The sequence below is a fragment of the Macaca fascicularis genome, chromosome 3 (genome assembly GCF_037993035.2).
Source record: "Macaca fascicularis isolate 582-1 chromosome 3, T2T-MFA8v1.1".
NCBI lineage: Eukaryota > Metazoa > Chordata > Mammalia > Primates > Cercopithecidae > Macaca > Macaca fascicularis.
In genome coordinates, this window is record NC_088377.1 from 185681369 (window position 1) to 185753457 (window position 72089).

Here is a 72089-nt window from a genome sequence, read left to right on the forward strand (position 1 = left end):
GCATCTGCAAGGCCTTTTTATCATGTACAATAGCGTATTCACAGGATATTCCATATTCATACAGGAACCTTAGTGTGCTACTATTTGCTACCCCTCATTTTTACACTTTTATTTTCAAAGATTTTACATTAACATAAACTATGAATACAAATAATTGCTATGCTGTTTCAGCTTTGGCTGTGCAGAAGCTCTTTAGTTTAATTAGGTCAATTATCCTGTAGTCTGTTAAATATTTAAAAGTGAATTTTATGTTAACCTTAAATCTTACCATTTCCAGGATGACCTACCTTCCTTTTCTTTTCTTTTCCTTTCTTTACTTTTTTTTTCTTTTTTCCTTTCTTTTTCTTTTCTTTTCTATTCTATTCTATTCTTTTCTTTTCTTTCTTTTTTCTTTTCTTGTATAGATCCAATTTTCTGTCTGGTATTCTATTCCTGAAGAATTTCTATTAACACTTCTTCTGGGGCCAGGTGCGGTGGCTCACACCTGTAATCCCAGCACTTTGGGAGGCTGAGGCGGGCGGATCACGAGGTCAGGAGATCGACACCATCCTGGCTAACATGGTGAAACACCGTCTCTACTAAAAATACAAAAAATTAGCTGGGTGTGGTGGCGGGTTCCTGTAGTCCCAGCTACTTGGGAAGCTAAGGCAGGAGAACGGTGTGAACCCAGGAGGTGGAGCTGGCAGTGAGCCGAGAACACACCACTGCACTCTAGCCTGGGCGACAGAGCAAGACTCTGTCTCAAACAAACAAACAAAAAACACTTCTTCTGGTCTAAGTCTGCTGGAAATATATTTATTTGCTTTTTTTCTGAAAAAGAATTTATTTTTCTTTAATTTTCAAAAACATATTTTCTCTGCATGTAAAATTCTTAGCTGATAGTTTTCCCCATCTCACAGTTTTAAAGATGTAACTCCATTTTCTTCTGGCTAGCATAGTTTCCGACAAGATATCTGCATTGATTTGTGTTTTTGTTTTTCTGTGTATGATGTATCTTTTTTTTCCCTTGGTCTGTTTTCAAGGTTTTCACTTTTATTTTAGCTTTTTGACAGTTTGAATACCATGAATGTAGACTTTCCTTTGCTTATTTTCAGTTATGCTATTTGGCTGAGCTTCTTGGATTTGAGCTCCAATTTCTTTTATTTTTTTTTCTCAGTCATTATCTCTTCAAATACTTCTCCGTTTACTTTGCTTTGATTTCTCTTCTGGAATTTTCAAATTTTATGTATGTTAGATTGTTTGATATTGTACCACAGTCCTTGGCTGCTCTCTTCTATTTTATCATTATTATTATTTTCTCTTTGTGCTTCAGTCTTGCTAATCCCTATTGATTTACCTTTATCTTCACTGATTGTTTCTTGGCTCTCTTGAACCCACTCATCAGCATTCTTCATCTGTTATTATGTTCTTCATGTCCAGCATTTCCATTTGATTCTTTCATACAGTTTTCAATTTACAGTACAAATTCCTTATACATTTACAGAGGCTGACCATCTTTTCCACAGGATCTGTTCACTTATCAAAGAGAGTTATTTTAAGTCCCTGTGTGATAGTTCCTATATTCAGGCCATATTTGATTCTGGTTGTGTTAATTCTTTTGCTCAGTGACATTTTTGTCCAGCTTTTTCCTCTGATCTTTAATTTTGGTTAGATCCAAACATTGTGTGTGTAGGATAGTAGACTCTGAGAAAAAATAAGAGTATGACTTGAAATGGGCATGCCTCTTTTGCTTGTCCTGCAGTATTTTTTCTTTTTCAACTTTATTTTAGGATCAGGAGGTACATGTGAAGGTTTGTTGCAAAGGTACATTGCACGATGCTGAGGTTTACGGTATGACTGAACCCATCACTCAGGTAGTGAGCATAGTACCCAACAGCTAGTATTTTTAGTTTTTTCCCTCCTCTCTTTCTCCCCTTTATACTAGTCCCCATTGTCTGTTGTTCCCTTTTCTATGTCCATGTGTACACAATGTTTAGCTGCCACTTATAAATGAGAACATGGGTATTCTGTTTCTATGCTAGTTTGCTTAAGGTAATGGCCTTTAGCTCCATCCATGTTGCCACATAGGATGTGATTTTATTTTTCTTTATGGCTGCATAGTATTCCATAGTATATATGTACCACATTTTCTTTATCTAATTCATCATTGATGGACACCTAGGTTGATTACATGACTTTGCTATTGTGAATAGCACTGCAATGAACATATAGGTGCATGTGTCCTTTTAATAGAATGATTTATTTTCCTTTGGGTATATACTCAGTAATAGGATTGTTAGGTTGGATGGTAGTTCTACTCTCAGTTGTTTGAGAAATCTCCAAACTTCTCTCCACGGTGACTGGACTAGTTTACCCTTCCACAGACAGTGTATACATGTCCGTTTTTCTCCATTGCCTTGCCAACATCTGTTTTTTTCTATTTTTTTTTATTTTTTAGCCATCCTGGCTGGTGTTAGATGTACCACTGTTGTTTTGATTTGCATTTCTCTGATGATTAGTAATAATGAGCATTTTTTCATATGTTTGTTGGCCGCTTGTATGTCTTCTTTTGAGAAGTATCTCTTCATGTCCTTTGTTCACTTTTTAAAGAGGTTATTTGCTTTTGACTTATTGATTTAAGTTTCTCATAGATTCTGGATATTAGACTTTTGTTGGATGCATGCTTTGCAAATATTTTTTCCCATTCTGTGTGTTTTCTGTTTACTCTGTTGATAGTTTCTTTTGCTGTGGAGAAGCTCTTTAATTTAATTAGGTCCCACATGTCCATTTTTGTTGTTGCTGCAATTGCTTTTGAAAACTTAGCCATACATTCTTTGCTAAGGCCAATTTCAAGAAGGGTATTTTCCAGGTTTTATTCTGGAATTCTTATAGTTTGAGATCTTACTTTTAAGTATCTAATCCACCTTCAGTTAATTTTTGTATATGGAGATAAGTGATCATCCAGTTTCATTGTTTTGCATATGGATAGCCAGTTATCTCAGCACAATTTATTGAATTGGGAGTCTTTTTCCAATTGCTAATTTTTGTCAGGTTTATTGATTACCAGATGATTGTAGATGTGCAGCTTTATTTTTGGTTCTCTATTCCGTTCCTTGCTTTGTGTGTCTGTTTTTATGCCAGTATTATACATTTTCTGGTTACTGTAGCAGCATATTATGAAATAAGGTAATGTGATGCCTCCAGCTTTGGTTTTTTGTTATTATTGTTTGTTTGTTTTTTCTTAGGATTGCTTTGGCTATTTGGGCTCTTTTTGTTTTCCCTGTGAATTTTAGAATAGCTTTCTCTAATTTGAAAAATGATATTGGCAGTTTGAACAGGAATAGCATTGAATCTGTACATTGCTTTGAGCAGTATGACCATTTAAATGATATTGATTTTTCCAATCCATAAGCATGGAACGTTTTTCCATTTATTTGTGTTGTCTCCAATTTCTTTGAGCTGTGAATGAAGTTGAGACACAAAAATCCATACAAGAGATCAATGATTCCAAAAGTTGATTTTTAAAAAAATAAATAAGATCAATAGACCACTAGCTAGATTAACAAAAAAAAATAGAAGAGATCTAAATAAGCACAGTTAGGAACGACGGCTATGACGTTACACAAAAAAAAATAGAAGAGATCTAAATAAGCACAGTTAGGAATGACGGCTATGACGTTACAACTGATCCCACGTAAATACAAAAGAACCACAGAGACTGTTATGAACACTTCTATGCACACAAATTAGAAAACCTGGAGAACCTGGATAAATTCCTGGAAACACACAACTTCCCAAGATTTAACCAGGAAGAAACTAAAAGCCTGAAAAGACCAATAATGAGTTCTGAAATTGAATCAGTAATTTAAAAAACCTGTCAATAAATAAATAAATACAAACAAACTATGGAACAGATGGATTAATAGCCAAATTCTACCCTATGTAAAAAAGAACTGATGCTGAAGAAGGGGCTTCTCTCTAACTTGTTCTACAAAACCAGCATCATCATCTTGGTACCAAAGTCTGTTAGAAACACAACAAAAAAAGATAATTTTGGTCCAATATCACTGGTGGATGATGCAGAAATCCTCAAAAAACATGAGCAAACCAAATCCAGCAGCCTATCAAAGAGTTAATTCATCATGATCAAGTAAGCTTTATTCCTGGGATACAAGGTTGGTTCAACATACACAAATCAATAAATATGATTCGCCACATAAACAGACTTAAAGACAAAAACCATATGGTCATCTCAATAGATGCAGAAAAATCTTTTTATAAAATCCAACATTTTTTTCATGAAAAAAAAAACACTCTTGACAAAGTAGGCAAAAGGGATGTACCTCAAAATCATAAGAGCTTTTTATGACAAACCCACAGCTAACATCATACTGAATAGGCAAAAATTGGAACCAGTCCCACTGAGAACTGAAACTAGACAAGGATGCCCAATCTCACCACTCCTGTTCGGTATGGTACTGGAAGTCCTAGCCAGAGCAATCAGGCAAGAGAAAGAACCATAAGGCATCTGAATAGGAAAATAAGAAGTTAAATTATCTCTCTTCAGTGACAATATGATTCCAAACCTAGAAAACCCAAAGGACTTTGCCAAAAGACTCCTGGAACTTATACACAACTTCAGTAAAGTTTCAGAATACAAAAATCAGTATAGTTTCTATATACCCATAGCATTCTAACTCAGAGCCAAATCAGATGCACAAGCCCATTTGCAGTAGCCACATGCTCAAAATAAGATACCAAGGAATACAGCTAACAAGGGGGTAAACAATCTCTACAAGAAAAACCACAAAACACTGTTGTCCTACAGTTTTGTGTGTTGTGTGTGTGTGTAGGTAGGTCCAGGGGATGTGGGAATCAGTGGCATCCGGGGTTGACCTGGATTTGAGTTTTGTTGTTGATTATCCTCCGTGCACCAATGAATCTAAATTTCTCTAGCATTGAGCATTGCTTGTGCTTGGGGTGAAGAGTTAATTGTTGGAGGGTTTTCTCAAACATTGCTGGTCCACCCTCAGTTTTAAGCTCTTACTGTGAGACTCCACACCATACTGTGTCTTTCCACATGCTGCCTTTTGTCCATGGTAAACTTAAGCCACAATACCTGCTCTTCAATTCTTGCTGTCCTGGTGACAGAGAATGGGGATTATGCTTTGCTATTCCAGATCTATCTCAGTCTTAGGCACATCGTTTGTCCTTGTCCCTGGGTCACAGTGATCCAGTCTCTTTCCCAGCCTTAGGACAGGGCTCATGGTCTGGACTCAGGGCTAGAAAGTGTTTATTTTTGTTTGTTTGCTTTTTCCTTCCCTCGGCAGTAGTCTTCCTCTGTCTGTGGGGGAAAAAACGTTCCTGCCCTTCCTCCAGTGAGTGATTCCGGGTTTCGTCCCATGCGGGAGACAGACTTGGTAAGAGTGAGTGGGCTTCCTGTCTTCCTGCAGCCACTATTGCTGCCCTTACCTCAACCTGCATCGTAAAGGAGGCTTTCTGTGGCGTTTCACCCTCCCTCAAGCATTCTCATCAGGACATTCCAAGTCTCCAAGTCTGAGAATAAAATATTGAGAAAAGATGTAAACTTCTCATTTATCTGCGGTTCCTGATTCTCACAGTACCTCACGCTTAACCTTCAGCAATTTGGCAAAGCAATTCTTACTAGCACCTAGGGTGGCCTCATTTTCCTCTCATGCTCTGGCCCAGGTAACACAGAGCTCATGCCCCATGTCTTTCTGGGGTTACCTGTATTTCCTCAGATTTCATGCTAGTTAGTTTCCCTACAACCTCAGCTCTCTTATCAATTCAAGAATAGTTACAGTTGTGTAGGTTATCAAACCTTTTCTGGTTTTAGGATGGAAGCAATGCTCTTTCCAGCTTTTTACAACCTAAGTGAAAGCTAGAACAAGCTCAATTACCATTTTTCCTTTTTAAATAGACTTTATTTTTTGAGCAGTTTTACATTCATAGACACGTTTAACAGAGAGTTCACATATCTCCACTCCCCACCATGCCATACTACCATGCACTCTTCTCTGTTACCAACATCCATCTCCAGAATGACACATTTTCAATTACTTCTTTTTTTTTTTTGAGACAGAGTCTCACTCTGTCATCCAGGCTAGAGTGCAGTGGCACGATCTTGGCTCACTACAACCTCCGCTTCCTGGGCTCAAGTGATTCTCCTGCCTCAGCCTCCCTAGTAACTGGGACTATAGTGGCGTGCCACCACGCCCAACTAATTTTTTGTATTTTTAGTAGAGATGGGGTTTCACCGTGTTAGCCAGATTGGTCTCCATCTCCTGACCTCATGATCTGCCCGCCTCGGCCTCCCAAAGCGCTGGGATTACAGGTGTGAGCCACCGCGCCCGGCCTCAATTACTTTTTAATGTCAGTTTTAACAGTGTGAGAAAATGTGTGCTAAAGTTAAGCTAAGTAAACTGTAACGATGGCAAATGATGCTTTTTAGGCCAAGGAATTGCGAGCCCAACAAACTGCTTCTCTGGAAGTAGCCAACTCTAATTATATGCATAATTCCTAGCAGGAAGTAGTTTGTTATATTCATGTTTATTTTTCTGCAATACCAAGGGTATGAATTTATAGTAAATATTAGTGTGCCTTTATGAATGCTTGTTGAAGGAACTCATTCAATTTCGAGATAGACAACTATGAAGCAGTCTTAAAAATGGAAGTAGATAGGTAGATGGTGGTACTGAGGAATTACCGGTATTTGACTTGGTAGACGAATAAATAAATAGAGAAATGATTCATTTAAGGGCACATACTGGATAAAGAACACATCAGACAATGACACTATGCTTGCATTATCTCAAAATTGTGTGAAATCTCTTCCTATATATTAAAAATTTGAAGAGGTACGCAAAGTTAATCTGTTGTATTATTTTGGATAACTTTCTTCCTTTCTCTTTTTTTCCCAGTAGAACATAAGATTCACTTTTTCTACATCTAAGATTCACTTTTCTACATAAGTCAAATGAGCTTAGGGACTGCAGTATGGAAACTTGCTAGAGTGAGGAAACTACACTGGAAAAGAATATTCTGAGATATGAGGGACAAGAGCTCTAGAGAAGGTGTAACATAAACATAAAAATAAAAATTACATTTTTATTGAATAAAAAGCATTGAATTTTTTATTCAATGCTATTATTTTGCAACTTAAATAGTACCATGAGACATGCACTGGATATCCATGGACTCTTGTAAAGTTCACAGTGGCCCATTATATTCTTTGCATATATCTCAGCAGAACAAAGCACAACTCTCTTGTCTCCGGAAGGAGAAATAAGAGAATACTAGAGCCAAGGGAGAGGGTTTATTTTTTCCCTTTAACCCGTTGTGAATATAGGCCTATTCACTGCTCACTGGAATCGGTGCATTGAAGGATAAAAGCTAGATTTGGGTTATAGGGGAATAGCCTAAAACTCTACCAAGCAAGCTTTTATGAATTTTTTTTAGAGTGACCTAAGGCTTCAGTGGGGTTCTGCGGGAAACAGGGATAGAGAAGAACAGTCTTCCACAAGAAAAATAAGAGTGGCATGGAGGCCCTGCCCTTGAGAATTGGGAGTGGTGACAGCAATTAACACTCTAATGCATGAAGCTCCTGAGGGGAATCTATCAGCTCTGTGTTGCCAATGCAGCCACTCCCACACTCCATTACTTCTGTGTGTATGAGCCAATTTGGGAGTACCTGTAACCTTCTTCCGTAGTTTCCCTCAAACGTATGCTAGTTCCGGGTAATTTCCCAAGAGGTTGGGGCACTAAATCTTTATGGTCCACCACTTTGTTGGAGGGGGGCCTTGCTTAGAAAACAACTTAATCCTAGACGGAGGTAGACATGACCATTGCAGGCACTGATTAACATTTGAGAGCTCATCACAGAGCTATCATCAGAGGGTGGGTACAAACAGAGGCTTAAAGAGGGGCAAAAATAGTACAATATGATTTATTAGGAAGTTTCAATCAGAAATACAAACTATGAATGCGAAACCTCTTATTTATTTATTTATTTTATTATTATTATTATTATTTTTGACAGAGTGTCACTCTTTCACCTAGGCTGGAGTGCAGTGGTGCAATCTCGGCTCACTGCAACCTCCACCTCCCGGGTTCAAGCAATTCTCCCTGCCTCAGCCTCCCGAGTAGCTGGGATTACAGGCACCCACCATAACATCTGGCTAATTTTTGTATTTTTTAGTAGAGACGGGGTTTCACCATGTTGGCCAGGCTCAGATCACCTGACCTCAGGTGATCTGCCAGCCTCGGTCTCCCAAAGTGCTGAGATTACAGGTGTGAGCCACCATGCTCAGCCTGAAACCTGCTCATCTTAAGTATTGTAACAAATGTAGGAAAGTAATTTTGCTTTCTGAAGGCCAGAGGCTTAAGTACATTTTTGTTGTATGTTTATTCAATTCCAGACTTTAGTATTAGCAGAGAAAAAAAGAAGGGGTAAAAACTGAGGCTGGAGAAGAGAATGATTATTAACTAAAAAATAGAGATACCATGGATAAATTCTATATCATTTTTGGGGAAGATGCTTAGGTGAGAAGGCTAGATTAATAAAACATTTCATGAACATGTAGTAGGGGTATATTACCTTTCCAGAAAATAAAAATTGTCAATTATTTTAAAGTCTGTCATCTCAATTATTCTCCTAAGAGTGTGTATACTAAATATTTTGACTTTCTTTTCTTTCTTTCTTTTTCTGTGTTGCCCAGGCTGGAGAGCAGTAGCACAATCATAGCTAACTTAACTTTGAGCTCCTGGACTCAAGCAATCTTCCACCTTCAGCCTCCTGAGTGGCTAGGACTATAGGTATGTGCCACTACGGCCAGTTAACTAAAAAACTTTTTTTTTTTTTGTAGGGTTGGGGTCTTACTCTGTTGCCCAGACTGATTTTGAACACTTGACCTCAAGCAATCCTCCAGCCTCAGTCTCTCACAGTGCTGGGATTACAAGCATGAACCACCATGGCCAGCCTGATTTTCTTTTCAATAGAAACAAAAATGAAATGTAAGATAATTAAATTAATTGTTCAAAGTTAAAAGGCTCTTAGAATGCAAACTGGGCCCGCAGTTGAGGTCTCCTGACTGTCATTCAGCATCTCTCAAATGAGCTTAGGGATTGCACTATGGAAACTTGCTAGAGTGAGGAAACTACACTGGAAAAGAATATTCTGAGATATGAGGGACAAGAGCTCTAGAGAAGGTGTAGCATAAACAGAATGAGACCATGATAAATTATGTCTCTAGGGTGAACTTCAGAATTGCACGTTTCAGAAACTAGGTCTCAGTAATTGGATTCAGATTATGTGAAAAGTCAGACAACCAAATCAAGACAGGAAGTAGATAACAAGACCCCAAAGAAGTAAAGCAATTTTTCTTCTCAGGATATAAAACCATCTTGGGGACACTGTCTGCCCAGTGGCACTGGGTTCTCCATTCCCCAGCGCTAGGATGATGAAAATACTCCTCTCCAAGATGGATGTATTTCGTGTATATCAAAACCAAGTGTTCAACAACAGGTCAGATGAATCTTTCGCTAAACAAAAATGCCATTTCCACTGAGAGCTGCACTGTATAAAGGTAAGCTTCTTGTTTGTTTAGACCAGCATGAAAGAGAAATAGCTGTTAAGTTGTGCATCTTATCTTCATGTGCTCTGTTTCTGTGTTCAGAACTCTGCGTCAGCTGAGGTTGTAGAGAGCTCCAAAAGGAGGCCACATATGATGAAGACTCAAAAAAGTTTTACAAAAGATGATGTACAAACAAATTTTCCCAGGAGAAAACCTTTTGGTCTTTTACTCCCTAGCAGTGGGGCATCATATATGTAGTGATGTACAGCATCATCTCTATGACATGGGGAAGACTCACTATGCCTGACTATGTTTGCGATTGGATTCAAGCCTTATCCAAGATTGTATCCGACTCATCCTCTGTTTGAATTGACAAAGAGAGTGGAAAGGATTATAAAATGGGAATGATGAGGACAAAGGGAAATGTAGATGAAGATTAAGAGGAAGATGAATGATAAGCAATAGAAGATATAAAGGAAGAGGATTTACTCATGGGGAGGAGGAGGGAAAAATAAAAGATGGTTCATTGGAAGAGTGGGACAAATCTAATTCTGTTGATAGAAATAAAGAGGACAGGGTGGAATTTCATTGGTGGATAGGGGAGTACAGGCATTTGTGAGACATTTAGGAAACATTCATTCAGCTTTTGCAGAATGCATTTGGAGTTTTGGAGGGAAATCTAGAAGGTAAATGTGAAATCGAGAGTGAGCCATATAGAGCTGATATTAATTATTATAGCTAGAAATAACAAGGCTTCCAATAAAAACTTTAGAAGTAGAGTCCGACTTCTGAGCACAGAACCTTAGCAAATGCTCATAGAACGGAGCAGGAGAACTAAGAAGGTTAAGAATGCTCACAAGGCAAATGGATTGGAGGAAGATCAGGACAGAAGTGCATGACAGAGTTGTGACTTTGAAGGAACAAATAGGTAACATTGTTAAAAGCTGAGTGAAGAATGCAAATAGAATAAAATTCTCTGGAATTGCTGATGACAGGTTATCAGTAACCTTTAAGTTTTCAAATTCGGCCGGGCACGGTGGCTCACGCCTGTAATCCCAGCACTTTGGGAGGCTGAGGCAGGCAGATCACCTGAGGTCGGGGAGACCAGCCTGGCCAACATGGTAAAACCCCGTCTTTACGAAAAATACCAAAAATTAGCCAGGCGTAGTGGTGGGCTCCTGTAATCCCAGCTACTCAGGAGGCTGAGACAGGAGAATCGCTTGAATCTGGGAGGCAGAGGTTGTGGTGAGCCGAGATTGCGCCACTGCACTCCAGCCTGGGCGACAGAGCGAAACTCCATCTAAAAAAAAAAAAAAAATTCAAATTCTATAGATTAGTGAGGGTAGAAATTTCCACTGGCTAAGGAATGAATATCAGGAAATAAATCCAGAAAATGGATTCTAGTCATTAGGGATGTGAAATGAAGGGGGATTTAGAATGCCATCTATACGCTAAAGCTTCCTAAATATTTTCTGTATATTTTCTTTTATAATGAGGGAGAAGGAGTTGCTTAGGAGCAAGAGGAACGTGAGGATGGTAGAGAGGAGGAGTAAGTGGTTAAAGAAGATTCTGAAAGAGAGAGAGTGAAATCAAGACTAAGGATCATCAGTAAATAACAGACACCTGCCTGTTCCAGCACTCCTGTAGGAACATTAGTCGTCCAACTCCTTTAATTTCACCCAGGACCTTTCAGCTGGCCAATATTAGGCACATTTCACACATGAAGAATATGAGGCTCAGAGATGCTAAGTATCTTGCTCCAAGTCTCGGGAAGCAGAACAAACAGATGTGGTTCCACAACAGAAGCTGTTAGACTCTGAAGTTCACATTTTCTCTGAGATGAGACACTGTCACTCATTTGTAATGTGACAAGGACTATAGTGGAGAGACGTGTAGGGTGGCTGAGAGGAGCACAGTCAGTCACGGGCTCGCAGGGTCTCCTGTTGGGCAGAGGAGAAAATGATCTGGTGACAATCACTGTGTCTGTCTTTTTCCCCACTGATGAGCAAACGCTTCGAGAACAGGGAAGGGTGATCTTCACCCTGAAATCAGCATCTTGCAAAGATGGCACTGCAAGATATTTGCCTAATTAGTGGAAAAAATGTCTACTTCTGGTGCACATCTTCTATTTATTCAACAAGGGTTGGCAGTTATTTTTCAGTAAAATATATACTTGAGGTTGTAGAATTTAATTAGAATGTCTTCTCTGAGGCAATCAGATGTATTCTCAGGCCGGTCAGGATTGAAGAAAAGCACCCTGAGGGGTGCTGGTGGGAGCATCAGGACAGAGCAGTAAAGGCGGAAGTGTTGGAGGCGGAAGAAACTTTTGAGGAGAACATTATGGGAGAGTTTAGAAAAAATAAATGTGACTCTGAACCATGAAGGAGACGAGCATTTCTGGAACTACATATTTTGTTTAATACTTTATCGACTTGCAGCATTGACAGTCTTTCTCGTGTAGCTAAGACATTCTAGTTTGCCCTGCTTCTGCCCTCAATGCCCCCTGCCTCCTTTCTCTCCCTTACTGTGTACACTGCAATAAAAGAAAAGTTAGTGAATAGGTGGACATGAAATAAGAAGGAGTCAGTTCTAAAACTTTTTCAAATGTAACCTGTTTCTGTTTAAGGTTCACAATTGATGATGTAGCACATTAGTTTTACTGAAAAAGCATTTGCAAAAGAAAACATCAGGGAATCTCCATTCCAAAACACATCTTCCCTGAAGACAGGGAAGAAGGGTCTTTAAACACCTGCTTTGGCTACATCCCTTGTGTCTAAAATGTCTAAGCATTCATCTTTTTGTTCGCTTTCTTTTAAACCCGCATTTAAAGGATAGATTCTTAACAGTAGCAAGTTGAAAAGAGAAAAATACAAAGAACAAGATGCCATCACAATGTCCTCCTTTATCCCACTAATGATTGAAGAAACCAAAGCCTATCAAAAAGGCCAGTGACTCCTCAAAGCATCCGAGCCTTCAGATCTATCAGAGGTTGCTATCAATTTATATTTGATTTTGTGGAGGGTATGTGACAGTAAACACATTTGCTACTTTACCCCAAGGCAGAAGTCATCTTACTGCGAACACCCATAGTACTATAGTAGTACTACCAATTAGTGTACACCAAGTACTTTCCTATAACCTATCTAAGTTTGACCTTAAATGTAACTATAAGTCATTTAATAGTAATCTATCTTAGGTATGAAACTTGTCACTAAACAAAAATCACCTACCTGCTAGATAAAACCTAGGTTCTCTGATTCCAGGCTCTTTCCACAAGACCCTTGCCTCTTCCCAATGTTTTCTTTGGTAAATGATACATATATTTCATCAAGCTGAGTCTAGTCCATGTATTTGAGATACTTTTCAATTGTCTGTCTTTGCTGTTTATCATTTTTCAGACAATTGTCCATTACCATGCTTTTCTTGTACTGGAATCAAGGGAAGATGGTAAAAATGTAGAAATCCTAAAACTGTACTACATTATCTCCAGGCTTTAACTGACGTCCCTGAGACAAATCATGTCCTTATTTAGGGACTGGCCTGTCTCTCTGAAGCAGAGTAGATATAATGCAGTTGGAATCCAGGTTATTAGCTTAGCTTCGTGAATAATCTAAAGACTGAGGCTAGCACTGGTGGGTCATATACATATGTGTTCTTAAAAAATTATTCATGATGGGCTTGCTTTTTTTTCTCGTAAATGTGTTTAAGTTCTTTGTGGATTCTGGATATTAGCCCTTTGTCAGATGGATAGATTGCAAACATTTTCTCCCATTCTGTAGATTGCGTGTTCACTCTGATGCTAGTTTCTTTTGCTGTGCAGAAGTTCTTTAGTTTAATTAGATCCCATTTGTCAATTTTGGCTTTTGTTGCCATTGCTTTTGGTGTTTTAGTCATGAAATCTTTGCCCATGCCTATGTCCTGAATGGTATTGCCTAGGTTTTCTTCTAGAGTGTTTATGGTTTTAGGTCTTACATTTAAGTCTTTAATCCATCTTGAGTTAATTCCTCAAGGATCTAGAACTGGAAGTACCATTTGACCCAGCAATCCCATTACTGGGTATATACCCAAAGGATTAGAAATCATTCTACTATAAAGACACATGCACACATATGTTTATTGCAGCACTATTCACAATAGCAAAGACTTGGAACCAACCCAAATGCCCATCAATGATTTATTGGATAAAGAAAATGTGGCACATATACACCATGGAATACTATTCAGCTATTAAAAAAAAAATGAGTTCATGTTCTTTGCAGGGACATGGATAAAGCTGGAAACCATCATTCTCAGCAAACTAACACAGGAACAGAAAACCAAACACCACAAGTTCTCACTAATAAGTGAGAGTTGCACAATGAGAGCACATGGACACAGGGAAGGGAACATCACATACCAGGGCCTGTCGAGGGGTGAGGGGCTAGGAGAGGGATAGCATTAGGAGAAATAGCTAATGTAGATGATGGGTTGATGGGTGCAGCAAACCACTATGGCACGTGTATACCTATGTAACAAACTTGAATTCTGCGCATGTATCCCAGAATTTAAAGTATAATAAAAAAAGAAAAAAGTTATTATTATGGTTACTCAACAGCTTCTGTTTTTTTCTGACTCCCTTCACAGATTAATAATCCTTGAATATTTTAATGGGAACAGATAACCAGACTTGGGTGAGTGACTTTATTCTCCTCGGCCTGTCCAGTGACTGGGACGCTCAGGTCTCCCTCTTTGTCCTATTCTTGGTCATGTACATGGTGACCATGCTGGGGAACTGTCTCATTGTCCTTCTGATCAGACTGGACAGCCGACTCCACACTCCCATGTATTTCTTTCTCACCAACCTCTCCCTTGTCGATGTCTCCTATGCCACAAGCATAGTCCCTCAGCTGCTGGCACATTTTCTTGCAGAACATAAAGCCATCTCGTTGCAGAGCTGTGCAGCCCAATTATTTTTTTCCCTGGCCTTAGGTGGGATTGAGTTTGTTCTCCTGGCAGTGATGGCCTATGACCGCTATGTGGCTGTGTGTGATCCCCTGCGATACTCGGTCATCATGCATGGAGCGCTGTGTGCTAAGTTGGCCATCACATCCTGGGTCAGTGGATCCATTAACTCTCTCATGCATACCACCATCACCTTTCAGCTGCCCATGTGCACAAACAAGTTTATTGATCATATATTCTGTGAAATTCTAGCTCTGATCAGGCTGGCTTGTGTGGACACCTCCTCCAACGAGGTCACCATCATTGTGTCTAGCATTGTTCTTCTGATGACACCCTTATGTCTGGTTCTTTTGTCCTACATCCGGATCATCTCCACCATCTTAAAGATCCAGTCCAGAGAAGGAAGGAGGAAAGCCTTTCACACGTGTGTCTCTCACCTCACCGTGGTTGCCCTGTGCTATGGCATGGCCATTTTCACTTACATCCATCCCCACTCCAGTCCCTCTGTCCTTCAGGAGAAGTTGATCTCTCTCTTTTATGCCATTTTGACACCAATGCTGAACCCTATGATTTACAGTCTAAGAAATAAAGAGGTGAAGGGGGCCTGGAAGAAACTATTATGGAAATTCTCTGGGTTAACATCAAAGCTGGCAACTTGACTCGTCAAGATGACTTAGAGAAAACAGCTTTGCCTCAGTGTTCTCCACCCAACTTAGATCTGACAGGCATAAACTACGTTGCCCTGGCAACCAGGAAGGAGATGACATAGCGTGTACTGTGGATGTTATGTAGGAGGCTGAATTGTTGAGTTGGGGAGTGAGATGTGGGGTATTTTTATGTCATAGCAGCATGATAAGTGGAGTATGGCATGGCCCCCTTAGACCTACCACACTTATTTAGTCTCCATTTCTTTGTCTTGATAGTAATTGGAAGAAACTGTACCATATTATTGTACTGTTGGGTTTGTTACATTGTTTGTAATCATGGACCTATTCCTAGATCTTACACTGAATAACTGGTTATTTTTCAATATTTCAGACAGGTTATATTTTTGGTCAAATGCATTTTCACAATTGAAAGTTTGCTCACAATAATATGTGATGTAAGTAGCCACATGCATTATATTTGTGATTCATGGAGAAACATCAATTAAAGATCTTGTTTCACTCTGATCACAATATAACCAAATGTTGTTTGTACACAATGACAGTGTTGGCCAAGGAAAAGCTGAGCCTCAGTAGCTGCGTGAGCCACGGTGCCTGACCACTTTTCTTAGTTGAAACTCAGGCTGTCTGGATCTAGAGTCTACACTCAGAACCATTGTCTCACGCTGCTTCTAAAAATGTTATTATTACGAACAGTAGGCAAATAGAGATCTTATAGGAGAATCTTTTACGTCCAGGGCTTCCTAAACCACCTACCCTTCAGAGATCTTTTACTTTCTTTGCAAAGGGGAACAGGACGAAGTGAGAAACACCTCCATGCAGCTATGGTGCTCTACAGTTAGTGACTCTTGTTTTCCAAAGAAGACAAATATAGCAGATTAGCTTACTGTAAAGAGTTTACCATTATTTATTTTTTGAAAAATACATTCTTTTTATTTTGAATTCTATTCCTCAAAATAAAAACCTATAACTGCAAAAATTAAAAAAAAAATTAAGAGCAAAATCAGCACATAGAGATATGGGAATCGACATTACTTATATTATTGTTAATTTGGACAATATAACTTTGCATTTGAATAGCTTTAATTGCTAAAGTGTATTTTTGTCTGTCATCTCATTTCTTCTGTTTTATTAATTTACTGTAAGAATTGCCATAGCAAAGTACCATAGCGTAGGTGGCTCAAATAACAGAAAGGTATTTTCTCACTGCTCTAAAGGTTAGAAGTCTGCCATACAAGTGTTGGCAAGGTTGATTTCTTGTGAGGGCTTGCTCCTTGCCTTGTAGGTGTCATCCCTCTGTGTGTGTCTGTGTCTTAACCTCCTCCTCTTGTAAGGACACTTCTCGTGCTGGATCAGTGTCTATTCCAATAATCTCATTTTAGCCTAATTACCTCTTTAAAGACCTTATCTGCAAATACAGTCACATTCTGAGGTACTAGGGATTAGGACTTCAACACAAGTATGGGGAGGGGGACACATAATCCAGAAGGTATATTTATACTCAATGAACATTATAGCCTTGTTTCTTTATCCTTTATGTAGTAAGATAGGGAGAGCTGGCATTATCATTCCCATTCCAAATATAAGGAAACCATTATCAGAAGATAACATGAAAGGCTACAAAACATTTAATGCGCTTGGTATTTTATGTACTTGAAAATTACTGATGCTTATTATACAACCAGAAATAGTCTTTAAAATAAATTTTTATCACACTCCAATTTACAGAGAAACAATTTGCTAAGGGCCATCACAAATACTAAATGCCAACTATTATTTAAGTACTATGTAAGTGCATAACTCTCTATGCCCATTCACTAAGTGCTAAGGGCTATCCAAGTACTCTGGCTAGAGATTAAGTGAAAGTCAAATCTGTGATAAATTTAAGAGCCATAAGCAGACACACAAGGGGAAGGAGACAGTGTGGCTTTCAACAGTCTCTTACACTTTTTTGACATTTCTTAATTTTTAAAATGAGTGGACATGTCCTATACTTCATGCATATGGAAATCAAAAAAGGAGACAGTTACATTTCTTGATTTTTTAAACGAGTGGACATAATCCTATAGTTCATGCATATGGAAATCAAAAAAAGGAGGCAGTCTGTGGAGTGATGACAATTTTGCTTTAAGATAAATTGTCATAAACTTATATAATGTAGATATGAAATAAGTGTAGACATCATCTGGCCTAACTTTCCATTGTCAGTAGAAGACTGAAGATGGGGTTCATATGATATCATAGGCTTCATTCCAACTAGAAAGAAACATCCCTTCCTTTAGAATAAAAGTTCCATGTCAGGGCATATCTATTGCCAAGTAAAACATAGGCTTACCTATATTGCCTGACTTACTACCTCAGAACACCACATTTTGTAACACACAATCACATACTTCCACTCCAAAGAATGTAAGACAGAAACAATTCCTTGTAAAAATTCGATAGAACTTACCCATATAACTAGCTTTGTGGGAATACTTTTAATAAGTATTTCATTTCTCTAATGTTTCTGAGAATTTTTCAGGCTATTTTATATTCCATCAGCTTTTAATGAATTACATTTTACTAGGAATTTGTCTATTTTTAAGTTTTTAAATTTACTGACATAAATCTCTTCATAACTTTGGTGATTATCTTTTGAATGTCTACTGAAATAGTACTTATATCCTTTTATAACATTATTTGTCGTTTTTCTCTTTCCTTTCTTAAATCAAGTTTAATGGTGCATATTGTACACACAGTGAGATTCACCATTTTAAGTGTATGGTTCTATGAGTTTTTGATGAAAGTTTATGACAACCGCAAACAAAATATGTAATATTCCAAAAGTCATTTTGTGACCCTTTGTGGTAATGCCGTCCTTATTTATTTCCAATTACTTTTGTCACAGGAATGCAAAGTACTCTTCAAAAGTGTTAAGGTATGAAAGTCCAGGAAAGACTAGAATTGTTACAGAAGGAAGGAGACTGAAGAGAAATAACATGTAAATACGATGTGGGATCCTGGATAGCATCTTAAATTTTAAAAAAAGACAAAGACCAAAGAAATGAATGGGAAACTGATGAAATTAGATTAAGCATTGTAATTTAGCTAATAACAAAATAATATCAGTTGCAACAATGCTAGTTTCCTGTTCTTTTATTTGTATTATAGTTATATAAGATGAGAATATTAATGGAAATTTTCTGTGCTATTTTTGAAAATTTTCTGTAATGCTAAAATTACTTCAAAATAAAATCTTTTAAAAAATAAGCCAATGTAATTCACTACATTAAGAGCATACAGATTTTTTAAAGTGCTCATCTCAATAGGTGACAAAAACATTTGACAAAATTCAATGTCTATTAATGATAAAAATTAAATAATCTAGAAATAGAAGGGAATTTCCTAAATACAAAAAAGACATCAACAAAATTCTATTAATTAACATCATTCTTAATGGTGAAAGATTAGATGATTCTCTCCTAGATTGGGAACAATCAAGGACGCTCACTCTCAGCACGCCATTTCAATATTCTAGGTTCTAGTCACTGAAAAAAGGAAAGCAAAAGAAATGAAAGAATAAAGATCAGAAAAGAAAAAAAGTCAACCTATCTTTACTCACAGATGACATAATCATCTACATAGAAAATCTCAAAGAAGCCACAAAAAAGCCCTATCAAAACTAGTAAGGAGCTGGGCACGGTGGCTCAAGCCTGTAATCCCAGCATTTTGAGAGGCTGAAGCAAGCAGATCACCTGAGGTCAGGTGGTTAACCAGCCTGGTTAACATGACAAAACCTTGTCTCTACTAAAAAAATACAAAAAATTAGCTGGGTGCGGTGGTGGGCGCCTGTAATCCCAGCTACTTGGGAGGCTGAGGCAGGAGAATCGCTTGAACCCAGCAGGTACTCCAGCCTGGGCAACAAGAGCAAAACTCTGTTTCAAAAAAATAAAAAATTAAATTAAAAAAAACCCAATAAGGGATTTAACAATGGCAAAGGATACATGTCAGTAATAAATAATATATTTTATTTTTAGCAATGAGCAAGTAGAAAATAAAATTAGATCAAAGTGTCATGTAAAAGAGCATAAAATCATGAAATAATACTTAAGGGAAAGCTAAATATGTGCAAGATTATACAGTGGAAACCATTTTTAAAATGAGGGACATTAAAGAAGAACTAAACAGATATTTATGTCATATTCAAGGATTGGGAGATTCAATATTTTATTAAGATGGTAATCTCTCCAATTTGATCTGTAAATTCATTGCAATCCTGGTCAAAATCTTATCAGGAGTTTTTCAAAAATTTGACAATGTGATCTTAACATTTATACAAAAAACAAAAAGCTGAGGATGGACAAAATAGTTTTGAAATACAGAACAAACTTGACACACTCACTGATTTTAAAACTTAGTCAATACAGTCAATATACTGCAGTAGTCAATACAGTGAAATATTTCTTCAGAGGTAAACATATGGATTAATGGAATAGACAAGAGTCCAAAACTAGACGAAATTCACCAATTCAGTCCATTGATTTTTGATAAAGATGCCAAGGTAATTCAAAGGAGAAAAGATAATCGTTTCTACCGTGGTGCTTGAAAAATTAGACACCCATAAAAAGAAAGAAAAAGGGAAGGAAGGAAGGAAGGAAGGAAGGAAGGAAGGAAGGAAGGAAAGAGAAAGGAAGGGGGAAAGGGGAGAAAAGGAAAGAAAGGAAAGGAGGAAGGAAGGAAGCAAACAACCAAGAAAGGAAGGAAGGAAGGATTTTTTTTTATATACACTACATAGGAAAACTAACTCTTAGTGGATTAGAAGATTAATGTAAAAGTAAAATCATAAAACTTCTAGAAGAAAGCATGGGAAAAAACTTAGCAATCTGGGGTTAGGCAACGATAAATTGGACTTCTTTAACTTGTAAACTGTACATTTGATAACATTTAAAAACTCAAACCATTTAATAGCAAAAAAACCACAATTTTAAAAATGGGCAAAGAACTTTGATTTTCTTTGTTTTACTGTTTTGTTTTATTAATTTGGCTTTAATCTTTACTATTTTTTTCATTGATTTATGACCTTAATTTTGCTTATGATGCTTTTGTCTGCTGGCTCTGCATTTTTGTAGCACTTGTATAACTAAATAGGTCTTTATTTCTCTTTCATTTTTGAAATATATATTCTCTGGGCATAGAATTCTAGGTTGGCACTTTTTTCATCTTTCAGTTCTTCTGTAAGTCTTATCTGTGTTCCTCTGTATGCAATGTGCCTTTTTTCCTTGTGGCTCCTTTCGTAATTTTTGCTTCATTACTTATTTTCAACATTTTAGGAATATAGCACTTTGTTATGTTTTTATTTTTTTATTTTTTTATGCCACAGGTTTGTTGAGCTACTTAAATGTGCAGGTTCACTGTTATTATCATATTTGAAATTGTGGGGCTTTTAATTGTTGATTATGTTTCCCTCACACCTCATCCCTCCCTTTTCCCTCTAGGACTCACAACTTATTGAAGCACATTCAACTTTTTCACTCTTTTATAACTGTCTGTTTCATTTTGGATAGTTTCTATTGCTATATCAGCAAATTCTCCTATCTTTTCTTTTGCAGTGTCGAATCTGCTGTTACTTCTATCCACTGCCTTTTTTTTTTTTTTTTTAATCTTAGATATTGTGTTTTTCATCACCTAGTAGTTTGAATTGGGTGTGTTAATGATGGCAGCAGCAGCCTGTCTGGAGCGGCCACGACCATGACGCCGGCTGCAGTGACTGCAGTGACGGACATGCGGCTGGGGCTGCAGCTCCGTGGAGTTGGCGGGAGCCAGGAACAGGCAGAAGCCCCACCCCCATCCAAGTTGGAGGGGCAGCAACCCCACCCTCAGGAGTGCAGCTGCAGCCACCCAGCGGCGGACCTGGGCATCTCCGCACTCTCAGGGGCCCAGGAAGCCCCCATTCCCCCACAGGATAGAGAGTGCCTGCTCCCACTGCCTGGACTCTCTGCGTTCTCAGTGACTGGTGCCCTCTCCAATTTTGGAGCAAAGCTGTAGCTGAGCCCCGGCTCTGTCACGACCCGGCCAGGTGTGCGTGTCCTCAGGGCAGCGCTGACACACCAGTCCTCTGCCACCTCGGCCTAACATGCATGGGAGGAAGGCCAAGAGGGGGCTAAGGGTGGCTCAGTGTGGGCCTGCAGGCACCCCTCAGCACAAACAGCCTGGGTGCCATGGGCACCGTGGACAGCAGGTTAATGGCAGCAGGAGGCGGACTGGCTCCTGGGCGGAAAAGAATGGGTCCCCAGTGAAACCTCATCTTCAGGCCAGGGACAGCCTGAAACCTGGGGTCCAAGCTGCCAGTTCTGCAGACCAGAATGAGAACTTAGGGTGCTTTTTTCATGCCACCCCATGGCTGCCCATGGACCAATCAGCATGCACTTCCTTACCTCTGAAGCTCATAAAACCCCCCGACTCAGCCAAACTTGAGTAAATGTAGGGATAACCTGCCTGTGGAGAAAAGCTACCCATTGTGGATCTTCTCTCAGCTGAGAACTGAGCAGATGTCGGGGACTACCTGCCTGCAGAGAAGAACTACCCACTGTGGGACAACTTGCCTGTGGAGAGGAGCTACCCACTGTGAGTCTCCTCTGAGCTGTTCTGTTGCTCAGTCAAGCACCTCTTTGCCTGGCTCACCCTCCACTTGTCCGCATACTTCATTCCTCCTCAACACAGGATGAGAACTTGGGACCTGCCGAATGGCAGGACTGGAGGAGCTGTAACACAAACAGGGCTAAAACACATCCTTTTCTCACCATGTTGTGAGCAATGAGAAGGAGGGAAGAGAGGCGAAAAGAGCTGTGGCCCTTCACGGATCCCAGACCTAGGAGCTCCCCGAGCCAGGGCTGTAACACCTTCTTTGGGGCTCCATGGTTCCTGGAGTCTCCCAGTTTCCAGGTGCCACCGTGTTGCCCAGTGCCAGCTGTGGAAGCTGCTTGCAGTACACCTGCTCTAGCTGCAGCCTGACAGGGAACTGGCACCAATGTCAGCATCTGGAGCTGCCCACCCTGCCGTAGCTGACTTGCCTGGGTGTGCATAGAGGCCAGGCCCAAGCTTGCTCGCTCACACACCCCTCACTGCTCTATGCCTGGCTCACCCTTGGCAGGCATGGGATCCAGGCCAGTAGTGCAAACTGAACTCAGCCTGCCAGTCTGAGCGGGTGGACCAAGACCAGCGAGCCTGAGCAAAACTTGGGCAAAGGTGCCACCGGCCACAGCTGGCAAAGTGACACCCCAAGGATCCTGTGACATTAATATCTTGGGTTTTTTTCTCTTCATTATGTGCAGGCTTTCCTGTACCAACTTAAATGTGAAATTTATTTATAATGGATATTTTAATGTACTTGTCTTCTAATTATATCATCTGTTATTTCTGTATATGTTTTTATTGATTGATTTTTCTCTTTATTGTGGCTTGTTTTGGTTCCCTCTCCTTATGTTGTGTCCTGGGAACTTTTTTTCTGCTACTTTGCATGCCTGGACTTATTTTAATTGGATTGTAAGTATTGTGAGTTTCATGTTTTTTGGTGCCGAGTACTTTTGTTTTCCTTTAAATATTTTTCTCTTTTCTCTGGGAAGCACTTAAACTGCTTGGAATTAGTTTACGTATCGAGTCTTGCTTTTAAGGGGTGTTAGGTTGGGTCCAGCCAAGTGTTAAGTGTAGGGTCAATTTGCACTGTTCCTGAGGCTATGCCTTTCTAAGGATTCTACTCAATGTCTTGTGTGTTTGAGGTCTTTCTATCCTCACTGGAGAGCACATGAACTATTCTGAGCCTTGTGTTAGCTTTAAAGATTAGTCTTTTTACTTCGGTCTGATGGTTATTTCCTTGGCCTAGGAAGGTTCCTCATATTTATGCAAAGATCAGGTCAGCAAAAGATTGAAGGATAACCATCTTCAGATATTGAAAGTTTTCCCTCATTTTAGCTCTCTTCTTTGTCACTCTTCTCCAAACTATAAATTTTGTCTTCTCAACTCAGGATGACCATGGGCTCCATTTGAGTTCCCTCTCTTTGTGCTGTGGCCTGGTAACTCTCTCCGGGAAATAAGCAAGGGTACTTATGACTCACCTCATTTATTTTCCTTCTCTGGGATAGTACTGTTTTGCCCTGCCTTTTGTCCAATGTCTGAAAACCTTTGCTTCATATATTCTGGTCAGTTTTCTAGTTCTGTAGGTCAGATGAATACCATCCCAGCTATTCTATCATGGCCAGAAGGTGAATTCACAATCGCTTCTGATACTGTTTTATTTAATGCAAAGATCGTGCTTAATTGTTTTAATAATTATAATAATTTATCTGTAGATTTTTTTAGGTTATTTATATAGAAAATTATATAATCTGAAAATAAAATAACAATATTACTTTTTTCTCCCCAATCCTGATATTATTATATTTTTTCCCCTGTGTTCTTCTACTGGTTAGGACTATCAGTATAATGTTAAAGAAGATGGGTTGATATAGGTTGGCTCTGTGTCTCCACCCAAATCTCATGTTAAATCATAATCACCAGTGTTGTGGGGGGAATCTCGTGGGAGGTGACTGGATCATGGGGGCAAATTTTCTCCATGCTGTTCTCATGATAGTGAGTGAGTTCTCATAAGATCTGACTGTCTAAAAGTATGTAGCACTTCCCCCTTCACTCTGTATCCTGCTACCATAGGAATGTGTGCTTGCTTCCCCTTCATCCTTCCACCGTGATTGTAAGGCCTCCCTAGCAATGCCTCTTGTACAGCCTGTGGAACCGTTAGCCAATTAAACCTCTTTTATTTATAAATTACCCAGTGTCAGATAGTTCTTTATGGCAGTGTAAGAACAAACTAATATATAGGGGTATGACATTTTTATTTTGTTTCTAAGCTTATCTACTTTATGTGCATTTCATCAGTAGTAAGGTCTATATTTTTTAAAATCACGAATATATATTAATTTTAAAATATCTTTCTGTGTCTATTAATATGATCATATGGCTTTTATTCTTTTACTAATAATGTGGCAAATAATCGAGTATTTTCTAATATTAAACTTTTTTGTCTTGAGTTAAACCAAGTTTGTATGATGCATTAAATATTTTTATATATATGAATGTATGGGAGTTGCTATATATTTTTTAAAGTTTTCTATCCATTTTCCCCATTCAGACTGAATTTTTCTTTCTTTCATATTCCCTATCTAGTTTTGGGATCATGGTTATGATAATCTTACACAATTAGGTATGCCATAATCCCTCATTTTTTTCTTTTGAAAATCTTGTGCAAATTTGAAAGCATGTGTTCTTTTAATATTTGATAGAACTCCAAAATAGATCTGTGAAATACATTGCTACATTGTTGCAATCAAATCTTTTTAATAGATCAGCAATTCCTTCTCAAAGAGAAGATCGGGTAAATTTTATTTATTTTTCTAGCACATGTATTTTTTTTTCCGAAGTGGATCTGATGTAATAGCCATGGATTTTTCAAGGTCCTAGCTATTTATCAACTTGTCCCACACTGGGCTAGAGAAGCTCAGAAGAGCGACATATTTTAAAAGCTCTCTCCGTATATATTTGAAGATAATTTTGAAATGATGTTTGCTTTCTTTTATAGTATTAAGAATTTTCTTCTTAAAGGAGGAAATAATTGTCTTCTTTCTGTTACTTGCTAAATTAAATGGTGTTTTCCAAGGATGAGACTACCCCTTATTTGTATTCTCTTTTCTCATATTTAATTGATAAATAAAAATTGTATATATTCAAGAAGTATGACATGATTTGATATATTTATACATTACATAATGATTACCACATCAAATTAATTAACACACCCATCACCACCATGCTGTACCTTAGATACCCAGAACTTGTTCATCTGATAATGGAACGTTTTACCAGCATCTCCCTATTTCCCCATATCCTATCCCCTAGAAACTATGGTTCTATTCTCTACTTCTATGAGTTTAACTTTTTAAGATTCCACATATAAGTGAGATCTTACATTTTGCCTAGATTTTTGCACTTACCATAATGTCCTCCAGGTTTATCTACATTGTAACAAATGACAGGATTTCCTTTTTTATGGCTGAATAATATTCCTATATATAATATATATTCCAATATAAAATATCATCATCCAATATATACTGGAGTGATATAACCAGTTCACATTCCCACAAATATACAAAGATTTCCTTTTCTCCACACAAATTCCCACACACATTCCCACAAATATACAAAGACTTCCTTCTCTCCACACCTTCACCAACACTTATTATCTGTTATCTTTTTAATAATAGTCATCCAAACAGGTGTAAGGTAATATCTTATTGTGTTTTTTGATTTGCATTTCTCTGATGATTGGTGTCACTGAACACCTTTTCATATACTTGTTTGTCATTTTTATGTCTTCGCTGGAAAAAGAGCTATTCAAGTTATTTGCCAGTTTTTGAATTGGGTTATTTGTGGGGTTTTTTTGCTATTAAGATGTCTACATTTTTTATATGTTTTGGATACAAACTTCTTATCAGATACATGGTTTGCAACTCTTTTCTCCCATTCCATAGGTGGCTTCTTCATCCTGTTGATTGTTCCATCAATCAACATTTGTGTGAAAACATTTAGTTTGAAGAAATCTCACTTCCGTATGTTTCCTTTTGTTGCCTGTGTTTTGGTATCATAATCTATTTGGATTATTTGTTGTCCTCCTTGCATCAAATGATTTTAAACTATTTTCTAGTGAAACTTATAATATATTGCCCAGACTAATCAAAATAGAGGAGATAGAGAGAACTGGAAGAAAAAAACAATGTCAGCAAAAGAAAAAGACACATTATCACAGTTTCTATATAAATTAGAAAATATAAGAAAATATTAACAAATTTAGGCCCATAAATTTGAATGTTTGATGGGACAGAGAAATTTCAAAAAAAAAAAAAAAAAAAAACCTTACCAAAATGGACACATGAAGAAATCGTGTGTCTTATATTTAAGAAATTCGAATCTGTGTTTAAGAATTTTCCTTCAAATAATTATTTTAAATCAAGTGTTTCTTCAAGGAATTCTACCAAATATATAAGATATAAATGACACCAGTCATCCACAAAAGCCATTTCATGTATTCAATATAGAAAGGCTAATTATATTTTCACGTAATTTAAAAGACACTGTTTAAAACAACATTTCAAAACTTCAAATCTGGGAACAAATCTAATGAGAGATCTACAACACATATATATAGATTAAAAATACAGATACAAAATACATGGAAGAATATAACTTTTACATGGATTGGAAGACACAATACCATAAAAATGTCACTTCCCCCCAAATGGATTTTCAGATTCAATGAAAATCAAATTAAAATCTTAGCAAGTTATTGTCCTGGAAATTTTTGAGAACATTTTAGAATCATATTAAAAATTTATATGGCCTGAAGTGTCAAGACGACTTAAAAATTTAGAATCTAGTTGGAGGATTTACACTACGATAAAACAAGATTTATTATAAAACTATAGTAATGAAGAAAATGTAGTATTGGTATAGCGATAAATAAACAGACCAATGGGACAGAAAAAAAGAGCCTAGAGCCTAGAAATAAAAACCTACACAATAAATTGAAATTTGGTTTATGGCAACACATGGGAGTAGTGAAGAAGCAATTGTGAATAGACAAAGATGAATTGTGGTAGACAAAGATTTCTCATTCAGGACACAGAACGTTAGAACTATATGAAAAACAATTGATATATAAAACTACATTACAATTAAGAGAATCAATTCATCAGAAGCACAATGAAGAAAGTAAAAAGGCAAGCCACACCATGGAAGAAAATATTTTATGACAGATGACTTACATTCAAAATATATAGCGAGCCAAAATCAATAAGAAAAAGAGAGACAGCCCAGTAGAAAACTGGGCAAAATATTGCATATACATTTCACAAAATGGAATATCCAAATGGCCAATAAATATTTGAAAATAGGTACAACGCTGTTAGTCATTAGGGAAATGTAAAATATAATCACAGTGAGATACTACTATGTACCTATGAGAATGGTTAAAAAGGAAAAAAACTGACAATAACAAGGGTAGAGAAAGGATGAAGCAAAAATAAAAATCCTAATGTGTAGTTGATGGAAATTTAATTTATACAACTGTTTTGGCAAACTGACAATGTTAGCTAATGTTGGGCGTGCATTTAACTTGTGATGTAGCAATTACACTACCAGGCAACTGAAATGGGTACATATGTGGGATGAAAGATGAGTGTGTTGTATGTGTCTATGAATGTTCATAGCAGTATTGTTTTTAATAGCTACAAACTAGAAACAACGCACATATCTAACACAATGGATATATAATTTGAGATGCTTAAAGTATGCAGTAAATTTCTGTGGTATTTGCAGAATATAAGGGTTAAGCACTATATACATAGTTAAATAATTTGACAAATTGAAGTACTTTTTCAGCAGTCAGAATGAGAAAGGTTTCACAAAACAGTTGCATCAGTTGTGAAAAGATATTTGATCATAAATAATGCACAACTTAAGTGTCATGTTAAAGAAGATAATGTTCAAAGGTCATATAGATGATCCATGAATAACTGGACACTTGGGTCAAATATTCCAAATCATGAGTGTATGGACACAACATCATGGGCAAGTTACAGCTTCCTCAAAGTGAAACTTCAACAAAGGCTTAGAAGAATGTCCCCTGGGGAACTGGAACTTTGAATTCTCTTCTCATGTTTTGGGCTCAGGAAACACTACATTCTTATTTGTAAATTCTCTTAAATGTATATGTAAGAGTTTAAGGTGAAGAAGTCACCATATTGAAATTCCTGAATGAAGGAAAAAGAAATGAAGGGGAAAAATGAAAGAAAAAAAAAAGAAGAAAAAGTAAGAGAAGCCTAATAAACACAGCATAATTGGCCTGCAGAGATTTTCTCTCTGAGGGGAAAGAAAATAACTTCTAAATCCTGCCTCTTGCCCAGCCCTCTCTTCCTGGGGTAGTGCTGACCTCTTGTCATCTCCAGTGCTGTATTGGAACCTTGAGCCGTGAACCCAGGGTTTCCTCCTTAACACACACAGCTGCTTCCTAGATTTTTAAGCCTTATGTGACAATAGGAATGAATTTGGTTGGTGGAATGATAAAAGTCTCATTTTGGCAATTGGTTCCAAGAAACCATAGCTTGAATAGCCAAATTGAGGAGGAAGTTATTTTCAGATACCTCTGAGAAAAGAAGCACCCAGCATAAGGCTTTGACAGCTTTCACAGGAATCGCCAGGCTTAGCTGGTAATGTTTCCTGCATCCCACTGCAGCACACAGCAGCACTAACTCCTGGAAATGTGGACTAGAGGACAGGTTTGTGTTGACTGGCTCATAAATGATGATGGTCATAAGGTAACTTCATCAGAATAACCAAAGCGTATGTTGCTGCCAGCACTGTGGCTATACCTAAGGAAGTTGGGATTGGGAGAGCAACTCAGCCAATCGACATTTTGGGAAAAACTCAAGCTTTCCATGTGGCTTTGTTTTTTGAAAAGAATACTTGTAATTCATCACCATAGGAAGCTTGAATCATAAACTCAGGAAGAAAAGGTGATACAGGAATGCCGTTCGCCTTCACTATTTTTGTCAATTATAACATTGCCACCTTACTTTAGAAAATCTGCTTAACTTTTATTTACATACCACATTTTCAAAAATGTTTTAAGCTTTATTATTTTATTCTTTGTTTTTTTCTTAAGAAATCATTATTTTTACCATTAGCATTATATTCTTATTTCATTAAGGATACATATATTGCCGTCCTCCAATGAATTAGGAAAGATTTGCACTTACGCTCCCTTTAGACAGATCAAGAAATGAGTTAATGAGAGATGAACTGGTAAATGCAAATTCATTGGCAAAGCAGTTCATACACTCCCAGGAAGAGGCCGTAAAAAAAAATAACGAAGATGATGCAGAAATATGACATGCTAACTACAGGTATTTTTATTTTATCTTTAATCAGTACCTTCTTGGGCCTTACTGGCCAAAAATCAGGGATTACTAAAGTTTGTCAAACCTTTAACTAATTTTTTTTTTTTTTAAGAAGTAAAAGGTTTAAAACTCCAAGAGATTAATGTCAGTTGGTTTTTTCAACCAGGTTTCCTTATTTGGTACCTGAGATCCATTAAGGCATCATCAAATGTACCCTTCTCTGTTAGTTTCAACCCTTTGCTGATGAAATTCCTTTATATGAATTGTTTCATAGGTCATAGTAGAACTGACTACTACTCCATTGAATTTTCAAAACTAGTTTATAACATATTGTCTGTTTATGGCCAAGTCACATGGACAGGTCCCAGGCATTGATTTTCCCCTTTGAGATGAGGCGTCTCTCTCTTTTTACCTGCAGTACCTGCCAGTTACGCTTTCATAATTTGACTATTTTATTCATTAGGGATTATAAAAGGGTAGGTTTCTTCTTTCTTTGATAGAAATATTATGAAGTGATTTATTAATCTTTTGAAGCTTTAGAGTACATTTTAAAGAATTAAAAAACATTTAGTACTTTTATTGCCTCCTCTCATTGTAACTTACATAAATTATCTCTTGGGATAGGAATGGTTTATGAAGCTTAATTTATTCAAAGGTGAATAAAGGATTATCATATCCAAATGCCCATTGACTTTTGTCTGCTAGCTTATCCAAGTGCTCTGGACACCCTATTTATCTGCAGTTAATGGCACTACCAGACCACAGATGGAAAGTAGGTAATATTTGGTTGGAGCATCTGGGTCTAAGTTTCATTTTCTTTTGCCACAAGACAGAGTAATTAAAAAATAGAGTATGTGGGAAATTTAGAGTAGGCTTTGGTAAGACCATAAAATGTTTCCAAATCATTTGTGATTTGAATAAGGTGCAAACACAGATTACTAAGAGTTTCAAAGAGCATTTTTGAATACTAGAGCCCTTGAACTTTCCAAAATACTGTTTATCATCAGTATTAGAAAGTGTGGAGATGGTATTGAGCAGGCTAGAGTGTTACCTTTTGGTTCTGTGAGCCACAATAGAAGGAGAACAGTACAGAGATAAGAGAAGACAAAGTTTTCCAAGGGAGTGGAACAGCAAAGTATTTGAGATGAGAACACGAATAAAGGGAATTGAGAGAAAGAGAGTGAGAGATAATCAATACTCATTTCAATGAGTTAATTCCAGTTAATTATTTTCCATCACACTGTAGTCTCCAAATTGTCACTATTCAGGACAATACAAATAGACCCGGAGGGAATATGCAACTAGATGACCATTATCTCTCAGTTAATAGGCTAATACTTCTAGCAAATATGTAAGTTCTTATCATTTATTAGGGAAGATAGTAGGTGCATCACTGACATATAGTTTCTGGACAGTCATTGCCTGCTGTTAACACATACTCTGCTACTTTTCTGCAGGAGGATGAAAATGACATTGGGCATTCTTTCCTCTTACCTTATCATCCAGATAAGAGACTTTTGACAGTTTTTATCACTTAAAAATCTATTTTATGTTTGCTTTCTAAGATGAAGCCCCAAGTTTCTAATTATAAATGGATAAAAATGGGGCAACATAGTTTTGTAGTTAGAGAATTCAGAGATCAAAAAATTTAAAATGTGTTCGTAACTGTTAGGTTACTTTACTATGGATTCTGAGACAGTAAGGAGGGAAAAACGGGTATCCAACAAAGAAGTAAGCAAACTTTATAATTAGCAATTGGATGTAAAAGAAGAGATTCCAGTTTCACAGTTGATCTTTTTAAGTCAAGTGTCCACTCATTTTAATAAAATCTTCCCCACTTAAGGAAGAAGAGGTTTTTTTCCTCAATGAATGCGAACATCTACAGGTTCTATTGTGGCCAGAACATTCAAGGAGATGTATATAATCTGGAAAACAACATCACTTAATATTAGATGGGCTACCTGGTGTAAATGACCTCATAAAGCCTCTGCCACCCTGAAGTTCTGGGACTTACTGATTTATGACTTGGGTTTGGTCCTCAGAGGCTCATGGGTAGAGAAAACCAGACATGGATGTGTGAATTCATTCTGCTCGGATTGTCCAGTGCCTGGGAGACTCAGGTCTTCCTCTTTGTCCTGTTCCTGGCCATGTATCTGGTGACTGTGCTGGGGAACTTCCTCATCCTCCTCCTTATCAGGCTGGACAGCAGGCTCAATACACCCATGTACTTCTTCCTTGGTGTCCTGTCATTTGTGGACATCTGTTATACCAATAGCACTGTCCCACAGATGCTTGTTCACTTTCTTTCAGCCTGGAAGTCCATACCATGCCACAGCTGTGTGCTCCAGCTGTGTGTCTCCTTGGCAATGGGCAGCATGGAGTTCTTCCGGCTGGGGGCCATGGCCTATGACTGCTATGTGGCCGTGTGCCACCCACTGCACTACACGCTCATCATGCATGGAGGGCTGTGCCTGGGGCTGGTGGCCGGCTGCCTGGTGGCTGGCTTCTCAAATTCACTGACGGAAACAATGATCACCTTCCAGCTTCCCCTGTGTCACAGTGTTATTAATTACTTTGGCTGTGAGAACTTAGCAGTGCTATGGCTAGCCTGTGTGGACGTCTCCTTCAACAAGGCCATGGTGGCCATCTCAGGGTTTCTGGTGATCCTGCTTCCCTGTTCACTGGTCCTATTCTCCTATGCTCGCATAGTTGCTACCATTCTTCGCATTCCTTCTGCTCAGGGGCGCCGCAAAGCCTTTGGGATCTGCGCCTCTCACCTCACTGTGGTTTGCATGTGCTTTGGGGCTACAATGTTCACCTACATGAGACCTGTGGGTGGCTCCTCCGTGGAACAGGAGAAGATGATTGCCCTCTTTTATGCTGTCGTGACTCCAATGCTTAATCCCTTAATCTACAGCCTGAGGAACAACGACGTGCGGAGTGTCTTACAAAGAGTGTTGCAAAAATTTAGTGAAAAAGGATGAAGATTCAATGAATTTCTCCTCCCTTCCAACAGTCCAAAGGAAGACATTACAAAGAAGAAATGATTGCTATGTCCTTTCTCCTAAGATTTTCTGACAAGGTAGACCAAGGGGAGCATGTTTTTGTACACTGGCTCTGGCACTATAGCTCTAAGAATCACAGCCCTGTTAAATATGTGAAAAGAAAGCAAAAGCAAAAAATTCCAATTGTGAAACTGGGGTCCGCTTGGAAATCTAGCCTCCTAGACTTCACACGCCTCCTTTGTTTCAGGAAATATAATGTGGACAGGGCGAAGAGCTTCTGAGTGAGACCAGCCACACTTTGTGTCTTGACCCTACCTCTCACCAACAATGTGGCTTTCAACAATCTCTGACCTCTAGTTCCCTCAGCTATTAAAAGAAGCCATAATACCTAACGTGTGATGATTTTGAAGATTATAGATAATCTTTTTAAAATACCTGGCAGAGTGGCTGGCATAGAGTAGATATTCAACTACTTAAAAAAGATTTTTAGGGTAAATTATAGGCCTAAGTATTATGCAATCCTCTCTCTCCCATATGGTTATTCAAAATGGGCTTTATAAAATTGCTGTGGATATAGTGGCTTGCTGTTCTCTGTCTGCTCCAAGTGATCTTACCCAGACTCGTGGCATCTATCACCTATCTATCCACACATCTATAATGACGTTCTTAATTTTCTTAGTTCCAGGATAGGCAAGATCTTTCTCATGGGCTCCAAACATGTGTGTCCAATTGCTTGCTTAATAACAGTTATGGAAAATGAATCACATTCTTAACATAGCTAAACTGGTACTATTGTGCTTGCTTCCTCTACGGCAAACTGCTCGTCTCTTGCCCCAGTATACCATCACTATATCAATAAAAGGAACACACTCAGAATAATTCTGGATTCCTTCCCTTTACATCTAATTGTCAATGAATTCTGTTAGCTTTATCAACAATTATATATGATTGATCTGCTTTCTCTGTTTCCATCTCTACTTTCTACATTTTATTCTTTACACAATAGCTTAATTTTTAAAATTACTGTTTGTTTTTATGTAAAATAAAATACGGAAGCAGAAAACCACACTAAACACTTGTGTAACTTAGTGAATTACTATTAGCCAACCTGCTTGTCAGCACTGCTCAGATCAAAAATAGAACTACCAGCTACTGCAGAAGCCCCTCCATATGCCCCATCCTAATCACCCAACCCCTTTTCCCAATAGTAACTACTATGCTGATCTTTGTAGTAATCACTTTCTTGCACGTCTTTATGGCTTTAGTGCCCAAACGAACATCCCTAGTCCATCTAGTTTAGTTCTGCACATTTCCACTTCGTGTGTCTTCAAAGTCTCTTCAACCTGTAGGTCCCCCAGGGGTGATATCACATATCGGCAGGTTCCGTGATGCCCACCTGAGCCGCAAAACCAGCAAATTTTTATTAGGAATTCTAAAAGGGGAGGCAGTGTACAAACAGGGAGTAAGTCACAAAGATCACATGCTTCAAAGGGCAATAAAAGATCACAAGGCAAAGGCAAAATTAGAATTTCTGATGAGGGTCCGTGTCCCACTGTGTATGCATTGTCTTGATAAATATCTTAACAGGAAACAGGGTTCGAGAGCAGACAACCAGTCTGACTAGAATTTACCAGGCTGGAATTTCCCAATCCTAGTAAGCCTGAGGGCACTGCAGGAGATCAGGGCATATTTCAGTCCTTATCTCAACCGCATAAGACAGACACTCCCAGAGCAGCCGTCTATAGACCTACCCCCAGGAATGCATTCCTTCCCCAGGGCTATTCCTTGCTGGGAAAATAATTCAGCAATATTTCTCCCACTCACACATCCATCTATAGGTTTTCTGTGAGAAGAAAAATATGGCTCTATTCTACCCAACCCCACAAGCAGTCAGACCTTATGGTTATCTTTCCTTGTTCCCTGAAAATTGCTGTTATTCTGTTCTTTTTCAGGGTTCTCTGATTTCACATTGTTCAAACACACATATTTTACAATCAGTTTGTACAATAGTGGTCCTGAGGTGACGTACATTCTCAGCTTACAAAGATAACAGGATTAAGAGATTAAAGTAAAGACACGCATAAGAAATTATAAGAGTATTGATTGGGGAAGTGATAAATGTCCATGAAGTCTTCACAATTTATGTTCAGAAATTGCAGTAAAGACAGGTGTAAGAAATTATAAAAGTATTAATTTGGGGAACTGATAAATGTCCATGAAATCTTCACAATTTATGTTCTTCTGCCTCGAATCCAGCCAGTCCCTCTGTTTGGGGTCCCTGACTTCCCACAACACTTTTCCAGTGTTCCATTTATTAGACAATAAATTCTTCACTCATTCATTTGTAGTAATTTTAGTGTGTACTAAGTTTACCTGTGTCTGGGTCTGTCTTTAAACTCTCTATTCATTCCTGTTTGTTATTTCATCTGCTCTTAACACCATGCAATTCTAGTATTCTATTTTTTAAATTATTTTGGCTTTCAATAAGTCTTCCTACAGGGTGTATAAGACATCAAATAACATGAGCATGCCTATTTTATTTGGTCCTTTTTTCAAAGTTAATCCAGCTATTTATAGAGAGATATATTTCATATAAAATTTTGACTAATTTTAGTCAAAAGTTTCCCAAAAATTTCACCTGAAATTTTAATTGTTTCTAGATTACTTCTGTCTGGAGAACTGATCTTCATAATATTAAATTGTCCAAAACAAAGCATGAAATATTGTTACAGTTATTCAGAAACTCTTTAATGTCCTATTTATAGTTTTAACACTTTCTCCACATTTGTTCAACAAATATTTGTTAAATATTTTTTACATGCTGGACACTTTTCTAGGCAAACAAAAATCTCTGCCCCCATGGAGTTTACATTCAACTTAAGGGAAACAGACAATAAAAAAAAGAAGTAATTAAGATATATGTTATGTTGGATAGTGTTAATTGCTAGGGAGAAAAATAATAAGGAAGGTAGATAAAAAATATTGTCTGGGACCAGTGGCTCATGCCTGTAATCCCAGTACTTTGGGAGGCCGAGGTGGGTGGATCACCTGAGGTCAGGAGTTCAAGATGAGCCTGACAAACATGATGAAATCCTGTCTCTAATAAAACTACAAAAATTAGGTGGGCATGGTGGTGCACTCCTGTAACCCCAGCTACTCAGGAGGCTGAGGGAGAAGAATCACTTGAGCCTGGTAAGTGGAGGTGGCAGTGAGCCAAGATCTTGCCACTGCACTCTAGCCTGTGCAACTGGGGTGAGACTCTGTCACAGAAAAAAAGAAAAAGAAAAAGAAGGAAAGAAAGAAAGAACGAATGAACGAACGAAAGAAAGAAAGAACGAATGAACGAACGAAAGAAAGAAGAAAGAAAAAAAGATTGAGAGGACTGAAAGGTCTGGCAAAGAGTACCATAGAAATCATGTATATTCTCTGTTAAAAAAAAACCCCTACTTTATACAATTTCAACTTTATAATTTGTGTTGCTGTTATAAATGACATTTTATTATATTTTTCTAGTTGGTTATTGCTGGTGAACAGAAATTCCATTGATTTCTTTCTTTATTTTTTTAACAGACAAGTCTGACCCTGTCTCCTAGGCTAGAGTGCAGTGGTGAAATTATAGCTCACTATAGCCACAAACTCCTGGGCTCAAGCCATACTCCCTGCTCAGCCTTCCAAGTAGCTGGGACTATAGGTGTGCATCACCAAGCATTGCTAAATTTTTTATTTTTTGTAGAAATAGGGTCTTACTTTGTTGTTCAGGTTGGTCTTGAACTCTTGGCCACAAGCAGTCCTCCTGCCTTGGCCTCCCAAAGTGCTGAAATTACAGGAGTAGTCATTGATATCTGTAAGGTTGGTCTTGTGTCCAGTTCTCTTATTAAAGCTAATAGAGTGTTACAAAAAATTTCCTAGATATATAATCTTATCATCTGTAAATAATGATGGTTTTGCTTACAGTCTTTGTAAATCTTAATTATTTTCTTTTCCTATAGCATAGGTCAGGACCTCTAGTGTCCTGTCTAATTGTAAACTGTGAGAATAGGTATCTTTTCTTATTTCTAATTTGAAGAAATGCATACAGAGATTCTCCATCCAGTACACTGCTGTGGATTTGGAATAGTTAACCTCTACCAAGTTAAGGAAGTTCCCTCCTAGCTCTATTTTTAAATGATTTATTAAACCAATGGATAAATACTTTATCAAATGGGTTTTAATCCATTAATTGAAATAATCATATAAATTTTCCACTGTCAGTCTATTAAGTAGTTCATTACATTAGTCAATTATTTTATGGTGAGCCATCCTTGCATCCCTTGGGAAAACCCATATTTTATTATGATACATTATTTTTAAAAAATACTCTATTGGATTGCCTTAGCTAACATTTTATAATGTTATATTATATCATTATATAATATTTATTATATTTATATTGTGTATAAATATAATATATTACACATATTATATATAATTATTATATATTATATTACACATTATAATTATATAATATTATATTATCAACCCTAGTGGGCTTATAATCCACTTGCCTGGCCACATTCTTATTGCTTTATAGAATAAATACTATACATGTTCATAGAACGAGATTAGCAGTCATATGAATCAGATAGGGCAGAGATAATCCCAAGTAAAGACCAATCCGTAAAGCACAGAACTTACAACAAGAAATATTTATTTTCCTTCTCAAGGATCTTCTGCATGTTAGCTGTCCAAACAGTCAAGTAGTCTCACCAAGGCTATAAAGAGGGCTGTGAAATGTCATGTATTGCATTAAAACTTGGAAGAAAGAAGTGGAAATTGGATATTGATGGACAGAAGACAGTTGATATGATTTGTATATCTTTAAAAGATCCAAGATATTCAATTACCAAATTATTAGAAATCATTGAGAGCTCAGCAAGGAGATTAGCATTTCCATACCCAAGCAACAACTAAAAAAATAACAGAAACTATCCCGTGTGCAGTAACAACATAAACCATGAAAGAATAAATATGAAATAAATCTAATGATACACATATAGGACCTTTAGTGAGAAAGCTCTAATGATTTTTTAAAATACATTTTAAAAAGTCCTAAAATAAATGAAGCGATAGCTACTTCTGGCAGCAAAGCAATTAATATCATAAAAGTCAAATTTTCTCAGAGTATGTAATTCAAGGAAATAGCAATCCAAACCTAGAAGACACTGTTAAAAATGGTACTTGATAGATTGATTTAAAACCTCACATGAAAGAAAAGCTATCAAGCAAGAGTAATAAAAGGTTTGTGAGAAAGAAGTGAAATAAAGTGAGAAAGTACCTGTTCCATGCCATATCAAAGCATATCATGAAGTAACTACAATTAAAACTATGGCACTGGTGTAGAGAAAGACAAATGCATCAGTGAATCAAGATGCAGTCCAAAAAAAAAACTTTCATATGTGGGAATCTAATATATCATATATTCATAATTTCAAATAAATTTAGGAAGATATATACTACAAAAAATGATGTTGGCACAAGTGTCTACACTAAAAGGCCAAAGAAATGTCATTTTTGTTTTGCTTATACACCATAGAAAAAAATTATTTCTTAAAATCTGAAGGTGAGGACGTGTATTTTACAAATGAGTTTCTATTTGTTTCCTCCTAGAACTGTAAAAATAACGGTAAAAAGAATAATAAATTAGATAAGAAATCCACAAAGTAAAGAAGACAGCAAATAGGAAAAAAAAGTACTGAATGAGAGATATCCGCAACATTTTGGGAGCTAGAAAGCAAATTTCTTCTTTTGCCCGGCCCTGCACTCCTTATCTCTTTTGTTTTTAAGATCCAGAGCTACCTCCGTCTCTAATGAATTTCTTTCTCCAATTCCAGCACTCACAGGGGTGGGGAACTCTCTTTAGGTATATTGTTCATTGTACTTAGAAAGTGGTTCTCAGACCATTAGCCAGAAAAAGATACCATTGCGTCAGCTTCAGAACAAGCCAGGGAGTAGAAATCACAAGGTAGTTTTCCCAGGGCAATGCCAGGTAGCTGAGCAGACAGTAAGAACAGCCTGAGGCTTTCATATTAACAATGCATGCATGGAAATCTCCACTCTCACCCTTGGGTAAGGGGAGAGAGAGAAATGCATTGCAATTCTACAGGTTTTGCTGCACAATGCTTAGCATCCTCACTAAAGATCTGTTATTAACGCTTGTAGGAAGTAAAATATCTAAGTTAAAAACCAGGATAAGGTCTGTCTTCCTTTAAGTAAAGACAAGAGAAAAGTTCTAAGAAGGTTCCCGAAGGTGGTGGTAGAATTCCAAACCTGGAGAGCAAGCAGCCCACTCTAAAGCAACATCTCACTGGGGACTGGTATAAAAAAGTCTCCCTGCCCATGCTCAGACCAGATGATGCACACAGAGAATTCCAATGGTCTCCTAAGTTGCCTGGACCAGGAGCTATTGCTCAAACAGAAGTTGAAATGGGCCAATTGGAATGAGGAAGTAGAGATTTAATTACATCTACAAGCCCATAAACTGGGCTCAAAGTTCTCTCCATCCAAAGGTGGCATAACTGAAGACATAAACGTAACACCCTTGAGAAATTAGTTTGGTGAGCTCCTCATACTCCAGGGACAAGGGGATAAAACTTTTATTTGCAAAGTTGAACGTAGGTTAGGATATTAGGTGCATACGTGACCATACAGAGAGGGAGGGAAAATAAAAGAAATCCAATAAACAAAATATAATTGGCCTCCTGAGATTTCATCCCTAAAGTTAAAGAAAGTTATCTGTTACAACTGCACTTTGTTCAAATTCCATGACTTTCCCAGCCCTGCCATCCTTCCAAGGTACAGGATGGCATTCTTAACTCTCCACAGGTGAGTTGGGAATTCTCCTTGATTCTTCAACATTTAATTATCAACATGAATGATGAAACCTGGTTCCTGTAATCACTGGCCTTCTCCCATAGTCTTCAGGCCTGAGGGTATGGTGGCATGATGAAGTTGTCCACCAGTGGAAATCTGTCCTAAGAAAATGTGTTCTGGGTATTCAAATGAGAAAACTAGAACTTTTCAAGTGATTTAAGGGTTCCCAACCTTTAGGATGGGTCTATGCTTCCTAAGGAGTGAGCACTAGGTCCTTTTCCCTTTATGACCATTAGTTCTTTCTTAAGAGAAAAGTTAGAGTTTTTACTTTCTCCCATAGATAGCTTACAATAAGTTTCTTCATTTGTTGATTCTTATTTACATTTCAATATCCACTTACCTTTCCCCATTATCTCATTTTGTATAATTTTCTCTTTCAGGTATTTATCCATCTATCTATGTATCTATTTATTTATTTAAATCTGGCATAATTTTTTTTGAGAAAGGCATTTAATGTGTATATATATATATCACAGTATGTGAAGATTTTTTAAATTGACGTGAAATTTACACAACATAAAATTAACAACACTAAAGTGTACAATTCAGAGACGTTTAGTCCATTAACAATATTAAATTTCCATGTCTGTCTGTGTACAGGCAAGCAGGCATGAAAAGAAGTGTGTGGAAAGCTTGAGCTCGTGAGTGTGTCTGTATGTGGAATCCAAAGGGGGCAACATGGAGAGCATTCTTGTGACTATGCAAAGAACCCCTGGTTCTTTCCTACCTGTATGGGGATTTTGAGGTAACCACGTGGCCACTCAGCATTATACCTCTGCCTGTGGCATGATTAGCAAGTAACCTGGAAATATAGCCCCCTTTTTATTCTAGTGTGATAGTAACTACGCAAATGGTGGGAAATATGTTGGCATGATCTAAAAGCTCTCATCACTACAAAGAATAGATTCTAAGTTCCCAATGGGAAACAGCTAAGAAGGAACAAATCTTTCCAACTGGATAAGACTCATCATCTCTTCAGTCACTTCAGGATCTCTTATCATTCTTCACCTTTTTCTTGTTTCACCTACACAAAACTATGCTTAAGTTCAAATTTTCTTCTGAAAGCTAATTTTTAAATATGAGTACTCACCTGTATCTACTTCTGATGTTAGCTCATTTGTTATTAACAAGTTAAAATTGTATCTATTTATGGTGTACAACATAATGTATTTACGGTGTACATGTTTTGATACCTGTATACATTGTGGAATGGATAAGTCAAGCTAATTAACATATGAATTGCCTCACGTACTTATCATTCTTTTGTGGTGAGAATACTTAAAATCCACTCTGTTAGCAATTTTCAATTATATCATGTATTGTTATTAACTATAGTCACCATCACGTACAATAGAGCTCTTGAATGTATTCCTCCTGCCTAATTGAAATTTTGTATTATTTGACAAACATCTCCATTGTGTTCTCATTATTTTCCATAATCAGATCTCTTTAATTTTTACTAGAGGGGAAAAACAGTCTCTCCAACATGTACCCACTGTAAGCTGTTGTGCTCATTACTGTATCAGACATAAAGCATGATTACCTTTTCAAGTGCATAAAAGAGGCTAGTTAATCATAAAAGCAAAAAGAATCCCTATATGAGGAAGATGCTGGTATTTCTCCTTTTTGACTTGTTGCTCATGAGGCTTGAAAGCCAAATGTCACCTTCATGGGCAAGTGGGGATAAGTGTACTCTGGTGCACTGTGACTCTTGGAATAGTCAGTCTCTGAACTGAATGAGATCAAAAGTAGAAACTCAAATAGTCCTCTTGATACATATCCTGATTTTTACATTCATTTACTCCTTGGCCTTTAAACCAGGCTTGTCCAACCCACAGTCCATGGGCTGCATGGAGCCCAGGGCGGCTGTGAACGTGGCCCAATGCAAATTCATAAACTTTCTTAAAACATTATGAGATCATTTTTGCAATTTTTTTTAGTTCATTAGCTATCATCAGTGTTAGTGTATTTTATGTGTGGCCCAAGACAATTCTTCTTCCATTGTGGCCCAGGGAAGTCAAAAGATTGGACACCCTGCTCTAAACAGTGGCTATTATTGTGCATGACACAAGGTCATGCTATAGATAGGAGTGGCACAATGGATGCACACCAGATTCACAGATAATCCTTCGTTTTCTACCGACTCCCACTATCTAGGCACATCGCCTCCTTTTTTCACCTGTAAAATATAGGCAACAAGCAAAAGTTTGAAATGATGTTGTGATTACACTATATTTACTATATTATGTGAATAGATGTGTATTTAGCATAATGACTGGCACAGAGTACGTTCTCAGAAAACAGTAAGAATAAGCTTATCCCAATGTCATATAGAGATCAATGCTTATTGCAATGTCTTATAGAGATCAATGCTTATCTCAATGTCATATAGAGATCAGTGCTTATCCCAATGTCATATAGAGGTCAATGCTTATCCCAATGTCATACAGAGATCAGTGCTTATCCCAATGTCATATAAAGATCAATGCAGTCACAACTTAATTCTTCTCCTAACATTCTTTCCACCCCATGAACTTTTGACTTCTTCTAGCCAAGAGTGCTTCAGGACCTTGCTTGTTTTCTTCCCACCACTTTCCACAAAAATAGTAGACAAGACTGAAGAAAATTTTCTGAAACCAAATCCAACCATTCAATGATTTACTGGGCAATTGAGTCGGGTAAGTTATTTGAAACAATTTTACAAAGAAACAGGTTTTGCTTTGAGTTTAATGCCTGTCACCTTTAAAAATGTCAAATATATTTTGTATGGAGAAAAAACCCAAATTGACTACACTGTTTCTGAGCAAAAATGACATGGCTTGAAGTATAAATACTCTCCTTTTGCATAGGTTTTTGGAGAGAAGTAGAAAAATACCACATTTTGATTGTTCAATGTTTGTCCACTTTTTTCTTTAAGCCTTTGTTATAGAAGTGTCAAGTGTAAATGAATCCAACCTTAACGATAATTTCCACATGAGTGCCACCTGTGTGCACATCATCACCACTGATAATATCTGGAAAACTTGCTACATCACAGTTGCATTTGAGCTCTTGGTAGGCAGCACTAAAGAAAGGGTATTTGAAGTAAGTCTTACATACAATGTAGGACAAATCACTGGTATTCCTTTAAAGAACAGGTCACCATAGAAACATTTCTGAGAAATTCTTCATCCCATTTTGGTATATTTTAAGTTTATTTGTGATATACATAGTTGTTTAGTTCATTGTTTAAATCCTATAACAAAGTAGTAAACATAAAACAACTTCGATATTCATACTGTCAGCAATAAAGAATTCTTGGGGAGAGAGAGAGAGAGTGTGTGTGTGTGTGTGTGGATAGATAGATCAATAGATTAGATAGATAGATAGATAGATCAATAGATAGATAGATGATAGAGAGTTATAATTCCCTTCTAAACCTGAAGATTTGCAGATGTCGGCAGCCATCATGATGTTAGGTAGGAAGGAGAAAATGAAGGAAAAAAGCAAATGCCCCCATATGGAGTAAATATAGTTCAAATCTTCAGATTTAAAATAACACCCCCAGAGAAGGTACTTACAATGAATTTTTTAGAGAACTCCCTTGCCTGTCAAAATGAACCTAGCAACCCCCCTCAATCTGAACTGTATTCTGAGAACTACAGTGTAGGAAGCCCTAGGTTGGGAACAAAGCAGTAGAAAGAGGAAGAATGGATGGGTCCTACACTTAGTGGTATATTATGTAGTGTAGTCTCTTCAGCTGTTGGTAAATCTCTAAAAAGCATGCGGGTACCACAAATACATTTACACCAGGATAGATGAACATTGTAAACATCACCAGTGCATATTTGTATCAGGCCTTTCATGACTAGGAAGTTTCCTAACCCGTATGTCTCTAGAACAAATACTTTTTATGCTAGTATAAAATGGGGCAGAACAAAAAGAAATTGATGAACAAATAGATCTAGCCCAACAGAAAATTACAAGAAATGAAACAAAATAATTAATAATGTCATTATTTTTAGTTATGGGGATTAAAATCTGTTAACTTTGAACGTTTGAGCAAAATATTGCTCTTAATTATAAATGACCTATTTGTGATGAAGATTTTGAATCCTTTTATCTTTTCACACTGTGAACAACCTTACACCTTTAAGCATTGTGCATTTTTTCCCCAGTCTTATAGTTGAGCATTAATTGTCTGATGACTTTGGGATGGATGACTGAAAATTCTCAGTGCAAGGCATTGAATGCAGTGCCTCATGTGATGTGATCATTTTCACAAATTTTTATTTGACACCCAATTTCCGAAAGCTCTATGTTTTTAGCAAATTCCTTGGTGTCTTGAACCCTATTTATAAAACAATACTAAATCGTGAATATTTTATGAGCAACCATCTGAATATTGCAGTCTGCATAATAATGAACTTCAAAGTACCCCTACCACCTGTGTTATAAGTCATGTGATCTCTAACAGTCATTTCAATAGTTTTTAGGCTGAGACTAGAATCTTTCAATAAATTCAACTGTAGTATGCTGTCCCTTATAGTTACATCATGACTAGGGTAAAGCCATTGGAATACCAACCAATTTTTGGTGTAAATCCTTTATGGACTTTTGCAAGATTCTCTCCAAGACCTCACGCTCTGTCTAAATTCCCTGGTTATGAATCACTTCCTTCAGTAACTAAGCAAATATTTAAAAAGTTTTATTTTGGGGTTCAAAAAAACTACTGCTAATGTGAGGTGATCTCGTGACTTTTCTTTGCATTTCTCTGATAATTAGTGATGCTGAACACTTTCTCATATACCTGTTGACCATTCGTATGTCTTCCTTGGAAAAATATTTATTCAGTTCCTTTGCCCACTTTTAACCTTTTTTGGGCTATTGACCTGTAGGAATTTCCTGTATATTTTGGATATTAATCTCTTACCAGATACATGGTCTGAAAATACTTTATCCCATTCTGTAGGTTGCCTTTTCATTTTGTTGATTATTTCCTTTGCTGTGCAGAAGCTCAAAAAAGTAGTTTAAAAAAAGAAAAATTACTACCTATGTCACTATGTTCTAGAATTAAAGCCTTATCTTCTATCTTTCTATCTTCACTGGTGAGAATTGATCCATTTTCTACAAGAAATTAATAAACTATACTATCCCTGAGAAAACATCAATATTAAGTAATAATCTGATGTCACTAGCTACTTCATTAACTTCACCTTTTGGGGGATAAGAGATTAATTTTAGCAGTTATGTGTATCTTTTCTTCGTGCAACACCTGATCCCTAGAAGTTGGTTACCTTGGGTTGGTTTTGGCTTACTGGGCCTCTTGCATGAGATAGGTGGGGAGGAAGTGTTTCCACTTGACACTCTAAAAGTAAAAGGGCAAATTACAGAAAACGAACTCAAAACTGTTTAGTTATAAAATGTCTACAAAGACTATTTAAAATGTTCAAGGTCTCATGGATGCATTCCACTGAGGAGGGGTGAGTAGAGTTGTGTCTGAGAGGTCCAGAGGAAAAACCCAGTAAACAAAAAGAAGTTAGATGGTAGTGAACAGCAGTCAGAACTCAGACATATATTTCGTGTGAATAAAAAACTTTCTCATTTCTTCTGTAACAACTACTAAAATGAATAAGGCTTTAAGCCTAAATATGGCATTAATTTCCTTCCCCTATTTAAGAGAGCAGATGTTTGGGAGAAAAAATTATATTCCAATAAACTGAATTTTAAGAAGGTAATTTCTTTTTTCCTTGATTTCCCCGCACAGCTGGGTCCCACTGTGGTCCTCATGCCTGGATGCATTGTTCAAGCAGAGTTTGGATGGTGATTTGGCTGAGACATTCTAGGGGGAGTTTATGTTCAGATGGGTGGGCTCTCCATATGCCCTATGAATCACCTTCCAATTCTTCATTTCCATGACTGGTTATTTCTACATCTTTAGTGTGGCACTTGGAAGCTCATGGGTCAGGAAAATAAAAACCAGACATGGGTGAGTGAGTTCATTCTGCTGGAGATTTCCAGTGATTGGGGCATTCAGGTCTCCCTCTTCGCCCTGATCCTGGCCATGTATTTGGTGATTATTGTAGGAAACACCCTCATTCTTCTTCTGATCAGACTGGACAGCAGGCTTCATACCCCCATATATTTATTCCTTAGTGTTCTGTCATTTGTGGACCTTTGTTATACAAACAGTATTGTTCCACAAATGCTGGTCCACTTGCTCTCAGCCCGAAAGCCCATCCCCTTCCACAGTTGTGTGCTGCAGCTCTATGTTTCCCTGGCACTGTGTGGGTATGAGTTCTTCCTGCTGGGGGCCATGGCCTATGACCACTACATGGCCGTGTGTCACCCACTGCGCTACACACTCATCATGCATGGAGGGCTGTGCCTGGGGCTGGCGGCCGGCTGCCTGGTGGCTGGCTTCTCAAATTCACTGACGGAAACAATTATCACCTTCCAGCTTCCCCTGTGTCACAGTTATTAATCGCTTTGTCTGTGAGACCTTAGCAGTGCTACGGCTAGCCTGTGTGGACGTCTCCTTCAACAAAGTCATGGTGGCCATCTCTGGATTGCTGGTCATCCTGCTTCCCTGTACCCTGGTTCTATTCTCCTATGCTCGCATAGTTGCTGACATTTTACGCATTTGTTCTACCCAGGGACGCCGCAAAGCCTTTGGGACCTGTGCCTCTCACCTCATTGTGGTTTGCATTTGTTTTGGGGCTACCATCTTCACCTACCTGGAGCCACAGTCAGCCTCCTCGGCAGAGGAAGAGAAGATGATTGCTCTCTTCTGTGGGCTGGTGTCACCCATGTTGAACCCCTTTATCTACAGCTTGAGGAATAAGGAAGTTATGGCTGCTCTCCAGAAAGTTTTAGAAAGATGCAGATAAAAGGTCAAGACTCTAAGAACCTCTTGTTATCTATCATCAAAACCAAAAACGAGATAAGATCGTTGTAGACAGGACTCCCACACTTACACTAAAAGAAGACTATGATGGTCAAATCCTTGCATTTGAACAAAGTGTTCCTCCAAATGCTTAACGATTTTTTTTATATAGACCAATATCTGAAAATATACATGTCAGGGCTCAATAATATGGCTTCTTTGTAGACATCTTCTCTCAGATATCCAGAGACTTGGGGGCTTCATCTGCCCACTTTTGGTTTTATCAGTTTGTCAGTGCGTAAAAAGAATGGTCCCCAGCTTCATCAAGCAGACCTGACTCCTGTTCTTTGTTCTGTCTCTCACTACCTGTCCTCTCTGGCAAGTTATTTAAATAATATATGCCTTAGTTTTCTTTTTTGTTAGATAAGAAAATTGTACTTAGCTTCCAGAGTGGAAGCCACTTTTAATGTGATATTGATGGGAATAATTTCCTCATGAAACAAACAATAAGGATATGCAACACTTATTAATGCATTTATTTCAGTGGAGTCAAACTGTGAGAGGCAGAAAATATTGAGAAATCATGGTTTAAATAACACAGACATTAACTGAGATTTAGGTAACGTAAGCCTGCCTAACTTGAACTTATAGGAATTGAAGCTTCTTCTGTTTCTAATGCACCAGGCATGTAATTTCTACCTCATAGTTCAATAAATGGCTTGAATTTCAGCCAACACACTCACATGCTGTCCATCAAAAATAAAGAAGAGGCCAGGTGGGGTGACTCATGCCTGTAATCCTAGCACTTTGGAAGGCCGAGGTGGGGGAAATCACTTGAGGCCAGGAGTTTGAGACCAACCTGGCCAATGTGGTGAAACCCTGTCTCTACTAAAAGTATAAAAATTAGCCAGGCTTGGTGGTGCACGCGCCTGTAGTCCCAGCTACTCAGGAGGCTGAGGCAGAAGAATTGCTTGAACCCGGGAGGCAGAGGTTGCAGTGAGCTGAAATCATGCCACTGTACTCCAGCCTGGGTGACAGAGTGAGACCCTGTTTCAAAATATAAATAAATACATAAAAATAAAGAAGAGAAGAAGGAGCATACCCACTTCCTTTAGAGACCTTTTTAAAAACTCACACACAAAAAATTGTTGTATAAATTTTGCTGGTTAAGTTAAACTCAGTTAGTTGGCCAGGTACATACTCAAAGGTGATAAGTGTAATTGTTAGTAATCATGTGTCTAAAGCACAATCAGAGCTTCTGATATTAAGAAAGAAGGGGAGAATAAATATTGACGGATCTAATAATTTCTGACCATAGTACTTGCAAGAAAATTAAACACATCGGCTCAATGAAAGATGAGGTGATGGGACAGCAGAATGAGATACAAAAGAAGCTAAGGATTACAAGTAAAGTCCACACGCACACACACACAAACTATTTCAGATTTTAAAAGGACATTAAAGCAGTAAACAGCAAAAATTAATACTATAGAAAAGCTAATCTGTTGTTTGGAATCCACAAGAAGATAACTGATACAGACAAGAAAGAAACAACATATGGATAATTGGTATTTCTGAAGAACAGACTGAATAAAAATATTTTTTACTTTTAACTATAATTAATAAAAATATCATTTAAATAAAGGAAGAATTTGTTTAGATGAAAGAGCCTTGCCATGTACCTGAAAATTAAAGAAAAGTAAAAATATTTATAGATACATTGGTAAAAATGACTGAATTTCAAGTATAATGAAAGGATCATAAAGATTCAGAAAACAAAACAGAAAAGTCACTTAGAAAAATGTTAAGCAAGTGCATTAATTTTCTAGTGCTGTGTAACAAATTGTAATAAATTTATAAGCCTAAAAGAACACAGATTTATTATCTTGACATTCCTGTTGGTGAGAAGCATAGCTGGGTTCTGAGCTCAGGGTCTCACAAGGCTCAAATCAAGGTATCAGCTGGGGTTGTGATCTCATCTGGGACTCAGGGTCCTCTCTCAAACCCACCAGTCATTGGAAGAATTCATTTTCTTGCATGTGTGTGACTGAGGTACCCATTATCTTGCTTGTTGCTGGCTGGTGACTCCTCTCAGCTCCTGGAGGCCACCCTCAAGTCCTTAATACATGGCCCACTCCTCTCACTACATGGCAGCTTGCTTCGTCGAGAAAGACAGGAGAATCTCTATTGTGTCAAATCTCTCTGATGGCTAAGAAAGTCTGGACACTTTTGAAGTTCTCACCTGATTAGCAGGCTCCCTCAGGATAATCTCCCTTTTGTGTAAATCCAATTCAGCTGATTAGTTACATCTTCAAATTCTGTTTTTCCATATAGTGTAACATTATCACAGGGGTGAAATCCCATCATATGTCACAAGTCATGCTCATATTGAAGGAGAGAGTATTGTACAGGACATGTACACCAAGAAGTGAGACTCTTGGGGGCCAGGTTGGAATTCAGCCTATGACAGCTAGAATTGGTCTTTGAAATATTAGCCGACAGGGACAATAACATCTTTCTATAGAATCCTGAACATATATATTGTTAAATAAAAATTGCATACCTAGTTAAGCCATCATCCGTTTTTAAAGGCGATAGATATATACATTTACATATGCAAAAATTCAATAAAATTATTACACATATACCCTTCATGATGACTGTAAAAACTCTAACAAAAATGTAGGCTGGGCGTGGTGGCTCACGCCTATAATCCCAGCACTTTGGGAGGCCGAGGTGGGTGGATCAACTGAGGTCAGGAGTTTGAGAGGAGCCTGGCCAACATGGTGAAACCCCGTCTCCACTAAAAAATACAAAAATTAGCTGGGCGTGGTGGCAGATGCCTGTAATTCCAGCTACTTGGGAGGCTGAGGCAGGAGAATCACTTGAACCCTGGAGGCAGAGATTGCAGTGAGACGATATTATGCCATTGCACTCCAGCCTGGGAGACAGAGCAATAATCCGTCTCAAAAAAAAAAAAAAAATTGTAGAAACAACTTAGGATGGCTTAAAATAAAAAGCTTGGAAGCATTAAAGTTGTGATAGGATAGGCAACAAACTAAAGCCTTTTAAGTAGATAATTGAGTTTTTTAAAAGCCTGCAAATGAGAAGGCAGCCACTCCAGCTCAACCAGAAAAAGCAGCAAGCTGCGACTCGACTAACTGGCCACGTGAGTGCTCCAACCACCCAATGAGGCAGCAAGAGAAGGATGCGAGCCTGCGAGCCTCACTCCGGGCTCTGCAGAACTCCAGCCCCTGCCACTGCCTCACTCCTATGCTTGGTGCTACAAGCCGGAATTTTCCTACACTTAAAATGCCACCAGCAGTTGGAAGTTAAGTTGGATACACCCCTTCAGACGGAGGTTGGGGTGGGCAGTTTAGTGGAAGCTTTCATTTCCATCAACTTCTCTCAGCATTTCTCAAATATATTACTGTTTTCTTCAAAGAGATGGAAGGTCTATTCCATGCCACCACCAGCGAAGTGTCACAGATGTGCTCCGTCATGCTGGCTGTTACGTAAGGTGGAGGTCTCATCAGCAGTATCTTGGTGAATAATGCGACAGTCGTTCAGTCATGACTGTTGGTGTTGCTTGTCAGGCTGTGGTTGATTGTGGCTTCTTTCTGTAACATTATGCAGGAACTTTACTTGTGTATTGGAATCATTGGAGGTCTTGGGCTTTCCTTTAACTTGAACCTAGCTTTGACCATGATTGGCAAGCATTTCTATATGAAGTGACCACTGGCCATCAGACAGGCCATGGCGGGCAGCCTCTCTATGCTGGCCCCCTCAATCAGGCTTTCTTTGGTATCTGTGGATGGAGAGGAAGCTTCCTAACTCTTGGGGGCTTCCTACTAAACTGCTGTGTAGCTAGAGACCTGATGTGACCAATAACGTCCAAGCCAACGAAGGCAGGGAAAGAGGTCTAAAGAATTCCTTCAGGAAGCTGAAAAATCAGATGCAAAGAAAGGTACAGGTGATACAAATACAGATATTATTGGAGGACACCCCAAAGAAGGGAAAGGATTAATCTTCCAAACAATTAATACATTCCTGTACTTATCCCTGTTTACTCAGAGAGATTTTTTGCTGTATCTCTCTGGAAATGTGCTCACATTTTTCTGGACTCTTTACACCTTTGGCGTTTCTTAATAATTATGACAAGAGTCGGTATCATTCCAGGAGCACTCTGCCTTCCTTCTTTCCCTTCTGGCTTTTGTTGATACACAGCAAGGACTTCTATGGGACTTGCAGCCAACAGAAAGTGGATAAGGTCTCAGGTTCTCAAGTTCAGTATTTGTTTGCTGCTTCCATTTTTGTGAACGGAATGTGCCATTTGCTAGCACCTTTATCCACCAGCTATATTGAGTTCTGTGGCTCTGTGGGATTCTTTGAATTTACCTTGGTGACTCAATTCCGTATTATTTGGAACACTGATGGACCTCATTGGACCCAGAGGTTCTCCAGCACTATGGGTTTGGTTACCATTGTGGGATGCTGCTGTGTCCTTCTGGGGCCACCACTTTTAGGTTATCTCAATGACATATGGAAATTACAAATAGACATGTGGACATACAGCATAATCTTAATTATTGCAGGTGTATAGCTCTTCACTGCTGATAGGTATCAATTATCAACTTTTGGTAAAAGAATAGAAAGCAGAGGAGAAGCAGGAAAAGGAAAGCAAAGGGAGAAGAGCAGCATAGATCTTGCTGAGAAGCCTGAAGAAGTTACTAATGCAGAGGAATTCCCCTAACTAGAAAGGCACAGACAGTGGCCCCAAAGAAGAGGAGAGTCCAGCCTGTACCCATTCGACTAACGGGTAAATGGAGCAGTTCATTACCCAAGATATCTGAAAATATTCTACTGGCCTGGGATCTACCAGTGGTGCTCAATGCAGATAATGGACATTTGTGTGGAAACCATACCAGGTGTTCATTGATGGAATTTTTGTTTCACTCCTTACCAATAGCTTAGGTTTAAAATGCCATATGCTTTGAGGAGGGGGTGGTTGATGGTAAAGGATGAGGGGAGGAAGTTAGTTTTGTTTTCATCTTAGCCTTTAACAGTGTCATGGAGATTTTAATATGTGCCTTACATTTTAGTCTTTAGAAATCTTCAGAGAACTTAACTTTTAAAATAATTCTGCTGAATTCATCTATTTTGAGTGTTGTGTTAAAAAGAAAAATAATAACTAACTTGAGATGAATTTAAAATTTAAAAGTAATCTTGCTTCTTTGGTATTTGTAATGTATTGTCAGATATGGTCACTGGAAGATTTATGAATAGAAATGTTGGTTGAAAGTTGGAGATTTTATAAAATGCTGATAAATATATTCCAGCATCAGTAGTTTTCTGGTATATGGTTCTGCTATCTATATATTTAGGAAATTTGAAGCATAAAACTTTGGAAACATCTTGGATGTTCTAGCCAGACTGTACTTGTTGACGCTTCTTGGGTACCATTTCTTGGGATACTTATCAGAAGCCAAGTAAGTACTTGAGGGTTGTTTTCATTAAATTACTACTTTGCTCCCCTGTTCAAAGACAGATTTTGAATGGTTATAAATTATTGCCCCTGCTGAAATCACTTGGTATTATTTTTCTCACTGTAAAGGTTAGTATTAAAAATTTCAAAACTATATATTTGTGCCTTCTTAGTAAATACAGCACATCCAATCAAATGTAAACACATTTCAAACATCAGTTGAATTCAGCTTAGGTTTTCCCAAAACTCTGGTTAAATCATGAGACTATTGGATTTTTTTTTTTTTCTGAAAGTTTTCTCCTTTGATTCACAGAGGTCTCAATTATATCTTATTCTAGCTTAGAGCTGTGTGTGTGTTTGGTGGGGGTTTTTGTTTTGTTTTGTTTTGTTTTTAGTTTCAATCTTTGCAAATTAAAGAGGGCCAGAAAAATGTGGCATCAAGCAAGCAGATAAAGATAAGACTATGAGAGAAATTGCTAAGTGTGCCTAGCTTTGAGTATTTTCTTCTTTTTTCTGAGAAGGCCTTAAAGAAATTATGGTATACTTAGAATTGTTGAACACATACTTACTCTCCACACAAAGCTACAAATTGTGTGACCCATTTCACTTACCTGAAAAGTACAGAAATGGCTTCTGCATCAGGATAAAAAGGGGATGGACCAAAACAAAAACTAAATATTTCTTATATTCAATGCATTTAAAGTACCCCTGTAATTGACAGAATGAACATATTAGATACAAAACCTTGTGTAAGAGGCTGACTTTTCCAAATAAACTTCTTTTATGGAAAAAAGTTGTACATTTCTCTCTGTTGAAAGAAAAGAAATAAAAGCCAGAGTGATAACTTAAAAATGAAGCTGCCACCCACAGGGGAGGAGGACTTGGATAGAGCCCAGCGACAACAAGTAAGTTTTAATTAGGTCTGATTAAGCACTTCCCTCTAGGAGGCCATCCTAAACCATTTCTTCCTGCTTCACAACCCTGTTTATTTGAGGCACAGCAGGAAGTTTATACTTTACAGGTGGTCTTTCTTCATCTTGGTTTTTATCTCCATTTGGCTTACACATCTGAGCAAATTACTCACCTCCTGTGATTCCAAAATCAACCCCAAAGTGATATTACAAAGTTATCGTCATGAAAATGTGATCAGATAATATGTAGCCAAAACAGTAGGGAGCAGAGATTTATAGAGTTGTATCAGATATTTAATAGAAAAAAATATTTTTATTTTTATAAAATATTGATGTTTAAGGTATTTTCAACCTTGTAAAACTTAGTTATCTATTATTTTATACTCTAAATAAATGTTTATTTTCATACAAACTTTGTTTATTGTTTTATGTTCTTTTTCCTCAAGGGTATCTCATAAATTATCTGTTTTCATACCCTGCAAAATCCGAATGTATCTTTGCCTGAATTATTTAAATAATAAATTTTTCATTTTCTCCTGGATCATTTCCATAAGCACAAATTCGATATGCCTTTGCCATCTGAAGGAAAAAAGAAACTCCTTAAGACCACATCATGCCTACCACTTGAGAATAAATCATTTTTAGATTTAAAAAAATAGACCACACTATGCATCACCTTACAGACATGGTCCCATTTCACTATGCTCCTTTACATAGAGATTCCCTGAAGGAAATAACTGCACCTTTCACTCTCATGTTCTCCCCTTCCATCACTCCCCATGAGATGCAAATTAAAGAAAGAAAAAATAAAATTAAAAAGAAAAAGAAACAAGCTTTCCTGTATTGGGCTGACTTATCCCAGAGGCAGCAACAGGCACAGCCCAGACCTAGGAAAACCTCAATAAACACTATTTGAGGAACTAGGACACAAAGGAATGTGCTCTGGAGACTCTTCCAGCACTCCCTCAACATAGGAAGGAGAAAAACAAATTTTCCTTTTTCTTATGGTATGAGTTTATAGATTTCTGTTCTGTGTAAGTAGTAACTTTAAATTTTCCGTTTTATCTAAGTGGTACAGTGAAGGTCATGAGTTGTCTGAGCAGGCCTGAGCAACAGCCACCTGGGCATCATAGCGAAGGTTATGAGATAAGCCCATTCAAGATGCTAGAGCAAACCCTAGATAACAGCCATCTGGGCTGCATAGCAAAGGTCATATGTAATTCTGAGTTCTGCACCTGTCACAATTTGATTAACTGCCTTTGTTCTGCCTCTGTATCCTTGCTTTCATGCCTCTATGCTTCATGCCACTGTAAGCTTGTTTCAAGCTAGCCCACCCCCTTTCCAAGGTATGTATATAAGTCAAGTGCTGTCTTTGTTTTTGGCCCAGCGTTTGGATGTTAAGTCTGCTGGGTCTGAGTGCACTCAATAAAGATCCTCTGGTATTCACCCTGTGGTCTCTCTGGTCCTCCTGATTCCTGCTAAACTAAGGTTTTGATCCTACCATTTGCCCAAAATCACTAGTGTATAAATCACTAGAATTTTTCATATTGCTAAAACCAATGGTCAATTTCAGTCCTCATCTCACTCAGCCTCTCTAGCAGAATATGATACAGTGGATCCCACATTCTCCTTGCATTCCTGTTACCTCATTAGAAAGTTCTCAGACTCCCATGCAGAAGCCACATTCTCTTTTAGATGTCTGTATATTAGATGGTTCACATTCAATCTCAAATCCAAGTACACTAATACCCAAGCTGATCTCATCTAATTTTATAATATCAGTAAACACTAAGGACTCCCAAATTATACACACCCAGCACAGCTCCAGTATCCAGCTGCCTACTTGATAACTCTATTTAGATTTTCACATATCCAGGCAAGTCTCTACTTTTACTCCCACCACCAAAATATTCCTCTTTATTATCTTAATATATGGCATAATTTTTATATCCTTGTTTCCTCCATTTTCCTCATTACATATTCAATCCATAATAAGCAAATTGTTTGTCTCCACATTCAAAATATTGATTTTAGAAGCTGTGTAGAATTATGAAAAGAACACCTGCCATGAAAAATTAAAGAGCTTCCTAAGCAAAAAAGTAAAAATAAAACTATTTTTCAGTGTTTGAATCTCATCTTTCATGACAGGTAAGTTTTGATTGAGTGTTGGACACTGTATTTGGAAAACTGTAGGGGTAATTTGAGGCTCTACATAATGTTATCCTCCTCAAGAAATGATTTATTTGACTTCTAACAGGCAATTATCTAGGAGCTACTTTATGAAGTGTTTTTATTTTTGTAATTTCTTCTTACTCCTAGAGAAGACTACTTTAGAAATCCCAGCTGACTATATAGATGTTTAGAAAAGATCTGTTCCTTAATAAGCCTGGAAAGGCAGCTGTTGCTTTCTCAGTTCTTTGAGTCTACCATAAGTTCTGCCCATTTTCTTAGTCTCTTGACCACTGTTACTCCGTAACATTGGTTTTAAGGCATTTTTCAGTTTTATGATTCATGATAAAAACAATTCCAAAGAAATATAGACATTGACACTATCAGACTTAACTATAAAATAACTGATTAACATATTAACATGTTTAAGAAAAGAGAAACCATGCTGGAGAATATTATCAAAAATCTGGAGTCTACTAAAAGGAATCAAATAGTGTTTTTAAATTTAATTTTTAAAAATAAAATTAACAGTCTCAATAGCAGACTAGAGAGAACTGCAGGGGATTTGTGAAGTAGAAGATAAGTCAGTAGAAAATAACCTGATTCAGGGGAGAAATAAAAAAAGAAGAAAAATTTAAAACAGTGTTAGTGATTTATGGGATATGCTAAAAAGGTTTAACATTTGGATCATGATGAAAAGGTCTAACCTACTTGTAACTGCAGACTCAAACTGAAAGAAGAAAGAGAATGGAAAAAAGAAATTTGTAAGACATAATGGTGAAACATTTTCAAAAATTTAATAAAGTCATCAAAACACAGATGCAAATCTCAAACCGGAAAAACACAATAGAAGCATACCTAGGTATATCAGAGTAAAACTGCTGCGAACCAAAGGTAACACAATTTTTCTTTTTCTTTTATTTGTTTATTTTTGTGTGTGGTGGGGGGAGGGGTGGGACAGAATCTCACTCTGACCCCCAAACTAGAGTACAGTGGCACAATCTCAGCTCACTGCAACCTCCATCTCCCTGGTTCAAGCAATTCCCCTGCCTCAGCCTCCCGAGTAGCTGGGATTATAGGCGCATGCCAACACGCCTGGCTAACTTTTTTGTATTTTTAGCAGAGACAGGGTTTCACCATGTTGGCCAGACTGGTCTCGAACACCTGACCTCAGGCAACTCGCCCACCTCAGCCTCCCAAAGTGCTGGGATTACAGGGGTGAGCTGCCGCACCCAACCACAGTTTTTCTTTTTAAAGTATTCATAGAAAGAAATAAAATTATCTTTAAAGAACCAAGATAGAAGCAAAATGTTTTCTTCCCTAAAGGAGGATCGGAAATCTCTCTGCTCCTACCATAAGCCTTGCAAACAAAATCAACATTTGTTTACCTCTAGGGAAAGGTCAGAAAACCTTCATGCCACTTGTCTAGACAAAAGTGAGTTGCTACTGAGGGAAAAGTAGAAGTAAAAGCAGTTTGCTCTTAGGGAAGAGGTAGAAATCCATTCAAGCTAAGATCCTGCCCTGCTACTAGGAGTCCACTAGGAAAACGGCAGAAACTCCCACCCATGACCAGTCACAAATAAAAAGCAGAGTCTGGCTGCCATGACGGGTGAGATGAGGTAGGAACACCAGTTCACAAGTCTCAGGTTTATAGGGCCTGACTAGGATGGAGGCTGGATCAGGGAAAACAAGAATATCTTTGTCCCTGTCACAAGCCTTGCACCAAGTAAAAATCAACAGCACCTATTTCTGGGAAAGAAGCCAAAGTATGGAGATATCTTGTATTACAAAGGCAATGCTATGCTTGGTAAAATTTGGGTAGAACAGGAACACTGATTAAAATCTCCTATTTAGGTTCAACAAAGCATCAATTGTTCATGGTTGGAAGAATTTGAAATCTGTGGATCACTGAAAGTAATTATAGTAACAGTATCCAAAAACACCTCAACCACTTACACACATAGTCTGACAGAAGGACCAGCACCCCATTTTTAAGTATAAATACTCTATAGCCTAGTCTCTACTGTTCTTTTACCAAGAATTTCCAGCATTTAATAAAAATAACGTTTCAAAAGCAGCAAGAAAATACTTACTCTTTGTTAAGTGAAAACATTCAAAAGAATCAGAACCAGGAATGATCTAGACTGGATCTATCTATTAAACAGGAATTTTACCATAACTATAATTAGGATATAGCAGAAAACATGAGCAATGTGCATGAGAACATGAGAAATTTTAGTACAGAAATAAAACAGAATTTTTATTTTACTTTTTTAAGAAACAGAAATAAAACTGTTTCTTAGAAAGCAAAATAGAAATTCTGGAAACAAAAAACACAACAAAAAAATAGATTACTTCTTTGATGGGATTAAGACTGACTATCACACAGGGAAGAGTAAGTGAACATGAGGTTATGGAAACAGAAATTATCCCAACTGGAATAAAAAGAGAGGAGTGAGTGGATAAAAATAGAACAAGCTGTACAACAACATAAAACAATCTAACAGATGTTTAATTTGAGTCTAGGAAGAAGAGAGAGTAACAAGGCAAACGAAATATTTTCAGATATCATGTCTAAAAGTTTTGCAAAATCAATGAAAGAAATCCCAGATTCAATAAGCTCAGAGAATCATAAGCAGGATAGAGAAAAAAAATCATATTCAAATTGCCAAAACTCAGATACCAAATAAAATCTTGAAGCTATGCATAGAAAAAGAAATATTATACACACATACAAAGATAAAATGACAACTCACCTATCATCAGAGATGAGGCACAGCATAAGACAAAGGAGGACACCTTTAAAATGCTGAAAAGAAAAACAAAAAATCTAATCTGGAAATCTATACACAGTGAAAATTTCTTTCAAATATGAGCATGGAATACTTTTTCAGATAAACAAAACTGATGTACTTTATCGCATGTGAGTGCACTACAAGAAATATTAAATGAAGTTCTTCAGGAAGAAGAAATGTGATTCCAAATGGAAATTTGAACCTACAAAAGAAATCAAGAGTGCCAGAGATGGCAAAAATAATGAAGGTAAAAAAATTTGTTTTTATTATTCGTAAATAAGAACTGACTGAATGAAGTAAAAGTAGTAACTGTATTGTAGAGTAAAAGTAAATGTATTGTGGAGTTTATAACACACTTAGAAATAAATGCCAACAACAGTAGCACAAAGATGAGAGGGAAAAAAATGGAAGTGAACCATTGTAATCTTTTTATACATTTTGTAAAGGACTATAACATTATTTAAAATTGGACTATGATAGACTAAATATTTATGTTTTAGGCTGGGCATGGTGGCCCATGCCTGTAATCCCAGAACTTTGGGAGTCTGAAGTGGGTGGATCACCTGCAGTCAGGAGTTTGAGACCAGCCTGGCCAACATGGCAAAACCCCGTCTCTACTAAAAATATAAAAATTAGCTGGGCATGGTTGTGGGCACCTGTAATCCCAGCTACTCAGGAGGCTGAGGCAGAAGAATCACTTAAACTTGGGAGACAGAGGTTGCAGTGAGCTGAGATCGCACCATTGCACTCCAGCCTGGGCAACGAGACCAAAACTCCGTCAAAAAAAAAAAAAAATTATGTTTTAAAATTTAGAGCAACCACTAAACGCATTTCAACAAAGGTATAACTAATAAGCCAATATTAGGTATAAGATGAAATTAATAAAATTAGTTAATAAAAAGGTAAAAGTGTAGAAAAAGAAAACAAAAGCAAAAGCAACAACAGCAACAAAAAACAAATAGCAAAATGGTACACTTAAATACAACTTCATCCCCTAATAGCAGTAAAGGTAAATAGTCTAAAAGACAATGATTAAAAAGCAGAGAACAACATGTAGAATTGAATAGAAAGATCCAACTATGTGCTCTCTACAATCAATCAACTCATTTTTAATATAAAAGAATAAATTGATTAAATGTAAAAAGATAAGGAAGGTCTACCATGCAACACTGTGTCAGGCAGCTGGAGTGACTATAATAATTTCTAATAAATTCCCACAAGAAGGTATATTACCAGAATTAAAGTAGCATATTGTATAATAATGGAGTTGATTTTTCAAGACAATATAATAATTTTAATAATCTAATAATAGCACTAAAAATACAGAAAGAATAAATAGACAAACCCATCATTATTAGTGGAGATGTTAACATAATTTTCTCAGTATTTGATAGATCAAGTAAACAATAAGAAAGTCAGCAAATATATGGACGACCTGAACAATACCATCAACCAGGTTAACCTAATTGACATTTTTGTAACATTCTACTCAGCAACAGAAGACTACAAATGTCAACACATCTGAAATTGAAATTATACAGAATATTTTCTTTTAACACAATGATATTAAATTAGAAATAAGGAGCAGTGATACTAAATAAGAAATAAAGAATAAACCAAAACCTATGGAAAAATCCCCAAATGTATGAAAGTTAAACTCTATACATCTAATTAATCAATAAGTCAAAGAAATCACAAAGAAAATTAGAAAAAGATATTTCAAATTGAACAAAAAACAGCTTAGAGAAAAATATGAAGCACTAAATGCTTTTGTTAGAAATGTCTCAAATCAATGACTCAGAGTTTTGCCTTATGAAACTAGACTGAAAAGATAAAACTAAAGACAGAAGATGCAGAAGAAACAAAATAAGATAAAAAATGATGAGGGAAAACAGAAAAATAGTAGAGAAGCTTAATGAAACCAAGAGCAAGCTTTGAAAAGATCAATAACATTGAAAAATCCCTAGTTAGACTGATCAAGAAACAATGAGAGAAAACACAAATAAGGACACACACAATTAAAGAGAACACATCTCTACAGATCCTGCAGACGTTAGAAACAATACTAAGGTAATAGTTTAATAGCTTTATACCAAAAATTCAAAGAACTTGAATGAAATAGTGAAATTCCTGAAAAGTCAAAAGCTGCCAAAGCCCACATAAGAGAAAATAGGTAGTCTGACTCCCTATCTATGAAGGCAATTGATTTTATGATTAAAAATCTTTTTGTGGAAAAATCCAGGTCCAGATGGCTCCACTAATGAAGTCTACCAAATACAAAAAGATAATATAGTACTACTTCTACACAAGTCTTTCAGAAAATAGAAAAGAATACTGACTATATTATTTTATGAACCCAGATTTACCTGAAGACAAAACCACATATATAAAAAAAAGAGGCCGGCCAGAGCGGCTCACACCTGTAATCTCAACATTTTGTGAGACCAAAGAAGGCAGATTGCTTCAGCCTGGGAGTTCAAGACCAGCCTGGGCAAAATGGCAAACCCTGTCTCTACAAAAAAAAAAAAAAATTAGACAAGTGTGGTGGGGTACACCCGTAGTTTCAGCTACTTAGGAGGCTGAGATGGGAGGATCACTTAAACCTGGGAGTTTGAGGCTGCAGTGAGCCATGATTGTGCCACTGCACTTCAGCCTGGCAACAGAGCGAGACCCTGTCTCAAAACAAGCAAACAAACAAACAAAAGCAAAACAGTCCAATAACCTTCATGGACACACAAACATTCTTAATAAAATATTAGCCAATCAAGTCCATCAAGTTACAAAAATATAATAGATTATGACCATGGGGAGTTTATGCAGGAAATGCAGTGTTGATTAAATATCCAAAACTAATTCAAATCAATGTACTTCGTTTATCAACAGACTAAAAGGAAAAATCAATTGATCATCTTAATAGATGCAGAAAAGACAGTAAATATAATTCAATATTCATTAATGACAAAGACTCTAAGACTAGTTACATAAGATACTCCTTAACCAAGGATGGTGTCTAGCGAATAACTTGCAGCTAACAACAGCTAACATGATGAAAGACTAATTTTCCTCTAAGACTGAAAATGTGACCTGTATGTTTATGCTCATCATTTCTCTTCAACTGTAAGTCCTAGCCAAAATCATAGGGTACGGAAAAAATAAATAATAGGGATACAAATGAGAAAGAAACAAAATAAAACAATTTTAAATTTCAGGCAATGTTATTATATACATAAAACATAAAGACTCTACATACATATATACATGCATTAGACATGAAAGAGTTTGGCAAGGTTGCAAGGGGCAAAGACAATATATAAAGTAAATTTATATACACACATACACATATAAATATAAAAAAACCATCATTAATGAACTAAGGAATTCCATTTCTTCATAGCTCCATAAAAACAACTAATGAGGCTGGGTACAGTGGCTCATGCCTGTAATCTCAGGACTTTGCGAGGCCGAGACATGTGGATCATGAGGTCAGGAGTTCGAGACCAGCCTGACCGACATAGTGAAATCCCATCTCTCCTAAAAATACAAAAATTAGCCACCATGGTGGTAAGGTGCCTGTAATCCCAGCTACTCAGGAGGCTGAGGCAGGAGAATCACTTGAACCTGGGAGGCGGGGGTTGCAGTGAGTAGAGATTGTACCACTGCACTCCAGCCTGGGCGACAGAGCAAGACTCCGTCTCAAAAAAATAAAAACAAAAACAAAAACAAAAACACAACAACAACAAAAAACAACTAATAAGATGGCAAAAACTATCAGAATTAACTTTTGTTTAACTATGGATTCTAGCCAAAAGTTAAAACAAACAACGGAAAGATTAATGAAAACAGAAGCTGCCGCATCGTAGTAACAGAGTTTTGGGCATTTAAATTGCCCACCTGTCCTCTCTCACTTCCCAGATCGGTGTCAGCTGTGAAGATAACAGCCCACACTTCTGGCGTAGATTTAACAATGTGCATGAGAGACAGCAATATCAACCTTATTCTCAAAGAAAATTGGTTACAATCTTCTAACGATTTGGAAGCCAACTAAAGGGCTGGTGGAAGGGTTTACCTTTGTTTTGCTTGACTGGAGTTTTCCCAGGTCTGGGGTAGCTTCCTAGGTGCCATTTGCTGAATGCAGTGAAAAGCAAAAGTATTGGTTGCAGCAGTCTTGGTCTAGGGATAAAAGTGGGAACAAGCAACAGACAGAAAAGATTGGGAAGAAAATAGGCTGGGGAAGAAGGTACATTGGAAAATAAGGGATTTTTATAACTCAGGTGTATACCAGAAAACTAAGAAAGCTATGTGCATATCCAGAGCAGAATGCATGCTCAGAAAAGGCCTGTGAAGGCCCTAACATTTCACCTCTGAATGACCTTCAGACTCTGCCCAGTAACAATTGACAGCTAAAACCGAGTTGTAATGGCCAAAGTGTTGAGGTGTGCCCCAAACAGAACTAGTGTCAACCAATGGTGAACAGAGAACAATAACAAAGAATCAAATGCTCCTTACAATAAAAACAACAACAACAACAAAAAACTGGACATAACAAAAATATATGTGGACTCTGGAAAAAGAAAGCAGATAGCCAAGGGACCTCAGGCACAACACACAAGTTCTCAGAGTTTCCTTATTGCTTCCCATGTACACTGAACAGGGAACTGCAGAAGATTTCAACCTGAAACTAATTGGTATAGGAAAAAAAAAAAAGAAAAACAAAAAACTCCAAGGAAAGCCTGTACAGCTGAATTCTAGGATAAGATTGTGTCAACATGTCCTAGAATACAGCCAATTTTTATCTACTAAATATCTCCATTCTAGAATTGCTTGTATAAAATGTTGACTCCAAGAGTCAAAAATGATTGTCACAGTAATTCACAGAATCTTCTCACAGTAGATGGACATTTTCTATCTTTGGAGGAGCAATGTGGTCCCCCTCAGTGACGACCATATCACAGCAGCTTAAAACCACGTTGAAAAATTGTGATTAATATCAAATAATACATTTTAGACAAGTCAGAGTTTTTCTGAGACTTGGAGATAAATCGAGGCCAGAGATTTGAAAGAGATGCCTTATTTTTATTTGCTACTATTTGGTTTTCGTACTTCACTCCTATAAGAGAAATTGTATTGAAGACTGCTTGCTTAATTACCATAAACATGTGTGGCTCTCCAGACTGAATTGTTTATAACTTTTAATATGTTTATCTCCCATTGCATAAAATCACAGTGAATCTGATAGCTTTTCTTTGTGAGGGGGCAACTTAAGAGTTCTGCTGGCTACAGAAGAAGTGACTTTTAGTACACTAGAGCTTTGTACCAGAATGTGAACTATTAGTTAAATGGTACCCACGGGCAGCTGACAAAGTAACAATAAATTCTGTCATGATAAATTTACTTAGTGAACAAGTTGACATAAGTATCTAAAACAAAAACTGTCATTTAAACTTTTATTAAAATGTAGTAATATCAGTCTCCTTTGGATATCAATATCACATTTGGAGCACTTGCATCATCATCCTGTTTCAAGTAAGCCAAAGATGGAAGAATATTCGAAAGTCTGTACATAGAGATTTAACTGCAGTACATTTTTCTCTTCATCTGTCAAAAAAAAATATGGCTCTTTCCAAAGTGTGTGGTCCCAAGTGGACTTTTTTTTTTTTCTTATGGAACTAATAACATATAAAACAATTAAGATCACCACAATGGGCAAATGGAAATTTCTCTTGAATCCCACAAGAGAACTGAGCTGCCATTGTCAAGGTTATTTTCTCTTGGGTCTGGACAGACATGTAGGGAAAGTCTTGGTACTCTATAAAGCCCTCAGAATCCAAAGGTCTTCACAGCTCAGTGTGCCTAAAATCACTGCCGTGTTCACCAGGAAGGTGATGGGCACCCTGGTCCCAGGGTGCTGGAAGAACCAGCCTGGTGCCACATCAGGCACATCAGATGTAGTCCTGGTGCCTAGGGCTCTCCTGTCATCTTTTCCTGGCTTTCAGCTTGAAAGCAGTGGGGCAATCTGTACCCAGTCACTCTTTCTAGGTTTAGAAAGTGGGTTCCTCACATCTATTCAATACCTGCATCTTTTTCTTCTACTTCTTCCTATTTTAGAATCGGTGAAGGCTTTGTTTTCACATATCATCCTATCAGAAGCTGCTGTGCCGAGGTAAGTACTCCCTCTCAGAGCATTACTTTCTCACTATGCAGGCAGCCCTGTTTCAGGCTCCTACAGTGCAGCAACATTTAAACTCTAAAATGTTTAATGCTTCTTTGTTCTATCCACTCTCAATTCCTAGCAATCAGTCCGGATAATATTCTTGTCTCCCGAAATCTAAGTGCAGCCAGTTATGCAGTGAGCTGAGGGAGCAGGCTCCCCTTGCTACTTTGGAGACATCTCTTGGTGTGGATCAAAAATAAGTGCCCCAGATTATGATCCCAAACTTTAGATCCCTACCATGGACCCGATGACCTGATATCCCCGTACTGCAACCGCTGCATCTTCCTGGCAACTTGTCTGTGGTGGTGGCTACAAAAACTACTGCTGTTTTGGCAGGGGCAGAGGTTAAAAGTCCATCAAATTCAAATTACTTGGAACCTACGTATGTATGGAACCCTGACAAAATTGGGGAAAAGTGCATAGCAGCAGGCATAAGAAACAAAGATGTTTGATTCTAGACCAGGGGTAAATCTGCTATGAGGGGTAACAAGTTTGAGGATGCTTAATGGAGTAAAAACTATTATAAGTAAAAAGGCTCTACATATTTTGCAGTAAGATGATACACAAAAATACCAGTATGCAATAATTAGTGCCTGTGCACCTTTACTTAGTTAATGAGAAATAAGGAATTCTTTGTTTTTCTTGTAGAGCTTCCTCTAGAAGTGAAAACTTATGTAACTTGTGAAGAAGTATAGCTGAATATGTCCATCTTTGTTTCTTTGACAAATGTTATAAGCTAGAATGACTTTTCTTTTCTTTGTGTGTATCTGTAAGTGTCTGCTGTGAGGGTGCTTTTTAATGGGTCTATGAATCTCTGGTTTGGCAACCTTGTCCCATCCGAACCCACCCTCCCACATCAAAAACAAGAATATAATAAGAGGATATTGTCATCCTGCTGACAAACAGTGATTACTAATGGTCTATACTTCAAGATGATTCTTAAATGCCTCACTATTCCATGATCTGGTCCGTGACAATAAAGTCTCTCTTTCTCTCTCCAGCCATCTCTTTTCTGCTCATTCACTCGCTCACAATTTGCCCACTCATGTAGCAATTATGAATTGCTCTCCTGAAAATTTCAAGCTGTTTCAGATCTCTGTGCCTTTGTTCACTCTGGTTCATCTGCCAAAAATGCCTTTTCCTCCTCCTAATTTACATTTCAAACATATCCAGTCATTATCTATTCTCTGATACATTTACCAAGCATTTCTATACATTCATTTCTGCTATGTGTGTCTGACTGAATATGTACTTGTGTCATACTGCTTTCTTTTTAACGTTTGGGGTCATCTCTAATAGTCTCAGCTTATAATAAAATTTCAACAGGATTAAAGAACATTTCATAAAATAGTCAGAAATTTTAAATGTAAAATACACTGGTGAGTCCAAAATGTGATATTCTTCATCAGTGTGTTTCACTCTAGTGGTTAAGGACATGCCTTTGTAGTCAGCCTTGGGCTTTACGATTCTGATTTTATCACTGTCTAACTTGAAAATATTATTCAATCTAGCTAAACCACAGTGTCTTCTTTGAAATTAGAATGACAATGTATAATTAACATTGTTTTGTGGATTAAATGGGATATTGCATGAAAAGAACTTCCCAGCATCTATTAAATACTCAATAAATTATTGTTAGAGGATTTTCTGAACTGTGATAGTTAGTAAGACAGTTAGTAAAGATAGTAAAATAGTTAGTAAATGATGCCATCTAACTAACTACATTAGTAAGTGGCATCACCTCTAGGTAATAAGCCCTATATTTGAGATTCCTCCTTGATTTCTTTCTTTCTCTTACCTTCCCTATCCAACCCACCAATTACTGTTAAAGGTTCTACTTCTAACGTGTATCTTAAATCCACTTCTCTGGAACCACAGTATCTAAGTTCACTGTCGCCTATTCTGAGTAGCCTCCAACTAGTTTCATAGCTCACAGCTCACACTCTTGCCTCCAAGGAGTCCATTTTGCAATGACAGAGTTATCTTTCCATTGCATAAATCATATCATGTCCCATTCCACCTTTGATCTTTTGCTTGTTTCCCACTGCTTTCGACCGCTGTTCAGATCCCCGATTATAACCTCTGGGGTCCTGCACTTCTGACCCTGCCTTCCTGCCTTCTTCCTTGGCTCCTTTCCCATCCATCACAGCACGGCAATTGCACCTCCTTCAGCACAGCTCCCTCCCACCTCAGCCCTTCAAAGAGCTGGGGCCCTAGAATCTTTCCCAGCCTCAGTATCACCTCCTCAAAGGTCAGAGGGACCTTTCCTGATTACTTTAGTGTTATGTTCTGTCTGTTAACCTTGATAGAACATATTTCCAATTTTATAATGCATCTCCATCTTTGTTTGCTTATCTTTAAAAATCTCCACTCAGTGATCCCCACCTTTACTCCCAAGAACGTCACATTCCCTGAATGAGGCCCATGTTTACTTCGCTCACGGCTTTGCTTTGGATCACAGCAGCTCCTCCTCTCCCTCCTGTTAGCATATTCTTACCTTCATCACTGCTCTAATATGGGGGAAAATCCCCTTTCATGATTATTGCTATTAGTTTTTATACAATTTCATTTACATTAACTCATTTGGATTTTGATTCTCAACGACATAAGCTGAATAAATATTAATATTCACATTGACAACAGAGGAAACTGAATCTGAGAGAGGGTAAGATTTCAAGGTCATAGCAAATCCGTGGCAGACCTTTGACTTGAATGAAGTCCAGGGGATTTTTAATACCGAAAAGCCCAAATCTCTGCTACTCACTTTCTCATGTACCTCACAGGTGATGACAGCTACTCTCTATCTCCAGGGATGGTAGATGAAAATAATAGCATGTGAAGGATAAAGGAGTTGTAAGGAAGAACTTCCAGAGCTCTGGGTAGGTGGTGAGACAGGAAGGTCAGGTGTGTCTTTTGGAATTGGCAATTGTAAAGTGTCAGACGGTGCAAGATAGTAGAAGCAGCATGGATTTTAGACTGAGACTTCGATGTGATTCCTGCCCTGCTACCAGTGACAGCTTGGTCAGTTACTTAATTCCTTTCCAAGACACGATTTCTTCATCATTAAAGCAGATATTATCTCACACACACACACACACACACACACACACACACACACACGGCTATGTGGAAATTAAATTACGTTGTGTGCCTCACGTACCCAGTTCATGGTCTGAACTATAATATGTATTAATAAATGATAACTGTTACTGTTACTGATAGAGAAGACAAGGGTGGAAAAATATAGCTGGACCAAGGAGTCTGATCAAATGATTTTTCCTCCCCAGGAGACCTAAGCCCTGTGTCTCCAATATGGAACTGGAGAACCAGACACGAGTCACCAAGTTCATTCTGGTGGGATTCCCCGGGAGCTTGAGTGTGCGGGCAGCCATGTTTCTGATATTCCTTGTGGCCTATATTCTGACAGTGGCTGAAAACGTGATCATCATCCTATTGGTGCAGCAAAATCGGCCACTGCACAAGCCTATGTACTTCTTCCTGGCCAACCTGTCCTTCTTGGAGACTTGGTACATCTCTGTGACTGTGCCCAAGTTACTGTTTAGTTTTTGGTCTATGAACAACAGCATCTCTTTCACACTCTGTATGATACAACTGTACTTCTTCATTGCACTCATGTGCACAGAATGTGTGCTCCTGGCCGCCATGGCCTATGACCGGTATGTGGCCATCTGTCGCCCACTCCACTACCCGACCATAATGAGCCATGGGCTCTGCTTCCGCCTCGCTCTTGGTTCCTGGGCCATTGGCTTTGGCATCTCCCTGGCGAAGATCTACTTCATCTCCCACCTCAGCTTCTGTGGTCCCAATGTCATCAACCACTTCTTCTGTGACATCTCTCCAGTGCTTAATCTCTCTTGCACAGACATGTCCATAGCTGAGTTGGTGGACTTTATCCTGGCACTGGGCGCCTTCCTCTTCCCACTCTTTATTACTGTCCTGTCCTACGGATGCATTCTGGCCACCATCTTACGCATGCCCACAGGAAAACAGAAAGCGTTCTCCACCTGTGCCTCCCACCTTATGGTGGTCACCATTTTCTATTCAGCCATTATTTTCATGTATGCTCGACCTCGAGCTATCCGTGCCTTCAACAAGAACAAAATTATTTCCATCTTCTATGCCATTGTCACTCCTTCTCTCAACCCTTTCATTTATTGCCTAAGAAACCGAGAGGTCAAGGAAGCTCTGAAGAAACTGGCATATTGCCAGGCCAGCAGATCTGACTAGTCAATTGCAATTGATTAGAAAGAAAGGTCGACTGGGAGCCTGTATGGCTTCCTCCATCCTTTCTCCTTTAACGACTCAGTTAGGACATTGCCCATGGTAATATGACATCACCATGTCTACATCAATCTCAGGCTCTTGGGTGTCTGCATCTGGGCATATGGTCAGTGCTCTAAGGCCATACACCTTCTAGAGAGCTAGAGAAAATAATTCTCAATGGTTGTGACCCCAAATGGGGTTTCTAAGACTGTGAGTAAATTTATGACCAAGTTGAGTAGGAAGAGAGATGGTGATGGGCGAGTTAGCTGTTTTTGGATCTGCCGTACACTAATAGCTCTGGGGCCAACAAAATAGATGGTAGCTTCCTGATTTCCCGTCTTTCTAAGACAGAGGTAGCAACTCCCTCAACAATCTCATTCTTGATGTTGTGCTGGGAGTGAATTTTGGTGGCAGAGCCTGCTTCTTGAGTTTTTGCAACACTTTTTGCAAGCACTTACTAACCTGTATTAAATGCCTTTCTGCTTAAACTAGAGTGCTTTCTTTTATCTGTAAGTAAATTGCACCTTACACAATTGTGTTTTGTCTTCTGATATAACTCACACAGTTGCCTTTTATTGAATTTTATATTTCCCTTCTAGGTGCCACAATGTATCCTTTAGTGGGTGAACATAAAATAGATGATACATAAATATCGTCAAATATATGAATTGCCAGATAATAATTGCCCTCATTACTTCTCTTTTCTTTTGATCTTGATATTCTCTTGTTTCTTTCTCTCTTTTATCTTCTCTTGGTTTTCCGCTTTCTCCACACTCATCTCAGAGATAAGTAACAAGGTCAGTTTCAGGAATTGACAAGAGATTTTCATTCCATGTCATAGTGATTCTCAACTCTCCTTACCTATATATCTAACACCTTCTACACACACACTAGAACCTCATTGATCAAATGTGCTTTACACCCATACATACATAGATTTGCTCACTCTTGGTTTATAGTTTTGCCAATAGCAAAGGGAGATATATTTTTAAGCTGTATTCAACATAGTGGGCCAACATTAGTGGGAATTTAATTCTTTTATTGTAACAGTTTTAAACAGGAGAGTTTCTTGCATTAATAACATCTTTTAGCTAAGAACAAACCACACTTTCAAGAATGCTTTCTCTTTCTTCTTAATTAAGACACGCTAGGCAGAATGGTTTGTTCCATTTTATAAACTTCCAGAACAGATGTTCAAGGAAGTAAATAACACACAACCACAGACAGTGGGGAGCAGAGATCAAAAGTCCCAGTTCCCTGAATCCAAACCTGGGTCTTTCTCTAGCGAATGGGCTCTCCCTAGAGGAAAACATACCTCTTTAAAAGCCGAGTATGAAAGCTAGTTGTAAAGGAATATAGTTGGAATTATGAATTGCTATACCTGCAGAACAGTAATAAAATAAAAATGAAAAAATGTGAATTATAGGTCCTAGAGGAAAAAAGAAACAAAAATAAAATTGCTTTAGGGAATAAATGTGCAAAAGAGAACAATGCTTAAAAATGGAAAGGATTTAATGTTTGCTTCTGGAATGTAGTTTGGTCCCTTGATGCAATAAAGAAGTTGTGATGAATATATTTCTATTTAAAACCTAGACATACAAAAAACAGATTATTTTCTGAAAACTTCAAATGAATCAAAATACAATGGCATAGTCATATAGGGATATTAAATGTGTGCGTTAAGAAAAGGAAAGACATGTTCAGTAGGGATTAGGAAATGAAAGATTAAAAACAAAACTCTGGCAACAACTTGAATTTCAGCCCTGGATATATTTTCCACCATGTGACTTGGCCAACCCATCTATACTTTTGGAAACACTAAGTCTTCATGTGTAAAACAGGAGTAATAATAGTTGCTTGGCATTTCTTACACAATGGTTATGAGGATCAACTACCATAATGGAAAAGACATTGATTGTTAAATATCTTGGGCAGTCCAAGCTGCCACTAGATTAAGGTTTGCATGGGAAAATGGTTGGGAAGGCTATGCTCTCTGGACGTGTCTAAAATATATATTTAACTAATATACATTATTAGGGATCTATTACGTACCTGTAGGGATACGATAGCAAAATATTAAAACTTGTTACCTTTGTGAGCAGAAACAGATAGCAGATAATACCTTTGTGTGTGTGTGTGTGTGTGTGTGTGTGTGTGTGTGTGTGTGTGTGTATACGTTGTAAGGAGAGTTGAGAATCACTATGGCATGGAATGAAAATATCTGTCAATTCCTGAAACTGAGTTTGTTGCTTATCTCTGAGATGAGTGTAGAGAAAGCGGAAAACCAAGAGAAGATAAGAGAGAGAGAGGAGCAAGAGAATATCAAGATCAAAAGAAAAGAGAAGTAATGAGGGCAATTATGATCTGGCAATTCATATATATATATATATATATATATATACACACACACACACACACACACGCACACATATATTACATACATACATGTTGCAGTGGGTTGAATGATGGCTCCCAAAAATATATTTTCACACTTTCAAAGTGGAACTTGTGATTGTGAACTTATTTGAAAAAGAAAGAGTCTTTAAAATATAATAAAATTAAGGACCTCAAACTGAGACCATCCTGGATTATCCGAGTGGACACAATGTCCGATGACAAGTTCCTTACATGAGAGAGAAGAGAAAACAGAGAAGGGGATGTGGAGGTAGAAGTAGAGATTGGAGTTATGCATCCACAAGCCAAGAAATACCTTGGGCCACCAGAAGCTGGAAGATACAAGCAATGATCCACCCCTAGAGCTGTCAAAGGAAGAGAGCCCTGATGACACTCTGATTTTGGACTCCTGGCCTCCAGAACTATAAGACAATATATTTGTTACTTTAAGCTACCAAGTTTGTGGTAATTTGTTATGAAAACCCTTGGAAATAAATACACATCCCAATTTTGGTGGCAGTAAGTGCTACGGATGGGGAAGAAGAAAGCATGAGAGTATATTAGGAAGTGCTGCTGGAGATGAGAAATTTTAAAGAAGATGGTCACAGAATCACCAAATGAGAAAGAGGTGTTCGAGCAAAAACCTGTAGAAGCTGAGAGAGTAAGATATGTGGCTACTTGGGCAAAAAACATTCCAGCTAGAGAAACAGCAAGTGAAGATGTGGAGTCTTGAATAGTATGTTTGAGGGACATTGAAGAGACCAAGAAGCCAGAACAGTGAGAAAAGGGTAAGGAGGTGATATGCTTTGGCTCTGTTTCCCCACCCAAATCTCATCTTGATTGTAATCCCCACATATCAAAGGGTGAACCTGGTGGGAGGTGATTGCATTATAGGGGTGCTTTCCCCCATGCTGTTCTCATGATAGTGAGTAAGTTCTCACAAGGTCTGATGGTTTTAAAAGTGTTTGTCAGTTCCCCCTCACTTTCTCTCTCTCTCTTGCCACCATGTTAGATATACCTTCCTTCCCCTTCACCTTCTGCCATGATTGTAAGTTTCCTGAGGCCTCCCCAACCATGTGGAACTGTGAGTCAATTAAACCTTTTTAAAATAAATTACCCAGTCTTAGGTAGTTCTTTATAGCTGTGTGAAAATGAACTAATACGGAAAATTCATACCAGGAGTGGGGTACTGCTATAAAGATACCTAAAAAGGTGGAAGCAACTTTGGAACTGGGTAATGGGCAGAGGTTGAAACAGTTTGGAGGGCTCAGAAGAAGACAAGAAGATGTGGGAAAGTTTGGAACTTTCTAGAGGCTTGTTGAATGGTTGTGACCAAAATGCTGATAGTGATAAGGACAATGAAGTCCAGGCTGAGGTGGCCTCAGGTGGAGACAAGGAATTTCTTGGGAACTACAGCAAAGGTCACTCTTCCTATGCTTTAGCAAAGAGATTGGCAGCATTTTGCCCCTGCTCTAGAGACCTGTGGAACTTTGAACTTGAGAGAGAGAATTTTCCGGTGCCTGGCAGAAGAAATTTCTAAGCAGCAAAGCATTCAAGATGTGACCTGACTTTTTCTGAAAGCATACAGTCATATCTTTCATAAAGAGATGATCTGAAATTTGAACTTAGATATAAAAGGGAAGCAGAGAATTAAAGTTTGGAAAATTTGCAGCCTGACTATATGGTAGGAAAGAAAAAGGCATTTTCTGGGGAGAAATATAAGCCTGCTGCAGAAATTTGCATAAGTAACAGGAAGATGAATTTTAATCACCGAGACAATGGGAAAAATGTCTCCAGGGCATGTCAGAAACGTTCATGGTTGCCCCTCCCATCACAAGCCCAGAGGCCTAGGAGGGATAAATGGTTTCCTGGGCCGGGTCCAGGGCCCCACTGCTCTG

The 72089-nt window shown here is 37.8% G+C and overlaps 3 protein-coding genes and 1 pseudogene across 3 annotated transcripts; all 4 read left to right on the forward strand.

Annotated features, from left to right (window-relative positions):
- Positions 1-14165: 14165 nt before the first annotated feature.
- Positions 14166-16169, forward strand: LOC102132263 (olfactory receptor 2F1-like). The gene has a single exon (XM_015448207.4). It carries the CDS (start codon positions 14219-14221, stop codon positions 15170-15172), a length of 954 nt encoding a protein of 317 aa, XP_015303693.3. The 5' UTR covers positions 14166-14218; the 3' UTR covers positions 15173-16169.
- A 15042-nt stretch (positions 16170-31211) lies between these two features.
- On the forward strand, positions 31212-32147 carry LOC102122277 (olfactory receptor 2F1-like). Its single transcript, XM_065541221.1, has one exon. The coding sequence runs from the start codon at positions 31212-31214 to the stop codon at positions 32145-32147; it is 936 nt and encodes a 311-aa protein (XP_065397293.1).
- Positions 32148-45015: 12868 nt separating this feature from the next.
- Positions 45016-45946, forward strand: LOC102122636 (olfactory receptor-like protein OLF3; annotated as a pseudogene).
- Positions 45947-66825: 20879 nt separating this feature from the next.
- OR6B1 (olfactory receptor family 6 subfamily B member 1) lies at positions 66826-67761 on the forward strand. Its single transcript, XM_015448210.3, has one exon. It carries the CDS (start codon positions 66826-66828, stop codon positions 67759-67761), a length of 936 nt encoding a protein of 311 aa, XP_015303696.3.
- Positions 67762-72089: the final 4328 nt, after the last annotated feature.

Bases quoted from the DNA above. Each gene is read 5' to 3' on its own strand.
- LOC102132263 (XM_015448207.4), top strand. From the start codon at position 14,219: ATGGGAACAGATAACCAGACTTGGGTGAGTGACTTTATTCTCCTCGGC.
- OR6B1 (XM_015448210.3), top strand. From the start codon at position 66,826: ATGGAACTGGAGAACCAGACACGAGTCACCAAGTTCATTCTGGTGGGA.
- LOC102122277 (XM_065541221.1), top strand. From the start codon at position 31,212: ATGGGTAGAGAAAACCAGACATGGATGTGTGAATTCATTCTGCTCGGA.